We start from the raw sequence: 64,830 nt of genomic DNA, 5'->3' as shown, positions 1-64,830 counted from the left end.
GCAGATCCCCTCACGAAGGGACTGAGCAGGGTTAAGCATTTACAGCATGCGAGGCGCATTGGGCTGAAGGATGATATTAGTTTCAATAATTAGATTCCTGAAACTTGTAAAATGTAATTGACATTTGATGACAAATAAAAGTTGTTATTTATTTATGAGTAAGGTGTTACTATCTTGTGTTGATTGTTTACTATGTTTCAATTTTGCATGTTTTTACTTCCAGAATAATTATGTTATTATTCAAACCATCCACAGTCAGTCAAACTTTGGAAGTAAGTATTGATTTAAGACTGTCATGAATTTGGCTTGTATGATTTGTCTAAAAGTGCTTTGGACAATGCAATGGTTGCTACAACATTCATGAGTACTCATAAGGGCTGAGTATTGGATCCAACCCACGCTCACTTGCATCACTTCATGGAATTTATCTCGAGTGATCGTGAGACGGTAATATCATATAAATCTTCAAACCTAGAGATATGAGTTGTTGACTATGAGTTGGTTATTCATTGATTGTACGAAAACGCACTGGTAACTCGATGTTATAAAACGTGCATTTGTGAATAATTCAACAAGTAGTTAGTACAAGCATATCAGTCGAAGTTTATCTGTTCCTTCTAGAAATAGAAGCGATATCTGGGCCCCTCGATGATTTGGTTTTGACCTATGTACCGGGCCCGGTCAGAACCTAATTGATGTGTTCAATTTAGTTCTATGTCGAAACAAATCAGAGATCGAGAAACAAATGCTGGACAATAAGTAAGACCATGTTCCATGTGTTTGTCCGGCTGATATCATGAGAACAGAGGATTATATGATCACTTATCTTAAATGGCGTATCGTCATCATCTCAGTTCCGAGAGACTTTGAAAGAGCTACGATTGCTAGTCGGATTTTGAAGTCATATTTGCACATATAGTTATTAGACTTATCCAAGTGGGAGACTGTTGGATATAGTGTCTAAGTCCATAACTTTATTTGGTATGTACTTGACCCGACCCGGCATGGTCCATTTGGGTTGCATGTCATTGCAATACTTGGATAGACTAAATGAGAGAATAAGGCACTTATGATTATTAATATATTATAAGTTCTAATATATTAATAATAGTATTATTTAATTAGTATTGATCAAGTATTAATCTAGTATTAATCTAGTGATCAAAGTGAGACTAATTAAATATATAGGGTTGATTATGACAATCATCAATTCTTTTATGGTGGATTAATGATCCATGGTTTATGGGTTTGGTTATAACCATATGGAGCTCCATGGATAGTCCATGGGAGTTACAAACCCATGGGTCATGAGAAATCAAGAGTCATGACAATTAAGGGCATTCATGTGTAAACCCTAATTGTGACAACACTATAAAAGGAACCCTATGGCTAGCAAAATGGTGAGCTAGTGGACATAGTGTTACTAGAGAGGGCATAACCGATTTTGAGTGCTAGAAGTATTCTCTCAAGTTATTCCAAGTCTTGTGGTGTTGTGTGAAGCATTTGAGGCACAACATTTGGGGTGCTAGGCTCACAAAGTCTTGAAGGAATCCAAGCAACAACAAGGTATGTATTTCTACTAGTTTTTATGTTTTATGTAATCCCCATGCCATGCTAGTTAGGAAATAACCTTGAAAAAGAAATTTGCATGTATATAGAGAAAACATAGATTCAAGGTTATTAGGGTTGCATGTACACTTAGGAAGTGTTAGAATGCTCAGAACCCATCATAAGGTGCCTTGGCGATAGGCGCTGCCCCCGGAACCAAATCGATGCGGAACTCTACCTGCATCTCGGGAGGCACGCCCGGCGACTCCTCGGGGAAAACATCCGGAAACTCACACACTATCGGGACCTCATCGACCGACCTCGGTCTCTCTGCATATACTCTCGTATCCACCACATAAGCCAAAAACCCACTACAGCCCTGCTGTAGGCTCTGCCTCGCTCTAGCGGCCGAACAAAATGCTGACCTAGAACGGGTACCCTCGCCATAAACCGTAAGAACTCCCCCACAAGGATCTCGTATGGTCACCAACTGTTGCTCGCAGTCGATAACCGCTCCAAACCTGCTCAACCAGTCCATGCCCACGATGACACAGACATCTCCCATCGCAATCGGGACCAAATCAATCGGAAACTCAACGCCGAAGATCTCGAGTACACATCCTCGGATCACATCAGTAGCATACACCGCTCTCTCGTCAGCTATGGAAACTCGCAAAGGTCGACTCAACGCCTCTCGACAGATACTGATGTGCTGACTAAAGGCTAACGAAACAAAAGACTGACTCGCACCCGAGTCAAATAACACCAAAGCAGGTACATAACTCACAAGAAACGTACCTACACATATCATAATATAAGCATAACACCATAATCTCAAAATAAATAGATGAAAGAATACATACCAGCCACAACATCTGGCGCTGCGCGGACCTCCTCTGTTGTCAACTGGAAGGCTATCCCGTGAGCCTTTGGTGCCTCGGCCTTCACTGGCCGACTCTCTGCAGCTCGAACGGCAGCAGGGGCAGATCCCTGTGATGCTCCCTGGGCTGACCCCCGCAACTGCGGACACTCGGCTTTCCGGTGTCCAGTCTGGTTGCAGTGAAAGCAAACTGCAAACCCCTTAGGGCAATCCTTGGCCATGTGCCCCTCCTTGCCACACTTGTAGCAAGACCCTGCTCTGCAAACCCCCTCATGACTCTTGCCGCACTTGCCACAAGTGCGGCTCTTCTGGTTCCCTGATCTCGAATCGGCGGGCTTGGCCCGCTTGGCTGCCGTCTGGGACTGTGCCGGTCGCCGATCCCTCGTCTGAGACTCCGCCTCCTCCCTAGCCTGAGTCTCAAGCTCTATCTCCCTCTTCCGAGCATTTTCCTGAAGCTCGGCAAATGTCCGGTACGACGAGTTCGCCACGAACTCGCGGATGTCTCTCCTCAAAATGCTCAAATACCAACTCATGCGTGCCTGCTCGGAAGACACGTGCTCAGGGCAGAACATCGCCCTCTCATGGAACATCCTGGTTATCACAGTAACAGACTCGGTACCCTGCTTGAGGGTCAAGAACTCCTGGGCCAAACGCTCCCTTTCCACCGGGGGAACGTACTCATCACGAAACATAGCGGTGAACCTTTCCTAGGTCACCGCGGCAAGCTCTGCAGAAGAATAGTGCGCTGTCACGAACTTCCACCAGTCCTTCGCTCCCAAGCGAAGCTGGTTCAGCGCGAACCGAACTCTCAGATGCTCCGGACAAGAACACGTATAGAAGCATCCCTCAATATCAGAAATCCATCTCATCGCAGCGATCGGATCCTGCGTCCCATCAAACTCTGGTAGCTTCGTGTTGCTGAACTCTCGGTACAGCAACGAGTCACCCCTTGCGGTCTCGCAGCAGCGACGGTTGCGGTGGCTGCAGCAACAGCAACATCAGTAAGAGCAGCGTAACGCTCGTCAAAAGTCTCGATCAGGGTGGTCTTCATAGACCCAAACATCTCTGGTATCTCGGCTCGGATGGCAGCAGCCACCTCCTCATGAATCAACCTACGGATCTCCTCATCACTGGTACCACTGGTACCGCTGCCTCCTGGGTGGTGGCGTGTCCCAACCATGATATCTCTGAAATACAACACAAAAGAAATCAGAGAGTCACTCGAGTATACTCGCACTCGAGACCCAACCCTACTTGCTCTTTAGTACCCTAAGGATTCTTACTTGGACTGCTCACCGATCCGGTGTTTCCAGTAGTACGGGCCCTTATACTACCTTCCACAGCGCATCGGTATTCACCCCAAGTCCTCCTCTTAGGATCCCAGATCACAAGTACTCTATATCTCACTAAACCCAGGCTACTCTCCGGTAGACCACTCATAAACTCCTCGCTGCTACCTACTTACTCTCGAAGTATCTCATAGTAGCAATAACTCCTAGGCTAAGGCATCACAAATCAGGCCCACTCTAGTCCTATCCATGAATACCTAGCCTACTCTAGCATGCATAACATACCACATAATATCTCATAACACATAATGTAAGGGTATTTTGGGAAATCACCGTTCGGGCGCTGGCTGATCGTACACACTGCTCTGCTCTGCTCTTTTCAAAATCCTTTTACTCTTTTAGAAAAATTTTGTTTTATTTCGAAAAATTCCTCAAATCCTCAGTTTGAGTTCAAATGCGCTCGAAGGTGCATCCGAATCCCTTAAACCAAGGCTCTGATACCAACTTGTAACACCGTAATTTTTTAAAAACAATTTTTCACTTTTAAAAATATAATTTCATTCACAAATATTCTCAAATCTCAATGTATCAAATCTCAAATCCATAAAAACACATCCCAAGATCAAAATGTATAAAACTCCAATAGTGTGTACTGATCATGTCGGCGCCTTCCCGCGATCCTCACTGGTACCTGCAACACATAACACGAAACAATGTAAGCATAAATGCTCAGTGAGTTCCCCCAAATACCACATATAACACATATTAGCCACTCTAGGCTATAACTCTGTGGGCCCACTGGCCCTAACTCTGTGGACCCTCTGGTCCTAACTCTGTGGACCTTCCGGTCCTAACTCTGTAAACACACATCATAAATCACATAGAAATAATGCAGTGCAACACATCACATACATAGCATACAAGATACTCTGTCACATAACTCTACTTACCACTCAAGGTAAAGTATAGTGAGAAGACTCACCTCGGGTAACTCGGTAAACCTCGAACTCTGAAATACTGCACTAGCCTCCGCCTAATCACATAAATAATTACTCTAATTAATATAACTTCTAAAGGTTAAGCTAACCCCTCTCTATAAGTTCTCTAAGAAGGGTAAAAGACCATTCTACCCCTCTAATGGCTCATAAGTCCAAACACTGACTAAACCCTAAAAGTCAACAAAGTCAACGGTCAACATTGACCGGACTCGTCGAGTGCACTCGTGTGACTCGACGAGTACATGCATGCCCTCTTCGCCCCTGGTCCTCACTCGACTCGCTGAGTCAACCCTACACTCAACGGGTTATCACAGGTCGCGAATCGCGGGGCTACCCGACTCGACTCGTCGAGTCCCTTATGGGCTCGGCGAGTTCCTCCCATGAAAACACTCATCTGACCTCCTGAGGTCAGATCTGCTTCTCTAATCTATAGATATGACTTCTCCATGACCAATAAACATGTAAAGGTCGAATCTTGGTACACATGCAATGCTCCCAAGGCTTATTTTGGTGAAATCCCTTCTAACATGGCAACCTATGTCCATTTCCTCCATAGAACCACAAAAAGCAAGGTGGTTCAAGCTCTTTGGACCTCAAAAGGTCCGGATCCAAAGTTTATTACTCAATGGGACACTAAATCTCAACCCAACAAGCCACAAAAGATATAGAAAGCCCTAATTTCAATGCTCTTAAGCAAAACAGAAGAATAGGATCGAATGGCTACCTCAAAATGAAGATCCAAGCTGAAATCTTGCTGAAATGAAGTCCTCTTGCCCCTTTCTTGCTGGAAACCCTTCCTCCTTGGCTAAATCACACCAAAAATGAACAAAGAGGCTCAAACTCTCTCACAACTCGTTCACAATCGCAAGGGTATCTCTCTCTGGACTGGTAGCCGCAAATGGAGGCCATAAAGGCCTTTAAATAGGGCTCAGGCCCTGAGATTTAGGGTTTCATTTTACAGCGCGGACTCGCCGAGTCCACGCATAGACTCGTCGAGTCCCTCATTAATCCAGACAAGAATTCGTGATCCTACTCGGCAAGTCTGAGCGCCTACTCGCCGAGTCCCTCCCTAAAACTCAAGGTAAATACTTAAAATAAGATACATGGGAATTCGGATGTTACAATGTGTATATATATATATATATATATATATATATATATATATATATATATATATATATATATATGCTAAAGATCTATTGTGTTTCTGTACCTTGTTTTCGACACACTACTTTTTTGTCTCTTTTATCTCGGGATGACATCTTTTATGCAGGGATATTTATGTAGGAACATTCAGAGTGGACATGACTACCACGTTCGTTATTATTTTATATAGTGATTTGTATTTGTTTTATTTTTGTTTTTGCGGAAAGTCGTCTACATAAGTAGTTTTCTCAACCTTACGGTTGGGTCGTCGACCATCCAACCTCTCCCTAACCCGTTTGTATGGGACCGGGGTAATATTAATGTAGTTTAAGAACATTAATGTCACGATCTTTCTTATAGGTCAATAAAAGATGTAGGAAATTTAAGCTTAGTTGGGTGAGATGGTTACTACACACAAGTCTTCCAATTTCTACCATGTAATTAATTTTCTTTATCTAAATTCTTGTTGGTGTTTATAAAGTTGTCGTGATAAAAAAAACTTTAAAGACATTAATGACATGAACAAGGTCTAGTAAAGCATTTCGATGTATATTAATCGATACTTATATGCGTAATCGGGTATGTATATTTCCAAAACCCTTGTGACTTTTTTTTGGTTCACATAGAATTGAAGGAATTCAAACCTATTACACATTTAGATAATAAAAATGAAATATAATTGGAATGTCACTGATGACAATTAACACAATTACCATTTATAGATTTTGAAAATTATATATATTATGAATGGAGGTCGGTCAAAAATCACCCCCACAACCACAGCCTTTTGATCTTTTTTTTTCGTTCAATCACAGCCACTCTAATTGCCTATTTATGGTTACCTCTTCCCAAAACCTATCCCACATCATCTTCTTCTTCCTTACCATGTTTAGTTTGGATCTGCGACTCCCATACGATCTTCTATCACCCTCTATCGTAGCACTTCTTATTCGACCTCTCATCTAAAGTCTACGGCCTCCACTACTTTATCTATTTTATTTGTGCCCTAATAAGTCCCTATTTACTGGTTTTTGGCAGTTTTCTTTTGTAGCACCCATTTCCCTATGTAACGACCCAAAAATACTGATAAAATTGTCATTTTCAAAACCATCAAATCCGTACATCAATTGTTCCAAAACCAAACATGATATAAATGTATCTCAAATATCAGAGTAAAACAATAGTCATCAATGCGGAAAATTATAGGGTAGTGTTGTGCAATCAAGTCGGGTTCTTCCCTTTAAACTAGAAGTACTTGAAAATGTTAAACCACAAAACCGTAAACACAAAGCTTAGTGAGTTCCCTAAAATACCACATACCATACAATGGGCCCGACCCAACATATCATTGAGCCCCCAACCCAAACATACAAATAGGCCCACCAACATATAAATGGGCGCAACCCAAATCTACAAATTGGCCCAAGCCAAAATACAAATCGGCCTAGCCCAACATACAAATATCCCTCTATCGTAACACTTCTTATTCAACCTATCAGCTCAAAAACGTCTAGAAATGATACTTATAAGGTTTGGAGTAACTCATACCCATTAAGACCAAGATCATGGGACAAAAAGCATAAAACTCATGAGATACCTTGATCTAGCATAAAGGAACATCAAGATGCAAACTTTATACCTCTTGTAGATGGATGATGAAGTGCAAACTCTGGATCTACCAAGCTTGGAGCTCCCAGATGCTTCTCTAATGGACTATTGCTTCAAGAATGCACACAAAAACACTCTAAGGCTTCTAAAATATCACAAGGTGGCTAGGGTTTCGATATGACTACTTATGAGTGTTGGATAAGGTGTCTAAGTCCATAACTATTTCTGGTATGTACTTGACCCGACCCGGCATGGTCCATTTGGGTTGCATGGCACCATGCAATTGGATAAACTAAAATGAGAGAAATAACACTTATGGTTTATTAATATATTATAAGTTCTAATATATTAATAATATTATTTAATTAGTTTGATCAAGAATTAATTTAGAATTAATTAAGTGATCAAAAGATAACTAATTAAATATATGGGTAGATTATGTAAATCTTCCATATCTTATATAGTGGGCTAAGAGGCTCCATGGATTATCAAGTTGGGTTCCACCCATAGGATGCTCCATGGATGCTCCATGGGAGTTACAAACCCATGGGTCATGGAAATGAAGAGTCATGACACATTAGGGTTTACATGGTGTAACCCTAGATGTGTCAACACTATATAAGAAACCCATTCTCCACCAAAACCGGCGACACTAAGAAACAAGAGGGCTAGAGCCGATTTTGCAAGTGTAAGATTCTCTCAAAGTTTACTCCTTTGCATTTGGTGTTGTGTGAAGCATTTGAGACATCACACTTGGGGTGCTAGGCTCACAAGGTTTCAAGGATCATAATCAACAACAAGGTAAGTTATTCTATCTTTCATTCAAGTTAAAAATGTTCCCCATGTATGCTAGATAGGAATATAACCTTGGAATTCAACTTTGCATGATAATTAGACAAACATAGATCCAAGGTTATTAGGGTTGCATGTACACTTAGGAAGTGTTAGAATGCTCAAAACCCATCAGTGGTATCAGAGCCTAGGTTTGTTTGTTGTTTTTTTTTTGTGCAAACTGCTTGAAAAAATCGTTTTTCTGTTTTCTGCTTGTTTGCACTCGACGAGCAATTATCAAAATTACAAGTTTTTTAAGTGTAATTTTTTATTCTTGAAAGTGTTCATATTCATGTTCTTGAACTTATGAAGATTAGATGATCATAGGAATTGTTTGTAACCTTCATGGTAGTTTAATTCATGATCATAATGTGTTTTAATGGAGTCCATAACTTGTCCTCAAGTTATGGAAAACCAAAAGTCTCACTTTTATTAAAGCCATTAAAAGAACACAAGAGTTATAAAAATGAAGAGTCTTCATTGTTATTACTCAATTAATTCATAAGTTATAAGAAATGAAAAGTTTTGGAAGTTTACAAAACTTGCCCTCAAGTTTTGGAACAAGTAAAGTCTTGATTAAAACTTTAGTTCCAACCCTTAGAATTTTAAAAATTAAAATTCAACCCTTATACTTTATAATATTATAAGTTACTAATATATATATATATATATATATATATATATATATATATATATATATATATATATGTATAAGATCAAGTCGTCTTACCGCTAGTACGCCTCATTCACGAAGCCGGTCTATAAGGGGGTATAAGGTTGTTGCTTATAAAATGGCAACTTAATGGGTGTCCACTCTCACCCACCGCTTCCTTGATCGGTGGAAGGTCGTTAGCCGAACGGGTAGGACAAGGACTTATAAATTCTCATTAAAAGTATGATGAATATCATAAAGTAACTAAATGCTTTTATTAAATTCCCAATCTTAGTTACTTTAGGAAAATGTGAATAAGGTGCTAATCCATGAAATTACACTTTACACTTTGTTTAAGTCGTTAGTGGAGCTCGTGTGGTTAACCGGCACACTAACTTGGACTTAACAAGGTAGGTAAAGGGTGACTTAAAGTTTATTATAGGTCGGTGGAGCTCGTGTGGTTAACCGGCACATCGATTGCGTAATAAACATTAAGTGTACCAAGTGATTTGCATGGTTACTTCACACCTCGTTTTGTGATCCTCGGTATCCCAGTCACAAAACTTGGAGGGCACACTCGAGATTGAAAATGTCTTTGAAAAGTTCATTGAATCTCAAAAGAATCTAGGAATTTCTAAGAACCAATTAAAAACCTAATATCTATATTTCGTTTTTCATGGTGGAAATTGGTGAATCGTCATTCACCTACCTTTCAAATATGTTATAGCTTGGATTACGGCATACCTCTTCTAAGTTATAATATATTGTGATTGGATCCTAGCCTTAATATTACATTTGGGTGTTTTATTAAGGACTCTCTTAATATCTAAACTAATCTTGTTCTCTTCTTTCAGATGTCTTCAAACAATGCTGCTTCTGGCTCTAATCCTAATGGCTCCTTTACCCTTATGAACTTGTGTGGGAAAGTCACTTTTGATGGATCCAACTTCAATGAATGGATCAGAAACATCAGGATGATTACCCGCTACGAGGACAAAGAATATGTCCTTGACAAGGAGCTTAAGGAGATTGATGAGACCACTGCAACTCCCCAGGAGATCGCTGACTTCCGGGCACATGAAAGGGATGCTACAAAAGTGGCATGCATCATGTTGGCCACCATGACAGCGGAACTCCAAAAGTCCTATGAGGACTTCTACCCTTTTGAAATGCACCAAGATCTGATGGAAAGATACCATCAAAGTGCAAGACAGGAGAGGTATGAAATCATATGCTCTATCATAACAACCATGATGAAGGACGGGGAATCCGTCACGAGCCACATGCAGAAAATGCAAAGGTATGTGGATCGGTTGTTGAAGCTTAATGTGAACTTCCCTGAGGAGCTTGCAATAGATATCATTTTGCACTCCTTACCATCGTGCTATGATCAATTTCGCATGACATATCACATGAATAAGGAAGAGGTCACACTCAGCAAACTTCAGGGACTCCTCAAGACCGCAAAAACAGGTCTTAAGGGTAAGTCGGTTGTTAACACTCCTACTCCAAACTCCGCCCTGGTTTTGGCAATCGGGAAAGGTAGAGGGAAGAAGAGGAAGAGCTCTTCGAAGGGTACCAAGGCTAGGACCCTTGATGGCTCTTCTTCAAGTGGAACCAAGAAAGGTTTTGTCACTCCTTTTTCTGACCCTAAAGAGGCTGAATGCTTCTATTGCCATGAAAAGTCACATTGGAAGCGGAACTGCCCAAAGTACCAGCAAGATGTGAAGGATGGGAAAGTTAAACCCAACCATGCAGGTATTTACACTATCTTATCTAATAACTCACCCCATTCTAACTCTTGGGTCCTTGATACCGGTTGTGGTATTCATATCTGTTCTGATTTGCAGGGACTAAGAAGAAGTGAGAATGTGGAGCATGGAAGAATAAACTTAATCATGGGGAATAGGAAAGCTTTACCTGTCACCAAGATTGGAGTTTATACTTTATCGTTAAGTAGTGGGTTTAGTTTAGATTTGAATAAATGTTGTTATTCGCCAGAAATGGCAAGAAATAGTATTTCCTTTCATGCATTGTATAAACAAGGTTTCACCTTTTCATTTGATAATGAAGTTGGTTCGATTAATGCTTTCTTTAATAATGTTCTTTATTTTAAAGCATTACCTTGTGATGGTGTGTATGAAACTGTATCTGTGGTTGATAACTTAGGAAATAATGTATTGTGTATTGATTCTGTTAATGATAATAACTTGGATAAAGCATCATTATGGCATTGACGTCTTGGACATATAAGCAAGAAACGCATAGGCCAACTCCAAAAGGATGGAGTCTTGGAGTCATTTGACCTAAAGTCAGATGATAGTTGCGAATCATGCTTACTTGGAAAAATGACAAAGTCACCCTTCACAGGTTCTTGTGAGAGGGGTGAAGGTTTGTTGGATCTTATACACACGGATGTGTGTGGGCCCTTCAAACATGCCACAAGGGATGCTAATCGTTATTATTTGACTTTTACTGATGATTACAGTAGATATGGATATGTCTACTTAATCAAGCATAAGTCAGAGACTTTTGAGAGGTTTAAAGAGTTTAAACAGGAAGTCGAGAATCAATTGGGCAAGAACATTAAGATGCTTCGATCCGATCGAGGTGGTGAGTATCTTAGTTCAGAGTTCCTCGACTATCTTAGGGAATGTGGGATTGTCTCACAATTGACACCTCCTAGGACACCGCAGTTGAATGGTGTAGCTGAGAGGCGTAATCGAACCTTGTTGGATATGGTTCGTTCCATGATGAGTCGAGCTTCGCTACCAATCTCATTTTGGGGGTATGCCTTAGAGACTGCCGCCCATATCCTTAATCTAGTTCCCACAAAGAAAGTTGCCAAAACTCCTCATGAGATGTGGACTGGTAAAGTACCCAAACTAGACCACATTAAGATTTGGGGTTGCGAGGCTTTCGTGAGACGCGAGACTCATGATAAGCTCGAACCTCGAAGTGAGAGGTGTATTTTCATCGGCTACCCACAAAAATCCTTTGGTTACCTCTTCTACAGACCTAGTGAGAATGTGGTCTTTGTAGCTAGGAGGGCTTTCTTTCGAGAGAGAGAGTTCATAAGCCAATGAGACAGTGGGAGGCAAGTTGACCTTGAAGAAATTCAAGAGTCAAGTGGTGAAGGAACTTCAAACCCTGGCACTCAACTTGAGGAGGAAACTTCTGTTGAGCCAATTGACAAGTATGTACCTCTGAGGCGTTCCACAAGGGTTAGGAATGCACCTGAGCATTACTATGGATTCCATATTACTGCGGAAGGTGATACACTTATCAGTGATGAGACGCTGATAGGTCTGGATGAACCTAACAGTTACGCGGAAGCCATGGCAGGCCCTGAGTCAGCCAAGTGGAAAGAGGCAATGGACAGCGAGATACAGTCCATGTATGACAATCAAGTTTGGAACTTGGTTGAGAATGTACCAGGTCGTAAGACTATAGGGTGCAAATGGATCTTCAAGAAGAAGACCGACATGGATGGTAATGTACACACTTATAAGGCACGAGTGGTTGCAAAGGGTTTCTCACAAACTCCGGGAGTTGATTATGATGAGACCTTTTCTCCAGTGGCCAAGATTAAGTCTATTAGGGTTCTGTTAGCCATAGCCGCATTTCATGACTATGAAATATGGCAAATGGATGTCAAAACCGCTTTCCTTAATGGAACGTTGGCTGAGGATGTTTACATGAGTCAGCCAGAGGGTTTTGTCAACACAGAGTACCCTAATAGAGTGTGTAAGCTTGAGAAATCCATTTATGGGTTAAAGCAAGAACCTCGCAGATGGAATCTTTGCTTTGATGAGAATGTCAAGGAATTTGGTTTTTCTAGGAGTGAAGATGAATCTTGTGTATATGTCAAGGCTAGTGGGAGTATAGTTAGCTTTTTGGTATTGTATGTGGATGACATACTACTCATAGGAAATGACATCCCAACTCTGCAGGAAGTTAAGTCCTGGCTTGGGAAGTGTTTCTCTATGAAGGACCTAGGAGAAGCTGCCTATATTCTAGGGATAAGGATCTTCAGAGACCAGAGTAAAAGACTAATTGGACTTAGTCAGAGTACTTACTTGGATAAGGTGTTGAAGAGATTCAGCATGCAGGACTCCAAGAAAGGAGAGTTACCCATCCAGAGTAATGCCAGATTGAGCAAGACACAAAGCCCTAGTACTGAGGCTGAGATAGCAGAAATGAGTCGAATACCTTATGCTTCGGCTGTAGGATCGATCATGTATGCTATGACGTGTACTCGACCTGATGTAGCCTTTGCTTTGAGCATGGTTAGCAGGTATCAGGGGAACCCTGGCAAGGCACACTGGACTGCGGTAAAAAATATCCTTAAGTACCTATGGAGGACTAAGGACTGGGTCCTTACCCTCGGTGGGAGTGAAGACTTGAGAGTTGTAGGGTATAGTGATGCTAGCTTTCAGACTGATAGGGATAATTTCCGCTCTCAGTCAGGCTGGGTCTTTACCTTAAATGGAGGAGCAATTTCTTGGAAGAGTTCCAAGCAAGAGACAGTGGCTGATTCAACTTGCGAATCAGAGTATATAGCAGCTAGCGAGGCAGCAAAGGAGGCGATATGGCTGAAGAACTTCATTGAAGACCTTGGAGTTGTACCAGCTATTAAAGAGCCAATGAAAATTTTCTGTGATAGTGAAAGTGCAGTTGCCTTAGCCAAGGAACCAAGGGAACACGGGAGATCCAGACACATCGACAGAAAATACCATTTCATCAGACATCGAATAGAAAAAGGACTCCTCGTGGCAAAGAGGGTATCATCGGATGAGAATCCAGCAGATCCCCTCACGAAGGGACTGACTCAGGTTAAGCGTCTCCAGCATGCTCGGAGCATAGGGCTGAAGGATGATATTAGATTTAGTAGTTAGATAACCTTGAAATTTGTAAAGTGTAATTGACATTAGATGATGAATAAACGGTGTTTTATTTATGAGTAAAGTGTTGCTATCTCTTGTCGATCGTTTACTATATTTCTTTTGCATGTTTTGACTTCCAGAATAATTATGTTTGGTATATCATATTATTCGAACCTCCACAGTCGGTCATATGTCGGAAGTAGGTATGAATCAAGACTGTCATGATTGGTTGCAGAGGTCTAAGTTGTTGGACATGGCTACAACACTCATGAGTGCTCATAAGTTCTGAGCATTGGACTCAACCCACGCTCACTGGAATCACTTCATGGAATTTATCTCGAGTGATCGTGAGACGGTAATATCATATAAGTCTTCAAACCTAGAGATATGATTTGTTACTTATGAGTTGGTTATGCATTGATTGTACGTTAACGCATTGGTAACTCGATGTTATAAAACGTGCTTTTTTGTATAATTCAATGAGTGGTAGAACAAACATATGAGTCAAAGTTTATCTGTTCCTTCTTGGATTAGAAGCTGATATCTGGGCCCCTCGATGATTTTGTTTTGACCTATGTACCGGGCCCGGTCAGAACTAAGTTGATGTGTTCAATTAAGTTCTTTGTCAAACAAATCGGAAATCGGGAAACAAACTGCTGGACAATAAGTAAGACATTGTTCCATGTATTTGTCCGGCTGATATATAGAACAGAGGATTATATGATCACTTATCTTAAATGGCGTATCATCATCTTCTCGGTTCTGAGAGACCTTGAAAGAGTTATGATTGCCGATCGGTTCCTGAAGTATTGCAGTTATAGTTATTAGACTTATCCAAGTGGGAGAGTGTTGGATAAGGTGTCTAAGTCCATAACTATTTCTGGTATGTACTTGACCCGACCCGGCATGGTCCATTTGGGTTGCATGGCACCATGCAATTGGATAAACTAAAATGAGAGAAATAACACTTATGGTTTATTAATATATTATAAGTTCTAATATATTAATAATATTATTTAATTAGTTTGATCAAGAATTAATTTAGAATTAATTAAGTGATCAAAAGATAACTAATTAAATATATGGGTAGATTATGTAAATCTTCCATATCTTATATAGTGGGCTAAGAGGCTCCATGGATTATCAAGTTGGGTTCCACCCATAGGATGCTCCATGGGAGTTACAAACCCATGGGTCATGGAAATGAAGAGTCATGACACATTAGGGTTTACATGGTGTAACCCTAGATGTGTCAACACTATATAAGAAACCCATTCTCCACCAAAATCGGCGATACTAAGAAACAAGAGGGCTAGAGCCGATTTTGCAAGTGTAAGATTCTCTCAAAGTTTACTCCTTTGCATTTGGTGTTGTGTGAAGCATTTGAGGCATCACACTTGGGGTGCTAGGCTCACAAGGTTTCAAGGATCATAATCAACAACAAGGTAAGTTATTATATCTTTCATTCAAGTTAAAAATGTTCCCCATGTATGCTAGATAGGAATATAACCTTGGAATTCAACTTTGCATGATAATTAGACAAACATAGATCCAAGGTTATTAGGGTTGCATGTACACTTAGGAAGTGTTAGAATGCTCAAAACCCATCAATGAGGATGGAGGTTGCGCATGGAGAGGCCCTCGAGGAGTTAGAGCCTTTAAATAGGGCTCATAACCCCATAATTAGGGTTTTGATGTTGCGCACCTACGCTTAACGTAATTTACTCTACGCTCAGCGTAGGGCATTAAACCCTCGCATGGGATCCTCTACCTATGCTCATCGTAGGAAGTTATCTTACGCTCAGTGTAGGACATGAAAAGTGAAAAATGACAACTTTAACCTCAAAGGAGTCTACCCGAGGACCTGGTGTTACAACTATCCCCTGCTTGAATGGGACTTCGTCCTCGAAGTCCGATGCTGCAAATAACTCTGGGTAATGCTCCATCATTTCCTCTTCGGGCTCCCATGTCCACTCCAAACCCTTCTGGTGCTGTCATTTCCTCTTAACCAAACCCACCACCTTGTTGTGCAAGGTCTTTGTCTTCCTATCAAGGATCACGATCGGTTTCTCCACATAGTTCAGGCACTCATCAACTTGAGTATCATCAAAGGGAACCACTGCGGATTCATCAGCCAAACACTTCCTCAACTGATAGACATAGAACATGTTGTGGATCTGGCTAAGCTCGTCAGACAGATCCAATCCTGAAGGGACCAACTTGACTCGCTTCCGGAACCAAATGACACCTTTCCAAGGCGAAATCTTCAGAAGCACATAATCTCCGACCTGGAACTCGAGGTTTGAACGTTTCCAGTCAGCATAACTCTTATAGCAACTATGTGCGGTTTGCAGCCGACCGCATACATGTTGTATCAACTCGATGGTCTTTAGTACTACCTAAGTACTATCCATAACTCCATGTCCGACCTCGCCCCAACAAACCAGTGTCCTATATTTCCTCCCAAAAAGCATCTAGAAGGGAGGTCGATCGATAATGGCATGATAACTGTTGTTGTAGGAGAACTCGGCTAATGGAAGGTAAGTATCCCAGCTCCTGCCAAAATCTAACACACACGCCCTTCGCATATCCTAGAGAGTCTGGGTAGCCCGTCCGTCTGAGGGTGATATGTGGTGCTGAAGAGTAACTGAGTACCCAACTCCTCATGAAACTTCTTCCAAAATCTGCAAAGAAACGAACATCGTGATCTGAAACCACCGAAACCAGAACCACGTGTCGAACAACTACTTCTCGGATATAGATATCGGTCATGTAGCATCCCAAAAATCATGACAAAAATTTCATTTTTACAACCATCTCAAAATCCATAATTCACACAAAACATAGTTTCCAAAACCATAAGTAAAAATCAGAGTGTCCCAAAATCATAAGTCAAATTAAACATCCAAAAACATGGTCCCAAAAATTTTGTTTTTTTATAATAGATAAAATAGTGATTTCAATAGCATCCAATCATCTCAAATAAAAACCAATGTATCAATTGTCATAAAATCAGAGTAAAACATCATGTGCGTAATCCCAATGGTGTGTGCGATGCAGTCATCCCGAGCTTAGTGAGTTACCCCAAAATACCACATACCAAACATACAGTGGGCCTCGCCCAGTCATCGGGCCCCGCCCGGTCATCGAACTAAGCTCAGAAAGCATATAAACACATACACATGCAATATATACAACATACAAATAGTCATCAGGCTCCGGCCGACATCAGACTTTAGTCCAAAAGCATATAAACACAGGTACATGCAAGAGTCACAAAGACATCTAGCATTCTATCAGCATAACATAAACATGGGTCGCATTGGTGCCTTCGACCCGCTAAACCCGGTAAGGAAACTCACCTCGAATGCGTAATGATAAGTGGATAATCCCGACCCCGAAAATCAGCTCTACTCAGCCCCTAAACATAAACAATCCCTTAGATATCGATCAATAGTTCAAAACCCCCTTAAAGGTCAACCTTGATCAAAGTCAAAGTTCCGAGTTGACTCAACTCGCCGAGTTCCTTACTAAATCAACAGAGTCGCTAAAAATCGATCCAACTCGCCGAGTTCTTCAGGAAACACGCCTCTTAATTTATTAAGTTATCATACTCGAAACTAAAAGGTCCACCACCTAAATCTTAACTGATATAACGTTTAGAAGGGTAAAGTTTCCAACTTTACCCTTAAGAACCATCCTAATGGGTTTAGAGCCCAAACCTTGAGCTTAAAAGGTTAAGGCTTAAACAATAAACACTTATCCAACAAGACAAGCCCCAAAAATACAGATCTGGTCCTTAAAGGCTGCAAAGACACGTAACGTTTCCAACTTTACTCTCATGCATGGCTAGAAGAAGCCCAAATGCTCAAAAAGAAGCCATAATAAGGACTTAATGGATGCATGGAGCTCTTAAGACCATAAAGTTGGCACCTTTATACCAAAAGAGCTCATGCAAATTATGGATCTGGAAGAATAACCCCTTTGGGACGACCTACACTCCATTACTCACTCAAACTTGGCTAAAACATGCAAACGAGCCCCAAAAAGAGATCTAAAGGAATATTAAGCAAGGTTTGGACTTTATACCTGAAATATGCTGAAAATGGAGCAAGGAATTGAGATCTTGAAGGCTCCTACTTAAATCACCACCTTGCATCAAGCTTCTCTTTGTTCCAAGGGCTTCAAACACACCAAAACACACTCACAAAGAGCTCACCACACTCAAAATTGGATTTAGGGTTTCGAGATTAGGGTTAAGGACTATAGAGGTTGGAAATGAGGCCAACACTTGGGACTTAAGGTGTTTAAATAGGGTGCAAAACCCTAAAATTAGGGTTTCCTCCTGAGCGGCCAACTCACCGAGTTGAGACATCCCAACTCGTCGAGTTGCCTCATGAAACCATGCGGTCAAGACAACTTCTACTCGACGAGTTTAGGATTCCAACTCGCCGAGTTCTCCAAGGAAAAAAAATAACAATTGCAAGATAAATTCATACCGGGAACTAGGCATTTACAATTCTCCCCCACTTGAATCAGACTTTGTCCTCAAAGTCCGCCGTCTCGAACAATCATGGATAATGCTCCCTCATCTCCTCCTCGAGCTCCCAAGTCTATTCCGACCCCTTGCGGTGCAGCCACTGCACCTTCACAAGCTCCACCACCTTGTTCTTCAAGGTTTTCGTCTTATGATCTAAAATTGCCACTGGTCTCTCAACATAATTCAGGCGGTCATCCACCTGAATATCCTCCAAGGGTACAACTGTTGGGTTTTGAGCATTCTAACACTTCCTAAGTGTACATGCAACCCTAATAAACCTTGGATCTATGTTTGTCTAAGGTACATGCAAAATATTAATTTCCAAGGTTTATAACCTATCTAGCATGACATGGGGTACTTTTAAACATAAAAGGACTAGATGAATTACATACCTTTTGTTGATTGTTGATTCCTTGGAGTTTGAGAGCCAAGCACCAATAATGTGAATGCCTCAAATGGAAATCACAAATCACCACAAACTTGGAAAATGTATGAGAGAGTATACTAACACTTAGAAATCGGCCACCACTATTACACACACACTAGGGTGTTATTTCATGCAACATGAGCTTGTTTATATAGTGTGCATGGTTAGGGTGAAACCCTAATAACCCATGTCTTTTCCTTTCCAAGGATCCATGGGTTAAAAGCTCCATGGATCATCCATGGACTTCCATATAAGCTTAGCCCATTAACAAATGAGTATTAGCCCACACCATATAAATATAATAGCCCATGATTTAATTAGTCTTCCTTTTAATCACTAAATTAATTCATAATTAATTCAAGATTAAAACTAATTAAATAACATGACTTTATATTAATATATTATAACTTATAATATATTAATAAATCGTAAGTATACAATTCTCATAAAATTATCCATAAACAGTTTGGGTGAAGTGCAACCCAAATGGACCATGCCGGGTCGGGTCAAGTATATACCAAATAAGTTATGGACTTAGACACCTTATCCAACAGTCTCCCACTTGGATAAGTCTAATAACTATATTTGCGTATGTTACTTCAGGAACCAACCAGCAATCGTAGCTCTCGAAAACTCTGTTGAACTATGAAGCGCCATTTTAGATAAGTGATCATATAATCCTCTATTCTCATGATATTAGCCGGACAAATACATGGAACAACGTCGTACTTATTGTCCAACAGTTTGTTTCTCGATTTCCGATTTGTTTGACAAAGAACTAAATTGAACACATCAATTAGGTTCTGACCGGGCCCGGTACATAGGTCAAAACAAAATCATCGAGGGGCCCAGATATCGCTTCTAATCCTCCAAGGACTAGAAGGAACAGATAAACTTCGACTCATATACTTGTTTCTACTACTTGTTGAATTATACACAAAGGCACGTTTTATAACATCAAGTTACTGATGCGTTTACGTGCAATCAATGCACAACCAACTCATAGGTAACAACTCATATCTCTAGGTTTGAAGACTTATACGATATTACCGTCTCACGATCACTCGAGATAAATTCCATGAAGTGATACAAGTGAGCGTGGGTTAATTCCAATACTCATAACTTATGAGTACTCATGAATGTTGTAGCAACCATTGCTATGTCTAAACACGTTTAGCCATCTACAAACTCGATTCATGACAGTCTTAACTCATACCTACTTCCAACATATGAACGACTGTGGAGTGTTTAAATAACTTAGTCATTCGGAAAGAATAACCTAGCTATTCTGGAAGTCAAAACATGCAAAGTGAAACACAATAATAATCGAATCCAATATGGTCTCAGAACCCTTTTGAATATAAATAAAACCACCTTTTATTTATCACCATATTGATTACACATTATTCATTGTATAATGTTTCAAATAATCAACTTAATACTTGAACAAAAACAACAGTCGTCCCATGCTCCTAGCATGTACACTTTGTTTTTCTAAACAATAGTTATGCCATACTCCAAGTATGCACACTATGTTTGTCTATGATCTTTACTTTGTGAAATAGATCAATTGAACATGATTCCAATGATGCTCATTTCACAATCCCAAATCCTTATTGTAAATGTAAGAATTCCTAATTCCTACCATTTACCAAAAAAACTGTTAGATTTTAAACTTATATGCACTGATCCTCTCGTAATGGTTATGCACAAGGTCACCAAAACCTTGTCATCAGTCATTACAGAGGATTCCAAAGGAGATCAACTCTATGGAAACGAACTCTCATATTCAAAGTACATTGCTTTGAACATCCTTCTTGCATAAAAGTTTCTAACTTTCTCATAGATTCTTAATATCCAACTCCCAATATGGAAAATTTCCATATTCCTATTTTGATTATCATATCTGAACAAGAGCTACCTCTTTTCAGAATATATCCATATGGTCCTTCCAAAATTTAACACTATACTTCCAACTGTCCCTGAACAACCAATCTTTGGTGAGCCTTAGATAGTACTCGACAATTGCTTAATCATTTTAGTCTTATCCAATTCTAGACTTTTCCCTTCTTAATGCTCTGAGCATTTGGAAAATTTAGAAAGGATGAATATTATAGCACATGTGACCGATCCTATACCCGAAGCATATGGGACACGATTCACGATGTCTCACATAAAGACCTGATACTGGATCAGTCTTTTGCTACAATATTTTTTTATTTTCCATGTTTTCAAAATCGACTATGAAGAGGGATGTCGTGATCATAATCGAATTTGAGAACGCAATATATATAGAATTTCCCTATGTTGAACCATTCCAACATAAAATTCATATATATATATATATATATATATATATATATATATATATATATATATATATATATATATCCTTGACTAAAGATGATTAAAACTCAATCTAAGCTTTTAGAATTGAAATGAAGTATAATTTCCTCTCCCTTAATTATAGCAAAACAACTTTTTCAACCCCTACAACTTTACGAATTGAAACTTTTGTTTTTCTATAATTAACATTGCTAACTTGCAACACTAAACATAATAATCATGCTCCCACTAACATGATGATTATCAGCATAACACTTATGCTCCCACTAGCTCTGACATATTTCTAGAAATCAGCTGGACTTCTGAAATTTAGATTCGTACACCCCTTCTTAGATAGCTCACATGTGTGTCTAAACAATTTCCAGAACTATGAAAAGAGATGCCGTAATCATAGTCTTAATTGTTTAGACCTTTGCCATTTCTCACAAGTCCATGTTAGTGTGCCGGTTAACCACACACGCTCCACTAACGACTTTGAGAATGCAAACATCACAATTGCTATCTACTTAAAATCTTCTTAGTGAAAGCATTTCCTCACCATCATTTTCATGAATCGGAGAGAAACCTTATGACAGTTAGATTTTATGGTGTATGAGTTCCTATCCATGTGAATTTGTCAAAACCATAATCACAAGACAAGGTTAGTAACAAATTCAGCCTTACATGGATTGAACTTGTTCAATCTTAATTTCTTGTCATCTGGTAGCACAAGGCCCACCAATGCTTCCAAGCTGTTATGCACACAGTTTAGAACTAACAGAACTCATATGCATAGTCAACTTAATAGGAACAGACACAAAAACAAGAATTATGTCAACTTAATAGGTTTCAAACCTTAAGTCGTGTGCTAGTGATAAAACTCAGGTTTTACTCCTGATTAAATCTTGAAATCCTTTCAGGATCTTTAAGACTCCCACTGTCCTCTTGACATATAAGTTTCCCTAGTCAAGAACCATTCCTTGACAAAACAAATATTCAAGGGATAGTGCAGATTCTTATTAAGATAAACACTTCACACAATTGGTCTTAGTTGGTCTTTGTCTTATCCAAGACATCACAACTTACCAATTTCAAATGTACAGGAGTAGAAAACATTTTACACTACATTTGATAAGTGTTTTAAACCTTACTTTATGTCACTCAATGTTACAATCTTGGATTATGACTCTAAGAGTTGTTTTGGAACGAAGTATGATCCATTTTCTTGATTTTAACCATTCCAACAATTCATGACCCCTCATATTAGTCATAACAATGCACTAAGATGTCCTTAGAGTATGAATTTGTGATATGGTTTCATAATCATTAAGATGATCATAAAAACATGATACTAAAGTACTCTCCCATCTTTTCAGATTTGAGAAACTTTTATCTTTCTGCCAAATTTGATTCTTCTCATCCGTTCTGCCATACATTGAAACTTTTCCAATGTTACAGAATTATACTTAACCTTATAAGTATAACCATATTTACTAATCTTTAGTAAATCATGAAGAATTGATCTTTGTGGTGGACCTTGACCAGCACACACCCAGTGTACCTAATTCCTTAGTCCTTCAATTGACTCACATATGCATGTGATCAGTGAATTAGTCTCAATTTTACAAAGATGAAAATTCTCATTCATCATACAATACAACTTGTATGATTCCAAGTTTCTGTCTAACTGAAGCTTGGGTGATGAGAACCTTTCCTCATTTGGTAAATTCAGACACTACCACAAATGAGAGAATCAAACTCATATTTCCAATATTGCTAGAAACATACAAACATCAATTTTCCATAAATGCCATTGTAAGGGGATATAATATAAAATAAACTAAACAAAACTTTTATTTCTTTATAAAATGCGGAAAAATATTCCTTACAATGCAACTTTAAATGAAAACTATGCTATTACATATTTCTTAGCAATCTATCATAACTTTTAAGTAGTGGCTCAAAAATCCGATCCTCGAACCATGCGATAGAAATCCATCTTCGTGATCAGATTCAACACACTCTTCTTTTAACCTTCCTTTTGCTCGATCCTGCTAAACATCAAGATGCAACCTAGTCACATCATGTAATAATAATCAACAATTAGGAACTTTAACAAAGTTAGATAGTGGACTTACCTGAAGCCGAGTCAAACATTTTGTCTCTACTTGCTTTCAAATATTTCAAGTATTCAGGGCAGCTTCGCTTCCAATGTCCTTTCTCATGACAATAAAAACATATAGACTCTTTGGGAATGGTACACGAGACAATCACAGACTTAGCCTTTCCCTTTACCTTTTGGTCAACCGGGTTGACCAAGGCCGATCCCCTTCCATTGGGACGAGAAAGCTTTTCTGGACTTCCAATGTTACCGTTGTCCATGTCCATGGAAGTTTGAGAAATAGATTTTCCATCAATTTTTGCTTGACCATTGCGCCAAATCATTGCTGATTCAGCAGCAACAAGCAAATAAGAAAGATCTATTAGGGTTATGTCAGGATCTGTCATATGGTAGTCTTTAATAAACTCACCATACGACTCAGGAAGTGACTGAAGAACCCAGTCAGCAGCGAACTTCCTTGAAATAACAGCACCCAACATTCTCAACCTGTCTATGTGTGACTTCATTCCTAAGACATGAGTGCACACATGTCTTCCATCTTTATGTTTCATTTCTAGTAGAGCTTGAGTGATCTTGAACCTTTCAAGTCTTTGGGCTTGTGGGTCAGGGAGAATAAATGGAGGAGGTGGGGGGAGTGAAGCATGATGTTGAGGGACATCATCTTCAAGAGGAAAGCTTGTTTCAAGCGATTTGGGAAGATCATAGTTGTCTGAACCAGACATCTACAATGGGAGAAAATCAAGTTAGTTGATTCAAGTCCTTAATATAACACCCAATATGAAATATTAAGGCTAGGACCCAACACAATATTTTATAACTTGGAAGAGGGATGCCGTAATCCAAGCTATAAAATATTTGAAGGTAGGTGAATGACGATTCACCAATTTCCACCATGAAAAACGAAATAATTTATTAGGTTTTAATTGGATTTGAAACTCCTAGATCTTTTGAGATTCATTGAACTTTTCAATGGCATGTTTCAATCTCGATTGTGCCCTTCAGGTTTTGTGACTGGGATGCCGAGGATCACAAAACAAGGTGTGAATAACCATGCAAACTCACTTGGTACCCTTAATATTATCACCTAATCGATGTGCCGGTTAACCACACACGCTCCACCGATCTATGATAAACATTAAGTCACCCTTCGTGATCCTTACTAGTCCAAGTTAGTGTGCCGGTTAACCACACACGCTCCACCAACGACTTGGTAAGGTACAGAGTGTGAATTTCATGGGTTAGCACCATATTCACATTTTCCTAAAGTAACTAAGATTGGGAATTTATAAAAGGTTTAGTTACTTTATAATATTCATTATACTTTTAATGAGAATTTAAAGTCATTGTCCTACCCGTTCGGCTAACGACCCTCCACCGATCAAGGAAGCGGTGGGTGAGAATGGACACCCATTAAGTTGCCATTTTATAGGCAACAACCTTATACCCTCCTTATAGACCGGCTTCGTGAATGAGGCCTACTAACGGTAAAACGACTTGATCTTATACATATATATAATAATTAATCATTAATGTTATAAATAGTATAAGGGTTGAATTTTAACTTTTAAAACTCTAAGGGTTTGGAATTAAAGTTTATTAAAGTGTGTGAAACTTTACAAATTCCAAAACTTGAGGGCAAGTTTTGTAACTATCCAAAACTTTTCATTTCATAACTTATGAATTAAAGGTTCATAAAAATGAAGACTCTTCATTTTATGTAACTTATGTGTTTTAAGTGTGTGTTTAAAAGAAGTGACCTTTGGATATCCATAACTTGAGGACAAATTATGGACTCCATTAAAACACATAAATGATCAAGAATTAACCCTAAACAATTCAACAAATAATTCCTATCATCTTCTAAATTCATAAGAACATGAACATGATCATCAAAGTTTCAAGAATTATATGAACACATACAAAGCATGAAATTTTGATATAAGCTATTGTAAATGGATTAGAACTACCATTACACCAACTAAAACAAGTTTTAAAACACCAAAACAGTTTAGGGTAATGTTTCTAGTCCATTTCCAGCAGCAAAAGTCGAAAATCTGCATTCTGAGGCTCCTACTCGCCGAGTGCACGAACCTACTCGGCGAGTAGGATGAGTTTACACATGAACTCGGCGAGTTCATCAGTCAGACAGTAAAAAATCGACTTTTTATCACCATTTTGCATCAAGTATCAAACAAACAAGCCTAGGCTCTGATACCACTGTTGGGTTTTGAGCATTCTAACACTTCCTAAGTGTACATGCAACCCTAATAAACCTTGGATCTATGTTTGTCTAAGGTACATGCAAAATATTAATTTCCAAGGTTTATAACCTATCTAGCATGGCATGGGGTACTTTTAAACATAAAAGGACTAGATGAATTACATACCTTTTGTTGATTGTTGATTCCTTGGAGTTTGAGAGCCAAGCACCAATAATGTGAATGCCTCAAATGGAAATCACAAATCACCACAAACTTGGAAAATGTATGAGAGAGTACACTAACACTTAGAAATCGGCCACCACTATTACACACACACTAGGGTGTTATTTCATGCAACATGAGCTTGTTTATATAGTGTGCATGGTTAGGGTGAAACCCTAATAACCCATGTCTTTTCCTTTCCAAGGATCCATGGGTTAAAAGCTCCATGGATCATCCATGGACTTCCATATAAGCTTAGCCCATTAACAAATGAGTATTAGCCCACACCATATAAATATAATAGCCCATGATTTAATTAGTCTTCCTTTTAATCACTAAATTAATTCATAATTAATTCAAGATTAAAACTAATTAAATAACATGACTTTATATTAATATATTATAACTTATAATATATTAATAAATCGTAAGTATACAATTCTCATAAAATTATCCATAAACAGTTTGGGTGAAGTGCAACCCAAATGGACCATGCCGGGTCGGGTCAAGTATATACCAAATAAGTTATGGACTTAGACACCTTATCCAACAACAACTACGGAATCATCCACCAAACACTTCTGCAACTAAGAGACATGAAACGTGCTATGAATCTGACTGGGCTCGGCTGGAAGATCTAGACGATACGCAACCCGGCCCACCCGAGCCAAAACCCTGAAGGGACCGATATACCTGGGGCCCAGCTTGCCGCGCTTCCTGAACCGGATGACACCTTCAGGATAACCATATCTCCCATCTGGAACTCCAAATATGACCGACGATTGTCGGCATAACTCTTCTGCTGACTCTGACCTATCTAAAGTCTGCTCCGAACCTGCTGAATCATTTCGGTAGTCTTGAGTACCACCTCGGTACTCCCCATGACTCGCTGACCGACCTCGCCCCAACAAATCGGGGTCCTACATTTCCTCCCGTAGAGCATCTCAAAAGGAGGTCGATCAATGCTAACACGATAGCTGTTGTTATACGGAAATTCCGCTAACGAAAGATACGTATCCCAACTCCCACCAAAATCTAATACGCACGCACGCAACATATCCTCAAGAGTTTGAATCGTCCGCTCACTTTGCCAATCAGTCTGTGGGTGGAAAGTTGTACCGAAATGGAGACGAATACCCATCTCGTCATGAATCCGCTTCCAAAATCTGGAAGTAAAGCGAACATCCCGGTCTGAAACTACTGATACTGGCACCCCATGACGTGCGACCACCTCTCGAACATAAATATCGGCTAGCTTCTCTACAGAAATACTCTCCTGGATCGGGATGAAATGCGCGCTCTTGGTCAATCGATCCACGATGACCCAAATAGAATCCACCCCGCGCGTAGTCCTGGGAAGCTTTGTGATAAAATCCATCGTGATGTCTTCCCATTTCCATACGGGAATCTCCAACGGCTGCATCTTATCGTGAGGTCGTTGATGCTCGGCCTTGACTTTCCTGCAAGTCAAGCACCGCTCCATAAACCATGTTATATCCCGCTTCATGCAGGGCCACCAATAATCAGGGCGAAGATCCCTATACATCTTCGTCGCCCCAGGATGAATGGAGAATCTCGACTTGTGAGCCTCCTCCATCAGAACTTGGCGCACACCGCCCCAATAAGGAACCCAGACCCTCCAATGCAGAGTCAACAATCCCCGGTTATCATAATCGAAGGATGCCACCTGCCCCACTATCCGCTTACACTTCCGACGCTCTTCCTTCATAGCCTCAACCTGCGCCTCCCGAATCCGTTCCAACAACGGAGTATCCACGGTCATCCTCAAACATAAATCTCTGATCGGAGCCGCAACCGTCTTGCAGCTAAGAGTATCGACCACCACATTGGCCTTTCCCGGGCGGTACAGGATCTCGCAATCATAATCCTTCACCACATCTAACCAACGACGCTGCCTCATGTTCAAGTTCGGCCGATCCATCAAATACCTCAGGCTCTTGTGTTCCGTGGAAATAGTATAATGAACCCCATAGAGGTAATGCCGCCAAATCTTGAGGGCGAAAACCACATCCCCCAACTCCAAATCCTGCGTCGGATAATTCGCCTCATGAGGCTTCAGCTGCCTCGAAGCGTAAGCGATCATGCGACCCCGCTGCATCAAAATTGCACCCAAACCCGTGATCGATGCGTCACAATAAACCACAAAATCATCAACACCCTCTGGCAGGGTCAGAATCGGCGCCTCACACAATCGCTGCCTAAGATTCTCGAAAGTTGTCTGCTACTTAGGCCCCCAGTAAAATGTCACCGACTTCTTGGTCAGTCGGGTCAATGAAACAACAATCTTGGAGGAATCCTGGATAAATCTCCGATAATAGCCCGCTAAACCATGAAAACTCCTGAATCTCAGATGGATACCTCAGAACCTCCCACTGCATCACGACCTCGACCTTGGCCGGGTCGACCAGAATACCCTTCTGATTGACAAGGTGCCCCAAAAACTGCACCTCGTGCAACCATAACTCGCACTTGGAGAACTTTGCAAAAAGTCTCTCCCTCCTCAAAGTCTCCAACACCTCCCTCAAGTGCTCCTCATGTTGCTCATGCGTCTTGGAATAAACCAAGATATCATCAATGAAGACTATCACAGATTGATCCAGCATCAGTCTGCACACGCGGTTCATGAGATCCATGAATGCGACAGGAGCATTGGTGAGCCCACATGGCATCACCACGAACTCATAATGACTATAGCGAGTCCGTAAAGCCGTCTTCTGCACGTCCTCGTCCCTGACTCGCATCTGATGATAACCCGATCACAGATCAATCTTTGAGAACCTATATGCACCATGAAGCTGGTCGAAGAGATCATCAATTCTCGGGAGTGGATAATGGTTCTTCACCGTTACCTTATTCAACTCCCGATAATCGATACACATGCGATGAGACCCATCATTCTTCTTCACGAACAGAATTGATGCTCCCCAAGTCGAACTGCTCGGCCTAATAAATCCCTTGTCTAACAGCTCCTGCAGCTGCTTAGACAACTCCTGCATCTTGGGAGGAGCCAACTGATACGGTGCTTTGGCTATCGGAGCCGCACCTGGAACCAAATCAATCCTGAACTCCACCTTCTTCTCCGGAGGTACCCCATGCAAATCCTCCGGGAACACATTCGGATACTCCCGCACAACTGGAACATCGTCCACGGTCGCCTTACCCTTATCTCGGGTATCCAAGACATAGGCGATGAAACCTGCACAACCTTGATGAAGATAGTGTTTGGCCCTCGCTGCAGAATACATAACCGGTCCACGTTGCGGTCTTTCACCCTGAATGACCAACTCCCCCTACTCAGGGTCCGAACCCGAACCAACTACTGCTCACAGTCAATCATTGCCTCATTAGGGCTCAACCAATCCATGCCCACGATAACCTTGTTCCCACGCAAAGGAATAGGAACCAGATCCACTAGATACTGCTCACTGAATAACTGAAGGGTACACCCTCGATGAACCCTCGTAACCCGAATAGACCTATCATCAACAATCTCCACGTTAAGAGAACGATCAAGCTCTCCTGGAGCTCCAACAAATCTCTTGCTAAGCGTAAGAGATACAAAATATCGGGTAACCCCCGAATCGAATAATACCAAGGCGGAGATACCGTTCACAAGGAACGATCCTAAAATAAAACACATAAACATAAGCAACAATTCAAAATAAAATAAAGAGATAAGGAGAAAATACATACTTGTCACAACATCAGGTGCTGCTCGCGTCTCCTCCGCAGTCAGCTGGAACACCCTGCTCTTCGCCGTTGGCGCATCTGCCTGACTTTGATGGCCATTAGTAATCCTCAATGTCGCAGGAGCAAGTGCTGACACCGGTCCTGCCGCAACCAAACTCGGACAATGGGCCTTCTTGTGGCCCATCTTATTGCACAGAAAACAAATCAGATCAGATACCAGAGTGATGGGGTGGTAGCAGTACAATCTATGCTAATATGACCAGTCTGACCGCACTTGAAGCAACCAGAACCACCCACTCTGCACGTTCCCTCATGCGCCTTGTCGCACCTGCCACAACGGCTACGACCATGTTGGCCTTTCAGCTTGGAATCAGATACCTTGGGCCGCTTGCCCGAACCCTCAACACTCACAGTAGAATCTGGCTTCCTCTTTCTATCCATCTCCGAGTCAATCTCCCTCTCCCTAGCCCTCGCTATCATGTCTTCCAGCGTCTTGCAGTTGGATCGACTAACAAACTGCCGAATGTTGCTCCTCATCATCTCATGGTATCAGGCCTTCTTCATATCCTCGTCTTCCACAATAGCCACCCCGACCTCTCCACATAATTCAGGCGCTCATCGAATTGAATGTCGTCTATGGGAACCACCACGAAATCATCAACCACACACTTCCGAAGTCGAGAAACATGGAATGTGTTGTGGATTTGACTAAGCTCCTCAGGTAGATCCAGTCAATATGCTACCTTGCCTACCCTGGCCACTACTCGGAACAGTCCAATAAATCGGGGCCCCAACTCTCCCCTCTTCTTGAAGCGTATAACACCCTTCCAGGGTGATACCTTCAGTAAAACCATATTCCCGACCTAAAACTCTGTCTCAGATCGTCGTCGGTCGGTATAACTGTTATGTCGGCTCTGGGATGTCTGCAATCTCTGCATGATATGTTGGATAAGCTCCGTAGTCTGAAGGACCACCTTGATCCTACCAATGACCTTGTGACCGACCTCTACCAAACAAACTAGTATACGACATTTCCTTCTATAGAGAAGCTCGAAAGGCGGTGCACCAATACTAGAATAATAGTTGTTGTTGTAAGAAAACACAACTAGGGGAAGGCAGGAGTCCCAACTCCCACCGAAACCGATGGCGCAAGCCCTTAATATATCATTGAGTGTCTGAATGGTCCACTCACTTTATCCATCGGTCTGAGGGTGATAAGCGGTGCTGAAAAGCAGTCTCGTACCCAACTCCTCATGAAACTTATGCCAAACCGAGAAGTAAACCGCACATCACGATCAGATACAATAAAAACCGGTACACCGTGGCGAGCGACAATCTCGCGTACATACACGTCGGCAAACTTCTCGACCGAAGAACTCTCCCGAATGGCAAGAAAGTGGGCACTCTTGGTCAACCGATCAACGATAACCCAAATCGTATCAAAACCGTTAGCCGTCCTCGGCAACTTGGTGATGAAATCCATAATGATCTGTTCCCATTTCCACATGGGAACCTCTAAGAGCTGCAACTTGCCATGCGGCCTCTGGTGCTAGGCTTTAACCATCCGACATGTCAAACATCTCTCCACATACCATACAATCTATCGCTTCATGCGTAGCCACCAATAACTAATCTCAAGTCCCGATACATCTTTGTGGCTCCAGGGTGAATTGAGAACCTGAACTTACGAGTCTCCTCCAACACTATCTGCCGGACCCTTCCAGAAAATGACACCCATACCCGACCACACCGGGTCAAAAGTCTGCAACTATCAGTAGAAAATCTGTCAATCCCACTGATGTCGATGGTGGTCCAACGACTTGGTTTCCAAAGAGGCAGAAGGAAAATGGAAAACGAAAAGGGAAAATATTGGGTTGAACGTGTGGTTGAGGGGGGTGGTTATTTATTTTATTTTATTTTTTTAATTCTAAAAAATGATAAACAAATAATAAAAATATAAAAAAGAAATTACTAGGGGTAAAATAGTCATTTTATGTCTTTAGGGACTTACCGAGTGAAAAAAACATAATACATGGACGGTCCGAATTAATTTTTGAAAATAAAAAACTAAAAATGTTTTTTGACATATGCACGAGAGACGTAATTTATTGTTAAATCTATTTTAAACTATACATTCATACTCAAACAAAGTTATAATCACTTTTTTTAAAGAGTAAATTACACGAAACGTCCCTCGTACATGTGTCAAAAGACATGTTTAGTCCCTATTTTCAAAAATTAACTCGGATCATCCCTTGTTTGGTTAAAAACTACACGTTTCATCCCTAATTAATTTAATTTTGCACGCTTCATCCCTTACGCTACCTAAAATGACTATTATGCCCTTTTGGTATTTCTTTTCCAATTAATTTAATGTTGTTATTATTATCATTATTATTATTATTATAACTATTATTATTATTAATTAAGAAAAAAGAAAAATATTATTACCCCTACTTCATCTCTCTATTGCCTTTCCAGACCATTTAATGTTCTTCAAGATCCCGATCACTATCCTCGTTCACAAATCCGATGCCCGACACCACCTCCGGTCACCATCTCCGTCCACAGAATTAATGCCCGGCAACAGCTCTGGTCACCATCTCCGACCATGGATCCAGTACCATAGAAATCACCCAAACTCAACACAAAGTTACCTAATAAAATACATATAAACCCGAACCTGCAACTCAAATCCAAAACAAAAGTCCAATTTACAACTCAAACCCAAAACCAAAATCAAACCTGAAATTCAAATGCAAACCCAAAATCAAACCTACAAATTCAAACTCAATTCCCTAATGCAAAAATCGCCACTTGTTGTGTTTTGCTTTTCTGAATCTGATGTAATTTAGAAAACGAAGCATTGGTTTTAGAGATAGATGAAGCTGTGTTGGGTGGTGAAGATAACCTGTTTGTTAAATTACCATCATCGATTAGGGAGTGTAAACGCCGGAATTCCACACATAATATACGCCAGAGTTCCGCACACAGTGACGCCGTCGATCCGTCATAGCCTTTCCGGCGAACGATTTCTGGTGAAGAAGTTTCGTCCTTTTGTGAATCCGGCGACCAAGACCTCATCATTGACAGGCTCTCTCGTCGGAATCCAATTACAGATCCAGAGATATGATAGATGACGAGGTTATTTTTTACATAGTAGCCCGAGTTTCAGGGTTGTCAGATGGTTTTCTCGCCGGAAACGGAGTGAGAGACGGAAGAGAATTGACGCCGGAGCAGAGAGAGGTAGAGTAGTCCACCATTTTTGTTTCAAGAGAGTCGGGGGCGAAAGCAAACAGGGGAAAAGGGAAACGGGAGGGGTGGGTTAGTGGGGGATTTTTTTTTTCTTTTTTTAATTTAAAAATGATAAATAAATGAAAGAAAATTAAAAAAGAAATTATTAAGGGTAAAATGGTCTTTTTATGTCCGAAGGAATTAAGTGCCCAAGTTTTAAACAAATGAGGGACGATCCGAGTTAATTTTTGAAATTAGAAACGGAACATGCCTTTTGGCACATCTCACTCGTGTAATTTACTCCTTTTAAAAGCAACTTGGGACATGTTGGTCCCCTTCGTCTCTACCAACTACCAAGTAAAATTATCCAAATAAAATAAAATTAAATAAAAAAAAAAACGCATCTGATAAGTGATAGCCCCTCTTTCCGTCTCTCACCCCCGGCGACTGAAAACTGCACCAATCTCACCTTCCCCCCACCGGATTTTCTTCTCTATTAATCACCACTGTCACTTAGGGTTTTACTAATCTCATTCAATCAACTATTAAAGCCATTTATTTGATCGAATTCAGTGGAATCTGTAAGTTCGCTCGTCTAACATAATCCAGTCGACCACGAGGTACTTCAATTTAATTCTATTTCGTGTCTCTTTGTTTCGTTTCTTAATCGGTGTATTTCTCAATTTCTCGATTGTTTGTTTTCAGTATTGGTTCCCAACTTGTTTTAATTCAAGTAGAATTAATTTACTCGATAAGGTATTTAAAGTCAACGGGCAATAATCATCTTAAGCTGTCTATCTCAATCTTCAATACTCTATTGGGTTGAAATTCTCCCTGTTGATTGTCAACGTCGAAAAAAAACTTTTGGATGTCGAGGCTAATAAACGTATATGTGTTTGTGGCATTGTTGGTTTGCTGAGAGTCTAGGATAGTAGGATTCCACATGTATAAAACCTACATACAACTTGCATCTAGCCAGATATAGAAATTCTAATCTTTGTGTAATCGTCATAAAGTTGATGTTCGTTTTTGTTTTGCTTTAATTATCAGTGCCATGACGACAGTTGGGTTGCTGCATATTCTGGTAAATGGCAAGTGAAAGGTATGAGAATCTTGGAGCATAGAAAAGGACTTATTGATTCATGGAGAATTTAGCGACAATGATTGGCTCAAAAGGGTTAATTAAAAGGGACGAGTTCGTAAGGATTCTTATCCAGTGTCTTTATTCTTTAGGTTATGAGAAATCTGCAGCTTGTTTGGAATCAGAATCTGGTATTTCATACAAATCGGCGGAATTTAAGTTGCTTGAATCTTCAATAATTGGTGCTGATTGGGAGGGTTGTATTGATAGTCTTTATGGGATCAAGAACATGACAGATGAACAAAGAGACACAGCTTTGTTTCTTGTTTCCCAACAGTGTTTGTTGGAGTGTTTGGGCCGAGGGGATGATTCTTTAGCTTTGTCCCTTTTGCGTAAACAAATCTCCAAATTACAAGTGGGAAGAGAGAAAGTTCACAAGCTTGCTTTTAGTTTGTTTTCACTTGGGGAGCTTGGTTTAGATAAAGTTCATGATGATTGTGATGTTTTTCAAGAACTGAGAAGGAATCTAGTAAATGAATTGGAGAAATTGCTTCCACCACCAATCACTGTACCTGATAGAAGATTGGAACATCTGGTTGAAAGGGTGGTTGGTTCCCAAATTGATTCATGCATCTACCACAATTCTCTGGATCCAGTATCAATCTATAAGAATCATTCTTGTGGTAGGGATCAGATCCCTACAGAAACCATTCAGGTGTGTTAGTTCAAATTGTAAATAGTTCATGCTGATCTTTTAATGGAGTAATCTCTTTGAAAAATTGTTGCAGATTTTGTCTGACCACAAGAATGAAGTTTGGTTTGTTCAGTTCTCTAACAATGGGGATTATTTGGCATCTTCATCAAGTGATTGTACAGCAATTATATGGAAGGTAACTATTATGTCCTTAACAAAATCGATACTCTAGAGATTCTATTCTTAGAATATTTGTTGAATTATGCGTTACATATAAAAGCAGTGGAATCAAATGGGATAAGATACGAATGCATAAATAGATTCTTTCTTCATGCACCAGAATTAGGAGACTGATTTTAAAATCCATAACACTTGTCTGTTCCATTGTTCAGGGAAGTTAACCTTGTTAACTATGCACAACAGGGGAGTTGGGCACTTAGTCTCATAGTGGCTTGAGTGTCTCCAACTGCCATTTCAGGTAAGACATATATATATACATATGTCTTGAGGGAAATCAAACTTTCATGACTTTCTTGAATCTTGACTTATGTTTAGGGAAATCTAAATTTAATGATCATTTTGGAGGTGGGTGCTTTTATTATATGCATAACTTATAACTTATATGTCCATGTAACATGTTATGTTTACTTCTTACAAAGTTACAATCCATAGAAAAAGCATGATTTTTTTTTTATTTTTTTTCCGAATCATATTCTTGAAAGTTTTGGTACAGATACAAGAAGATGGGAAGTTAGTTTTGAAACATAGATTATCCAGTCATCAAAACCCGGTTTCTTTTGTAATCTGGAGCCCCGATGACACAATGGTATTGACATGTGGGAACACAGAAGTCCTTAGGCTTTGGGATGTGGAAACAGGTACATGTAAGCACACATTTGGTGATAACAGCTTCCTTGTTAGCTCCTGTGCTTGGTTTCCAGACTCAAAGAGACTCGTGTGTGGTAGTTCAGACCCTAAAAAAGGCATCTGCATGTGGGATTGTGAAGGCAATGAGATTAAAGCATGGAGAGGAACACGGATGCCAAAGGTGTTAGATATTGCTGTTACTCCAAATGGTGAATATCTGATTACTATTTTTTCAGATAAAGATATTCGGATACTAAACGTGGCTACAAATGCTGAAAGAGTTATCTCTGAAGAACATCCGATTACATCTCTTTCGGTTTCTGGTGACAGCAAGTATTTGATTGTTAATCTTAATAGCCAAGAGATTCATATGTGGGATGTTGAAGGGTTATGGGAAAAGCCTTTGAGATATAAGGGCCACAGGCAACATAAATATGTCATTCGTTCTTGCTTTGGTGGGGTCAATAGCACCTTTATTGCCAGTGGCAGCGAAAATTCACAGGTATATATATATACCTGTGAAATTACCTAACTATCCCTAACTTTCATCAACTCATTATATCCTTAAGTTTATTCTCTGATAATTGTGAGAGCAGGTGTATATCTGGAATCGAAGTGGATCTGATCCAATTGAGGTGCTTTCTGGTCATTCAATGACTGTAAACTGTGTGAGCTGGAATCCTAGGAGACATCAAATGCTAGCATCAGCTAGTGATGATCAAACCATTCGCATATGGGGACCAAATCCATCACAAAAGATGCATCTGAAGGGGCTCATATGAGATATGTAATCATAACTTGTAATTATTATCAAGTCAAAACATCTTTTTCTTTTCTGAATGTGTTTTTGACTTATTTTGGTTCTAGTGTTCTTCATGTAAAATAGCCATTTTTGCTACCTGTTTGTTTCTTGCTTGCTGTATCTTCTATACGTTTTGTAGTTAGACATCTATTTGGAATTTCTGGTTTTTGTGTTCACAGAACCAAAGCCGATATTTGAATTTAGTTACTGTTATACTAAACTGATAAATATGGATTTTGGGTGATAAACTTTCTTGATGTTGTCATATTAAGAGGTTGTAGAGTAGACCTTCAAATTGCTTGACTCGTTTTATTTTCAACTAAGCTTTTAATTTTACATAAAAATGAATTATTCATTTTTATATACAATCACGAAGGTTTGCTTGTATTAAAAAAAAAATTTAATTACTTAAGTGCATTCAATGATGCTATAAAAATGTTTCAACTTTATCTTACGAATCATATTTGTTGTAGACTGTGCAATCAGTCACAAAAAAGATAGTAATTTTACTAGTATGAACGCAGTGTTGAACATGAATTCATGATCTATGTTAAAGTGTTGCTATATGTACCATTCAGTCAAACACCCACTCACTCACATTAGAGAAGGTACACCAAGCAATTAACAATATTTTATCATGAAAAGGTTTTTATATGAATTTATATTTTGCACCCTCACAGTTATAACAACTAAAAGATAAGCATATGGTTGTTTGAAAATGTGTGTGAGATTTAAGAATATCATGTATCTCTTCCTAGTTCTTGTATCTCTAACAATTAATGATCTATTTCTTTGACAATTGTGAACCTGAAACCGTCAATGATGAATTAAAAAGAAATGGCAAAATTAAAGTTCTACAAAACAGGAATCTTAAATGATAATCATAATTTTATAATTTTTAATGTCACATAAATATAAGGATCTTAAGCGACAATATTTAAATAACACCACGAGTGTATGTATGTGTGTGTTTTTATGTTCCTTGGTTGTATCCCTCGACATTTGGATCAAGGTGACACAATGGACACATATGCACAAATCAGGCATTACCCTTGGCGATTAATTCTCTCTTGGCCACACCAATATATTCGAGATGATCAAACAAAGCAAAAAAACTGTTGGGTACAATATTTTTGAAGGACTACGACTCATTTAGAAAGCAAGGATGTAAGATTTAACAATTAAAGATGAGCACCTACAATAAAAGTATTTGAAGCTTAGGGTGTGTTTGGGATTGCTTTTTGAACATAAAAGTCCTTTTTGTAAAATGACTTTTTGTAAAAGAACTTTGTCTAAAAAGATGGTGTTTAAAATGTGTTTGGCTTGTCTTTTATGACTTTTAAGTGATAAAAGCTAAAAGTCACAAAAAGATAGGAATTCCTATCTTTTCTCCGGCCAACTTTTCCTTCTTGACTAAAAGTTGGTTTTAAAAGATCTTGCCAAACAACTTTTAGTAATTTTTAACTTTTTGAAAAAGTTAAAAGTCAAAAAGATGATTAACAAGAAATGCCAAACACCCCCTTAGTAACAATTAATTGGGATGTTTGGATTGTATTCTTAAACTTTTTTGTAATAGCATGCTTCTTTGGTATTGTGGTTTTAGTTGGTTGATGGTTGATACTTGATGATGTTGAGGCATCATTTATTTAATCGTTTAAGTATATTTGTTGGTTTGAAGATATTGCGACATTTATTATCTATTTTTTTACCTTTTTAGGGACGATCGATTTATAGGATGGAGTCCCACAAACCGGCCCAAACCCGACCCGTTTCCATTTATACAGTGTGTTTGCGAGTTTGTGTATATATAAATAATAAGTCGAGTTTTGTTGGATGTTAGAGTGAGCGAGAGAGAGAGAGAAGAAAGATTTGTCCCCTTTGTTTGTTTGTTGCATATCATTCAGACATCGTCCGGATTTACCTCTCTCGCTCGCTTGCTAGGGTTTCTCAATCTAAATTTCGATTCTTAAATCCAATCATAGAGTAACCAAGGGAGATCGACTGTTAAAACCTGGGTTTCTATGTATTCGATTTCTCTGCTCCCCGTGTCTACTTCTTAAAGAAGACATCTTCAAGTTAGATTTATATGAATGGATATCATGAAGACAAATTCATACCTAGATGATCTATCATCCTCACCTTCACCAATCCATCACAAGTGAGTTCGAATTATATTTCTCCTCATGATTATATATTAATTGAATTCAGTTTTCGTTTCTTGATGTGAAATTTTTAAGAATCTAAATGGATTGATGCTGAATTTTGATATTTTAATCGAATAGTTGACAGTAGGATATGTTGATGTAATCTGGTCGTCTGGTTTGCTTTCAACTTTTGCAACTAGGAAAGGTAGGGAGTTATTGCCAGTTGGTGTATGTAATTCTTAGAAATCCAGCTAGATCTTTTCAAGGAGTGTTTGGATGTGCGATTTCAAAGTAAATATTGCTACTTTTAGAAATTCACCTGATTATTCAAATCTGATTTTTTCCCTAAATAATCAGCACACTTGAGATTGGTTACAGATTTACAGTCAGTTTAAGCTCACAGCCAAGACTCCAAGTAGCCGCGTGATCATGTCTTAGATCACTGGTGCTATATGTGATTATTAGTTTTCTTATTTGGAATATTGATGTCCATCAGTGATGCATAATTCAGATTAGACTATCATTTCTGAAAGAAGTATAACCTACATCCTATCTTAGTTGTTTCTATTTTGATCTAAGTAAACTGTGATCCCTACCATCTTTCCTTGTTCCATGGTTGGGTTGTTTGATGGTATAGTCTCAGATGAATTTGTTCAATTGCTCTGTCAAATCAGCCAGTTGGAGGCTTCTTTTATTTCTCATAACTTGTGCATGATGTTTTTCTATATAGGTTCTTACTTCTTCTAGATTTGCATATCTTGTGTTCTAACTTTAAAACAAATGAATTGTGTCTTGATGTTTAAAGATAGCATTGTGCAAGATTTGTTAGTGGTGGAATTTTTTGGATATTAGACATCTAACAGGTATATGTTCTCAGTAGTAGGAATGTGCTCGAAATGTTGGCCAAGAGAGAGATAGCTCCAAGAATAAAAAAGTATTTGCCAAGAAGGCAGGGTAGTGGAACTTCTGAGCATCACCACCGGTCATTTGTTAAGCCCAAAAGCGAAAGTGCAAGGGACTCAAGGCGCGAACTTCATTCATGGTATGTCTTAATGATGTCAACTAAAAAAAGTCAAAGTGCAAATGTCTCATTTTTAATAACTAACTGTTTTTATAGGGTGGAGGCTGAGTCCTTGCAGTGTTTATCAGCCAAGTATTGTTCATTAATGCCTTCACCAAGGTCGACTATTGCAGCAGCATTTAGTTCAGATGGGAAAATTCTTGCATCTACTCAGTACGTTGTTAACTGTCTTTGTAGTTGTAATTTGTTTCTAGCACCTTTTTTTTGTTATATTAATTGAAGTTGTTCATTTTGGGGTTGACAGCGGTGATCATACTGTAAAAATAATCGACTGCCAAACTGGGAAATGTCTAAAAGTTTTGAGTGGACATCGAAGAACACCTTGGGTGGTAAGATAACAAATGCATCAACTCCTTTTTAGTTTTTACAGTCATTTTCTGCTAACTTGTTCTTTGAAATTGTGACCTAATTAATTTAACATTTTACTTTCTTTTTTGTTTTTTACAGGTTAGATTCCACCCGTTGCGTCCAGAAATACTCGCGAGTGGAAGCTTAGACCATGAAGTTCGCTTATGGAATGCAAACACATCAGAATGCATAGGATCCCGTGATTTTTGTAATTACTAAACATTTTGTTTCCCTTGAGATATTGATGGACCTCCCTCCTAATAGATCAAGCAAATATAAAAAATATAAGAGGTTTACCATTTAGGATAGTCACATATAAGATTAAATATAGCACACAAAATCAGGCTTGTTACATATATATGTGTGTGTGTGTGTCTTATGTCTGCATATCTTTGTTTATTGCAGACCGGCCTATTGCTTCCATTGCATTCCATTCAGAAGGAGAAGTGCTTGCAGTTGCTGCAGGCCATAAGGTAATGTCTGTAGAAAGGTTTTCATGTTTAACTATTTTTAGTTCTTTTGTAAATTTAAGAGGCATAATATTGATGGGAGTTTTTCAATTTCAGCTGTATTTATGGCAGTACAGCAGCAGAGGAGAGACCTCCTCACCTGCTATAGTATTAAGGACAAGGCGTTCTCTACGGGCTGTGCATTTCCATCCACATTCTGCTCAACTTTTGTTAACCGCTGAGGTAACATTTTTTCCATGGGTAGCAACTATGGTTGTGCTTTCAAAAAGCTACTCAGTTATAACAATTTCATCCCAATACAAAGAAAATTTCATTACTATAATTGAGTAGATAGAATGTCTTAATAATAATAAAAAAAAATGAAATTACATTGCTATAGCCCTTCCCTTGTTTTAAATGTTTTGCAGGTGAACGATCTTGACTCCTCAGATTCTTCAATGGCACCAGCAACATCTCTAGGTTATCTGCATTATCCCCCTCCTGCTGTATATATGGGCAATATGCATCGCATAGACCGTTTAAGTTTAGCAGCAGAATTACCATTAATGCCCTTGCCTCTCTTCTCCTCTCCTTCAACCACAAGACTTGATTCAAGAAGGCCACAATCCTCTTCTGATCAACATCTATTCCATGCAAATGCAAATCCAACACAGCAACAACTGATGGATTCTTCTTCTTCTATACACACCAGCCGCAGCAGCCATAATGATAATACTGTAAATAATAACCAAGTCCAAAACATGGATATTTCTGATGTTGAAGGTGTTCCGCTGTTGAGAGAGCGTGTACGTTGGGAGTTACCCTTCATGCAAGGATGGTTGATAGGTCATAACCAAGCTGCCACTGCCACGTCATCGACTTTCCCTCTGAGATCAGGGGCAAACCCTAATCCAGAAGCTTTATACAACATGAATCAAAATCAAAATGGTGGTCCAGTGGCAGTGAATGAGTCGATAACAAACGAAGGAGTAGGAGTAGGAGTAGGACAGGCTGTCCCTATGATTGGTCGAATACAGTCTCAACTGTCTGCATCACTTACTGCCACAGCTGCTGCTGAGTTGCCTTGCACTGTAAAGCTAAGAATTTGGTCTCATGATTCAAACAATCCATGTGCCTCTCTCAAGCCTGAACGATGTCGCCTAACAATACCGCATGCTGTCCTTTGCAGGTAACATTTTTTTTTTTTTTTTTTTTTTTATAAATAAATAAATAAAAATAAGGAGCTTGGTGGGGGTTGATGTTTGTACTGTATGCTGTTGCAGTGAAATGGGTGCTCATTTTTCAGCATGTGGGAGATATCTAGCTGCTTGTGTTGCATGTGTGCTTCCTCAGTTTGAAGGTGATTCAATTTCTGGGGTACAATCACAACTTCATCATCAAGAGGGTAGGGGCCCCGGAACATCTCCTACACGCCATCCTATCTCTGCACGCCAAGTCATCTATGAACTCAGAATATATTCACTTGAGGAGGCAACGTAAGAGATGACTATTCCTTCCATTTCCATTTTTGTATTGTTACCATTAAAAAAAAATGTAATCTGGCTGATAACTATTGATTGTACTTGTGTAGGTTTGGTTTGGTACTTATCTCAAGGCCAATCAGAGCTGCCCATTGTTTGACATCAATCCAGGTGAGTTTTTGTGAACATAACATAACATAACATAACATATATATTTAGTATTTAGTATTTACAATTACAATGTTGATTGATGATTTGATGGTGCAGTTTTCACCAACTTCTGAGCACATCTTGCTTGCTTATGGGAGGCGTCATAGCTCTCTTCTGAAAAGCATTGATATCAATGGAGACGCATCTTTATCCATTTACACAGTTTTGGAGGTAAATAATAGGGTTTCAGTATTTTTGTAAATGTATATGAAAAAAATAAAAAAAGATTGAGGTTTTGAATGTTGTAGGTATATAGAGTTTCGGATATGGAAGTGGTGAGTGTGCTTCCAAGTGCAGAAGACGAGGTGAATGTGGCTTGCTTTCACCCTTTCTCTGGGGGTGGTATTGTCTATGGCACAAAGGTCTCTCTCTCAGACAAACAACCTACTTTCACCGTCTCCTCTATTGATTAGACCATTTAAAAATGACATTTTTCCCTGTTACTTTCACCATTTTATTGATTTAGCCATCGTAAAAAATTATTAGTTCATTGCATAGAATGATGAAATTTTCTGTATTTTTTTTTCTTTGAACATTTGGTTGACATGCATAATGGGGTGTGTGTGTTGGCACTGGCAGGAAGGGAAGCTTAGAATCCTTCAATTTAATGGAGGTGATGGGATGAAAATTAGCAGCAGACCTGATCAGTCGGTAGAAGCACACATGGTTGACATAGAACAATAATACTTACACTACTACACTACATGCATGCAGGTTGTTACTTGAATACCAAGTCCACCATCTTACCTTACGTCTTTTCTCATTATTATTGACTTGAGGTCTGAGGGTTAATATTATTTATATATATACTTACTTCAGCACAGTACACCTGTGGGAGGGAGATGAATTGATGACTTCAAATAATACAAAGGATATATTTATTTATTGAACAAGATAAGATTTGTTTATGTTTATGTTTATGTTTCAGGGTGGATGACGCTTTAAATGCTTAGTATTTGATATCACATCTAGCCTATGTAAGGTATGTAAATGTACCAAAGAAAAGAAATGTTATCATCATTTTTTTTTTAAATAAAAATAAAGAGAAAAATGTGGTGATTATTAACGGGAAGACATCGATGTTGGTGTTACAGGAACTTAGTTGCACCAGCTCTCCTACTCCTAACTGTTTGAAGATGCAGATGCAGCTAGCAGTTCCTGTGGTCCCCTGCTCCTTTTTTTTTTCTCTCTCTCACACTTACTTTTGACCGTTTTGTTGTATGTTTGACCATGACCATGACCATGTGTGTACTATATATAGTCTATTATGTTTGTTAACAAGAGACATCTGATCTGAGCAGTGAGTGACTCGGTAGGTTTGGTTTGGTTGTAAATTATGGTAGCCCTAAGTAAAGTAAGTAAGTTGTACTGATTCTAGAGATTTCTTTCTTCCTCATGTATGTATGGTGTTTGTTTTCTTCTCTTTCTTTCATACTTGTATACTATACTATACTATAATACACATCATCCACTACAACTGACTTGACTGGATTTCTATGCTTTCCTTGTTTGTCAAGGTAAATTTGTTAGTTTCCCACATATTTTAGGTATTTCAACATTTGGTTGCTTTCCTCCCTTGTAGTAGTTGTCAGTTTGTCATAAGCATTTACTGTAGATAGAGAGGTACAAAATAAGTGACAACTACCTAAAACCCTAGCCCTACAAAATATTTATATAGCCAATCACCTAAGAAATTCTACACTTTTTAGATGTTTGACCTTCACCATTTCTCTTGGGGGTGTTTGGGATTTGTTTCTTTAAAACAAACTTATATTTTTTTGTTTATTAGCTCATCAGGTACCAAAACTGGAGTAAATGATTATTTTATACGTTAACAAAATGCAATTAACAAAGAAACATTAGGTTGCAACTCATGGGTTTTTAGGATTAAAACATCAGTAAAATGGTAAATCGGTCTACATACATAAAAAATATTTTCAAATAAGTAAAAAATGTTTTATTTAAGCTAATAAATATTTTTTGTTTACTAGCATCCAAACACTCAAAAGTGTGCTTATCCACGATAGGAAAATACAATTAACTACCAAACACTTCAAATAAAGCAATCTCCCAGGTAAATCTTTTAGGTTATTTTAGAATGGCAATACATACTATAAATAGTGTTTTACTTGCAAGTAGTATATTTATTAAAAATGTCTTATTGTAAGTGTTCATCAAGGAAGAGGTTTTGACATGTATTTTAAAAATATTATTTAATAATAAATCATTAAAACTGATACTTGAAGTTAATAAGGGGATCGTTTGGATGCATTTTTGTTTTAAAATCAAATAAGTTGTTGTTTGAGTATATAATAATATTCTCAACTTATAACAATATGAAAGAAGGAACTGTTTCTGTCCCTCATCTTGCAAGCACGTCAGAGTTTTAATATAAACTATTCGGCGTCCAAAAAAAAAGAAAGAAAGAAGAAACTATGACTTTATCAAATGAGTATAACAGAAATAATAAATTAGCAACTGTATTTAATTTTGTTGTTAATGATATGAGATTAATTATGACAACAGATAATCAATCATTCGACTATAAATAAAACTTGTTGAACCACCCAAACTTTTAAAACATGAATACAAAAGTATTTTATAATGAGGGCGGGGTCTGATTTTGTTTTGGATTAAATGTGACTTGACTTGGTTCAGGATGGAAGGGACCAATTCCCAGATTTGAATTTTTTGTAGAAGCTCTTTGATCTTTTTGAAACAGCAAAAAACACTGCACCCACCATTACCAAAAAAAAAAAAAAAAAAAAAAAAACTAAATTAAAAAATAAAAATAAAATATGGAAGAACACAAAAAAGAAGTTGGGTTTTTGATGGTGACAAACCAGGAATCCCAGGGATAACAAATTTGTCTTCTTTGAGAACCGAATGAAGGGTTCTTCTTTCGTTCACTTTCACCCATTTTGAACCACCTTCACCCCCTACAGTTGAATATTAATTACAAAAGAAAAGTTCATCCAAACAGAAAACAGTTGTGATTATATTTTTCAGTCAAAATAAATAAATAAATAACATACCAACTGAAGGTGAAGGTTTAACTGCATCTGTTTCATCATCGTCACCAAATGTCTCAAGATGGGAAGCAACTGTACCCTGTAAGAAATTGCTAATAATTTCCTTCTTGGACAAACCTACCCCTGATCCCGCCTGCCCACCAAACCAAACCAAAGGTTGAAAAAAAAAGTTAAACAACAAAATCATAGTACGCAGGACAAGAAAAAGACATAAATGCCCTCCTCATACAAGATCTAACCTCATAGTACAACTCAATGGCATCACGAGTGTAAGCATTCTCCTTATCCCATGGCAATGGTGCACCACTATCTGAGAACATGTTTTCAAGCGCTAAGGATTCCACTTAACAGAATTATTAAATTTATTATTTGGTGAAATTGTTTTGTTTTGTTGTAGCAGCAGCTAAGAAAAAGGATATGAGGTCAAGGTGAGGTGAAAACATATCAGTCTCACAGAAGTCCTCAATGAAGTCACTAGACATAACCTCTGCATAAAGGAGAAGAACAGGCCAGTGAAGTATACGATCTTTATCTAATATCGGCTTTTTCAGTCCTGTTAATTCTTGGAACATTGCCTTTCCAATCTTCAATCCCCTCTCTTCAATTGCTGACACTAAATCCTACGCATACATAATAAACTCATGTTAGAGAGCCTTCACAAGATTAACTTTTTAATTATATGAACATCAATCAAGACCTTAGCTGCTGTCAAAGCTTTGGAAACTTGGGCCTCGTGTTGTTGGCGTTGTGATATTTGTGAATCAATCACCTCACATAGCTTCTTTAGATCTACATTATCTGGATTCTCATCAAGTCCTTTTACACAAAAGCTTCGTGCTTCAACCAACTTATTCAAAGATAATGATGCCTTTGCTGCTCTGTAAAAAGCCTAACAACAAATACAGAAGAAGACACTTGAATAAGATCATCATCCTATTAATGTCAAATTGAACTGTATACAAATACAAGTAGAAATAGAAAGGAAACCTTGACATTTGTTGGGGAGAGCTTGATGGCTTCCTCTGAATCTGAAAGAGCACGCCCATAATTTCCAAGTTGTAAGTTTACATGTGCCCTATTAGAAAATATCATTGAGGTCTCCATGTCACTTAAGGCTTTCTGATTTATGGCCCGTGTATAGCAGTTGATAGCCTCTGAATAATGCTTCTTTCCCATCTTCACATACTTGTTACCTTCTTCCTACGTTCCCAATCAAAAAAAATTACACCCACTTTGTTTTCCTCTTACTTATCAAATCAGTTGCTGTGTTTTCACTTCATATTTGATCAAGAGTAATTAGAGTTGGCATCTAAAACATTATAACTACCTTACTAGAATAAACTTCTGGGATGAAAAACTGAAAACCTAAACCATATTTTTTTTGATCTGATAAAGCACCGAGGGTTATTTTCTTCTCGTTACAGCTTTAAGATCAATCCAAACATACAATTACCCAAACAATCAAATTCGTTAACCAGGATAATAAGAAAGTAGATGCCGGAGCTAAACTTGTTGTATTCAAATAACTAGAGAAATGGAAACAGAGATTTACTGAGTTCAAGAGTAGCGGCCTCCGATTTCTACCTTTTTTTTTTTTCCAGATTATTGTGGTTAAGCATGACACACTAATATCTATATTAACATATAGAAATACAGTACAGCAATACAACTTTAAGATCAATGAATACATAGGATTATTCATTTATCGAGTCAATAAACTAGGGGTATAAGAAACCAGATTCTGAATTATCGAGGTAAATATGTTGTGTTTATATATAAGTAGTAAGTAGAGAGAGATTACTTTGAGTTCAAGTGCAGCGGACTCCTTGAGAGCAGAGATAGCATCAAGGTCTGCTAATTCACTCTCCGTTTGAGGTTCAGCACCCTTCTCCATCAATAACGCCATGGCTTTCTTCCTCGCAGTAGCAACACCTCACCGGCGACCGGCAGCAAAACAATTGAAGCCAAGGGAAACAAATTGGCGCTCTTTAACGGGCCGTATAATTCTAAATCATATTATTGGGCTTTTTCACCAACCGGGTCTTAGAGGTGCATCACACCGGTTTTAAACCGGTTCGGTTATTATTATTATTATTATTATTATTTTATAGTTATATAAAAATCGGTTTCGCTTGGTTCGATTTTTTCATTTTTTAAAAATGAAATTTTGTTTAAAAATCAGTTTTTTGGGGTGTTTTTGAAAGTAAAATTTTGATTATCATCTCATAAGCCTTATTGAGACTCAGTATAAAATTGTTGAGAAAGTTTAGCGATTCGGATAACAAATATGATCGATTCTATTATTAGTCGTGAACAGTCGGATTTTGTTAAGGGTCAAAAGTTTTAACATCTTGTAAACATAATGCATTAGCTTTAGTGCTTGAAGTGTTTAGGAAATTTAGTGGAAACTGAGATATTTCAATAATAATATTTTATAAGTAATTTCTTAATGTATATTTTTTTAAGATTTGTCTTTCATAATTCCAATAAATAACATTAAGACAATATATAATAAAGAAAACAACTTGAAGATATATATAATTAAAAAACGGCTGAATTTTTAAAAAATTATGGTAAAACAATAGACAAATAAGAAATAATAATTTTTATTTTTGTTGATAGTTTTATCGTAACTATTATAAAACTAATTATTTTCATCATAAAGAATCATATATAAATAATCATATAATCATATACTCAAGTCTCATTTTATGACTTTTAGCTTTGGTAATCATATATAATCACTTTCCTAACGTGATATATATACCCTGAATAAAATTAATTGTTTTTTTAACTGGTTAAATATAATGCGTCTTTTTATATAAATAAAAGAAGTATATGAATAGCTACTAATACTATAAATATTTTGTAATGTTGATATAACAAAAAAAATTAGGATTAGAATCTTATAAAAAAAACAATAATGTATTTCTTATCAAGAAGTATATGAATAGCTACTAATACTATAATTAATTATTTTGTAATGTTGATAGGACAATAAATTTTGATTGGAATATTATCAAGAAAAACAATAATGTATTGCTTAAAGCCTTAAACAACTCGTAACTAAAAGTGTCGATTACTAATAAGTTTGGATCTGTTCTTTAAAACATTAATTTTGGTAATTATATTCAGTAGACTAATATTTTTTTTTTATATTTTGTTACACCGTTAGTGTATATCTTAATCTTGTCATGTATCCACCATCTCATCTAATACTAGAGGTGAGCATCTGGACCTTCAGACTGGACCGGATCGAAACATGTCCGGTCCAAGGTCCACAAATTTCTGTAAAATAGGTCCGGTTCAAAACTTGATCTGATCCGATCCAAATGTTCATTTTTATGTCCAAAAACCAGGAATTGAATGTGGATCTGAACCTAGACTTGATAAGCCTCAACAGATACAGTCCAAAGTCGAAAATCGATCCGGTTCAAATGTTCATCCCTATATCTAATGCAATAGAATTTATGTATTTATGTGCATATAAACCATTCTATTCTAGCTATATCTATGGTGCTAGATAATAACAACCCACACCATGAGTGGATGCCATATAAAATTCACAAAATATAGCAAAAAGTCAAAAATGTTTATTGTCCTGTCGAAGCTTCTTCAATAAAATCTATCTGTAAAAACTAAATATAAAATTTTCAATTATCAGCAAAAAAAAAATTCTGTTTACTTTTTTTACGTTATTATATTAATCATTTGATAAAAACATTAACAAGTCAAGATGGCCGAGTTGGTCTAAGGCGCCAGTTTCAGGTACTGGTCCGAAAGGGCATGGGTTCGAATCCCATTCTTGACAAATTTTTTTATTATTTCAATTCATAGCCTTTTGTTTAGCTATAATGACAAGTTTGGCCCTTGTCTTTTAGTTTAGCATACAATCACATTTTCACCCTCAACTATGCAACGACGACATTTTTAGCGCTTAGCATACAAATTGCACAACGGAACGTATCCATATTTCCTTGTACATGTGCAAACTGTTGCATATAGCCATATATAAACAAAATTTATATATGAACATTTTATATATAAACAAAATTTATTAATACCGTAATAAGTTGACATGAATTTAAGTTGACATGAACATTTTATATATAATCAAAACAAAATCCGATAACTTAATTAGACATGAATTTAATTTCTGAACTTACCGAAGAATAGATTGGACGACACATAGATTGGACAACACTTAGGTCCCGTTTGATAGTTTCTGTCTGGGAAAGTGTTGTCTGATAAAGTGCTGTCTGGGAAAGTTTTCTGACTGGGAAAGAAACCATGCTGTTTGATTGTACATCTGATTGACTGTGCTGAATGATGAAAAAAAATAATAATTCAATAAAAAATAAATTTTAAAAAAGTTATTTAAAAAAAATTAATAATCCAAGAAAGAAAGAAAGAGGCGGGGTTTGGTGAATAATTGTCTTTCCAGCCAATTCAGCCAGAAAGATATGATTTTGAGGCTTTCTGGGAAAGACATATCTTACCGGGAAAGACCCATTTTTTGTGCAAATCAAACAGTCTTTCCGGTCCATTCAGCCAGAAAGATCTGTTTGGACCTGGAAAGATGCATATCAAACGGGGCCTTAGAACGACACACTGAATTGCCACCAAAGTAAGATATTCGATTTAATCGGACTAATGAACTCAAATGACAATCCCTTAAGGAGGGACAAAACATGGATACTAGACTTAAAAGACCATTACGAAAATTAAAAAACAAAATCATATAAACAATTTTTATTCTCTTTCAAATTATAAAATATAATAAAATTAAAAGTCAGTGCGTAGCTTTTAGAACGACACACTGAATTGCCACCAAAGTAAGCTATTCGATTTATTCGGACTAATGAACTCAAATGACAATCCCTTAAGGAGGGACAAAACATGGATACTAGACTTAAAAGACCATTACGAAAATTAAAAAACAAAATCATATAAACAATTTTTATTCTCTTTCAAATTATAAAATATAATAAAATTAAAAGTCAGTGCGTAGCTTTTAGAACGACACACTGAATTGCCACCAAAGTAAGCTATTCGATTTATTCGGACTAATGAACTCAAATGACAATCCCTTAAGGAGGGACAAAACATGGATACTAGACTTAAAAGACCATTACGAAAATTAAAAACAAAATCATATAAACAATTTTTATTCTCTTTCAAATTATAAAATATAATAAAATTAAAAGTCAGTGCGTAATTTTTTTAGATGTTTATTTTATTTTATTTATATGTGTTAGAATGATGCAACTCTTTCTATATTAAATAAAAAGTTTCTTAAAAAAAATCATTTCAAATCTATTAAAAAGAAAAAAAAATACTCATCTATCACTTTTGTAACATCCGGATTCCCAGGTATGATATTTTATTATTTAATTTGAGAATTTTGGAGTGACTTGACGAATTGGTACCTCAACTCGTCGAGTAGAGTCGCGGCAGGTGACGTGGATTAATGAATGTACTCGACGAGTCTGTGAGGCGACTCGCCGAGTCAGCGTTGCTGAAGGAAACCCTAATTTCTCGGGCATGTGGCCTATTTAAAGGCACTTATAGCCTCCCTTTGCGGCCACTTTTCCCAGAGAGAAACCCTAAACGATCTTTGAGCTTATAGAGAGAAAGAGAGAGCTAACTTTGAGCATTTTGGTGTATCTTTGCAAGGAAAGGAGAAGGTTTCAAGCAAGGAGCAAAATAAGGTTTTTAGATATGTCAATATACATCCAAGGGCTTCTGTTAGAGGTATCAAGTTCGAACCTTTCTCTCTTGTTTGAGTAGATCTCTCATTTTGAAGATTAGGGCTTCTTTTCTTTATATTTTGGGACTTTGAGGATTTGGGGTTCATGAGGAGGCTTGAACTCCAGATCTGGACCCTAGGAGGTCCCTAGCATCTAAAGGTTCCTGCTTTATTTAGCATTGGGAGAAATTTATGAGTGAAAAACCCATTTAGATCATGATCTTTGCATTTCATGCCCAAAATGCCATGCATGGACGTAAAGTCTATGACTTTACGTGATAAAGGAGTTCTGAGAGTGTGGATCTGGAGTTTGGGAAAGTATCCTGCCTTAAAATCGTCTCAATGCAAGCTGAGTCTGAATGGACTCGTCGAGTTGATGAGCCAACTCGGCGAGTAGATTAGGGTTTGTCCCGATGAGCTTTACCATGTGACGGCTCGGCGAGTTAGGGGTTAACTCGACGAGCTGGACCTTCATGAGATTACTGAGAACGATGGGACTTTGTTGACTGGAATTGACTTATGTTGACTTTAGGGTTGGTCAAATGAGTAATGGAGGTCAGTGAAGGGTAAAATGGTCTTTTACCCATTTCTAGGGGTAAGACTGTAAGAGAGACCAATGAATGGTGTAGTTGTGACAACCCGAAAATTTTTGCCTCGTATGTCCAACCATTCAATTCAACCATGTGTCATACTCGTTTCTGCTATCTTTTAGCCCTTTTAAGAGTCCGTTTGGGTGTTTTAAGCCTAGTACCTTAAAGGATAAAGTGTTAGGAAGTATCTGCTTGTGTTCATCGTACATCATTCAAGCCTTAAACTCCATATACAGGAGTTTACGGCCGCAAACAAGGAGTTTACAGTCGTAAACTCTTGCCAGCCGTAAACTCATGCCCATAAGTGTCATATTCCCTCACTTTTCTTCATTTCTTACACTTTCACCTCAAGAACACTTGAATTCTCTCTCAAGTATCATCGAGATTTTCATTTCCGATCTTCAAAAAGAAAGTGATTCTTCCCTCTAGTTTTTGTTATTCTTCTTACTCATGAATCATCCTTTGATTCCATCCATAAAAATCGCCTTTTTGAGTAGATCTTCAAGATCTTCATCTTTCACCAAGAACACCAAGAACACACACTTGTTCTTGGTGGCCGTGAACTCCATAAAGCCTCCCAAAGGTGAGTATTCCTTCCATACACTTGCTACCTAGTATAATCACTAGCCTAAACGCCTGGAACAAACGATTTGAGGATGATCTCCAGGAGTTTACGGCCGTAAACTCCCTTGGCCGTAAACACATAGGGCCGTAAACCCCTTGGCCGTAAACACCCTAGACCGTAAACCCAAGGCCGTACACTCCTCATTCTGGCCGTAAACACCCCTTTTATGAATCACATGTGATTCTAACACTTGGCCCAAGTGTTTTCTAGTCCCCAAGGGTGTTTCCTTGCATGTTACTTGCTTATAAACACTATATTCATGCCAATACATACCATATATGTCATTTAGGACTCGTTTGTGTCTCGGGACTTCATTCGTGGACCTTCTCATCGTTACGCGCATATTCGTTTGAATCACCCACATAAGGGGAGTTCATACCCCTATAATCAATCTTTTAAACTGTTTTAAATGCTTTTAAGGGGGGGAATACAAGTTGAACACAATGATAATTGTGTAAATGTTTGTTATAAACATCTTTCAAAGGATTGCTTATGTTTTTATAAGTGACCAAAACATTTCAAAAACTCCTTTTAAGTTATGTTACTTTATAGCTTATAAAACTCCATTTTTAAAGTACAATCATAACTTAGTAGATAAATGAGTCTTTTCAGTAACAGTTCAAGTAAACATACTAGTAAACTATAATAGATAAACTTTAGGGGTTCAGTTCATACTAGATACTAGAGCATACTATAAAGAGAAACAGGGAGGTAGATACAATACACGATAACAGAAAGAACATACTAAGATACTATAACAGAAAGAACATACTAAGATACTATAACAGAAGGAACATACTAAGATGCTATAACCGAATGAACATACTAAGATACTATAACAGAAAGAACATACTAAGATACTATAACAGAAGGAACATACTAAGATGCTATAACAGAAAGAACATACTAAGATGCTATAACAGAGAGAACACTATACGCTATAACAGACGAACAAATCATGATTTACAAAATATACCAATGATCACTAACTCATTGTTCTAAACAAAAGGTGATAATAAATTGGGTATACAAGACTACCATAACTTTAATGTGAGACTACTTCACGGCTTAGCAATTTGTTTGCTGAAGTCGCGTTTTGTAACCAGAATCTCTTGTAGGGAGAGCGTATAGTATGGGTACAACCACATCACATTATGACCTTAATAAAACAAACTTGTTTTAAGGTAATCAGTACTGCAGGTTGTCAATTCAAAAGACAACTGTGTACTTACATTTTCCCATTACTTTCATATTGTGACAGTTCCACTTGAAAGTTAATGCAAACTATTTTCGTGTTAAGATAGTTATAAACTAGGGAAAACATACATCTTTTCAAGAGACAAACAGAACAGTCGGGTCTAGTACATTCAGTAGAAATGGACCTATAATGCTAACTTTATGATTCCTTAGTCTATACACCAGGGATATATATTAAGCGGATCTGACAGGTAGTAGGATGTGTGCTTTCCGCTTCATTTCATGTTCCTTGTTTGGTTGTGGGCTTAGAGCAGATTCACCCAACCTACTATCTATCCGATCTTAGCTATGTATATATTCTGTATAAACCAAGTAATCATAAGGAGTACCATGTATGGGTCAGGTCATAGGACACTAATTCAATGCACCGTTTTCTAGTACAAAACATACTTTTCAAATAGAACATTTGGTAGTCGAAACTAGAAACATACCAGTAAAGGTTTAATCCATTTTATTAAACCAGTTTAACTTAAAGGACCTTAAGTGGTTAATTCTATAATACCTTAGTTTATACATCAGGGTTATATATGATTAATACCCGATAGGTAGTTGGATGGGTTCTTTCCGCCTTACTTGTTGTTCCTTGTTTGGTTGTGGGCTTAGGGCAGATTCACACAATTAACTATCCGATCGATATTAGATTATATATAGCCTGTATAAACTAAGTGATTATAGAAGAAACTACTGTGGTTACCATTTTTACTAAAAGAAATAAGGGTTTTCTTAAAGGATCTTTTCATCAAATATAAAGGAACTATTACAGTTAACTCCGTGAGTACCAAGTGAATACACCAGGGTTATATACAACGAAGATCTAACAAACAATGGGATGTGTGCCTTCCGCCTCATTTCCTGTTCCTTGTTTGGTTGTGGGCTTAGGACAGATACACACAACCGATTGTTTGTTTACTCTGGGCTTTATATAACTTGTATCCATTAGTACTCATAGAAAGGATTGTAGAGTCATTTTTACTTATCTTTCATCAAAGCAGGAAATATAGGATTTTCTGGAGGAACAGACGAACTTTTCTAAACAGAACTTACAACTTACTACAACTTTCTTACAACCTACTTATATCACTAAAATCTTATGAACTCACCAGCTTAAATGTTGATCTACTCTTTCAAAATAACTTGTATTCTCAGGATGACCAGTAGACAGGTACGCGCTCTGGGATTCAGAAGATGGAGCAGTATAGCTTCATGTCTTATTTTGTTATTTGCTTTGTAGTCTATGTTACGTGAACACATACTTTGTAAACACTTTCTTTCAATTGAAATGGTTGTTTATTACTTTGATTACTATGATGCATGACTTGTGATACTAAACATGACGTCCTCCACCCCCGAAGGTTTCCGCCGTTCCGGTTTTGGGGTGTGACAGATTGGTATCAGAGCATTGTATATAGTGAACTAAGTATATCAACCGATAAAAGATATACAACTATAAATACAATGGGGCCGAAGTGCTCTGGATAATAATATGTTTTAAATATATAACGATACCTTATAAAAGTATACATACGTGCTTATACATATATACATACTAGAACAAGTATCACAAGAAGAACAGAACAAAAGTATTTAAAGGTTGAACACTGCGGTCAAACCTGGACAGTTATGTAATCATATCTAGGATCAATATAGCCTGATCAACTATATTTATTCGAGATGTGAACGACATGTGTTTGGGAGTGAGGTGGTGTTGCAACAGTCTTAAGACTTACCTAACTCTATTCAAGGAAATTCTAGATCAAAACATAAGGATAAGATACTATGGGAATATTTTATGATACTATAACACGACAACAAGTTTAAAACATACCAAGTTCATTACATTAACATACTATAGGAGTATTTTAGGCACTATATAAATAACTTATGTGATAACTTAAAAGACCCTTACGGATAGGTCTATAATCTTGCAATGTATACTCCCAAGGTTTTATATAATTGAGATTTTATAGACTTAGAATTTGTGATCTACGCTTCATTACATGTTCCTTGTTTGGTTATGGTTTTGGAGTAGGATCACTTATTCGAAGGTCTATTTAATCTTGAATTATATACAACTTGTATACATTGTGCAATTATAGGAGGAATCTGTAAGGATCACCCCATAATGTTTCACTTAAATCTCATAGATTCTTTAGACACTTCCATTCTCGCACGACAAACCCAGATAGATGTAACCACTTCCTCATAGCGGTCGGCAGAAGAGTCAAGGAGGAACAAGAGCAGGTTCATGAGAAGTTTTCAAAGAAGGATCAACAGAAGTAACCAAAACGTCTTATGCGTCACACTAATAAATAATAATCTTGTTTAACTTAATGAGTTAGTGGAGACACTGCTCACATTATGTGTTAGGATTATTTTCTTTCGTGCAACTAGTATCAGTTATTTAATTCACAGACATTCATTCGAGGATAGCCATCTCTAATTCATAAAGTTTATTTGGTATAGACTTCCTTTATGAATTGTTCCCAAAACTAGATACACTCAGAACTAGGATAACCTTGTCTTTCAGCTTTCGGCTTATAAACCACTGCTATAGACTTATTTCGTCTCATCTTTGTATTCTTTTAGAAAAGATGCCTCCTCGCAGATCAAACAGACGCACTACTCCGATAACTCCTACTCAACCGCCACTACCTCCGCCACAATTCGATCCTGCTGCTCTCCAAGCAGCGATATCCTCCGTAGTGGCAACTGCTCTAGCTCACTTCGACGAAAGTGGTACCTTCGGATCTGGTAGCGGTACCCACTTAACCAACCCCGGAGTTACTCACGAACACCCAAGGGAGTGTTCGTACAAGGACTTCATGAACTGCAAACCCAAATCCTTTAATGGAAATGGTGGAGTCATCGCTCTGATGCGATGGTTCGAGAAAACAGATTTGGTCTTCGAAATCTGTTCGTGCCCAGAAGGGAGCAAAGTTAAGTTTACTGCCTGCACCTTCTCCGACAGAGCCCTAACATGGTGGAATAGCCATGTTAAGTCACTGACCCTATCAGTGGCTAACTCCATAGGTTGGGAAAACCTAAAGGAGTTAATGTTGGAAGAATACTGCCCGAGGGGCGAAGTTCAAAAGCTGGAACAAGAACTGTAAGAGCACACTATGGTCGGCTCAGACATAGTGACCTACACTGACAGGTTTAGCGACCTGGCAGCACTATGTCCAGGGATGATTAGCACGGAAAGTAAGAAGATAGAAAGGTACATCTGGGGTTTATCTGCCCCGATCCAAGGAGATGTGTTGTCTTCTAACACAACTACCTTCGATAGTGCCAAACGCCTGGCCCAACGACTCGTTGACCATGGAGTCCGCCATGGCGTGGTAGTCCCCGTTCCCGCCCATCGAGGGGAGAGGACTATAAACAGAAGTTGGGAAACAAGAGGAAGAAGAAGAGAACAACACAGGAAACCCCACATGAGCAACAAACGGGGTACTATATACGCCGCCACAACACCTGCTACTCTAGCATCTGCCAGCCGATATGTTGGAACTCTCCCGAAGTGTGGAAAGTGCAGCTATCACCACACCGGAGTATGCCGGGAAATGCAGTGTCTGAACTGCCACAGAAAGGGACATACAGTCCGTTTTTGCAGGGCACTGGCTCAACCGATCTCCCAAGTCCCCGGAGCTGAAGAAAACCAAGCCTGCTATGGCTGTGGTGAGACTGGACACTACCAAAGGGATTGCCTGATACCAAAGAACTCAGGAGCGGATGGATGAATTCTGATGATCACCGCAGGAGAATCAACCCCGGAGTCGCCAGCGAGCAGCGGTACGTTTCCAAATTAAAGAATTACTTTAAAAATTAATTTATATTTATATAAGATTAAAACTTGGGGAAAACACTTAAAAGTAATTATAATAACTCACTTATCAGAACACGTCACAGTATTCAAGAGAACTAAAAGATCCGTTCAGAGAAGCTATGATGGTTGAGTATGTACATCAGGGTTGTGCATAGCTAAGATTTTGCAGACCTGGAGTGAGTGATTTCGCCCTAATTCCTGTTCCTTGTTTGGTTGTGGATTTGGGGCAGAGTTACTCAGTCGACCGTCTTATTCATCTTAATTATTCATAACTTGTATATAACAGGCGATCATAGTGGTACCGAGGAGGATCGTAGTATAAAGTAACGACACTAATTAACAAAGCACTTTCATAGTATGTACTCGCTCATCGCGGTACGATACGTGGAAGTGTTAACATCAAAGAGAAAACAGAAAGCACTAGAACGGTCACAAAGAGTACATTTTCAAGCACACTAGGGATACATCATCATATAACAGACGTTTCTTTCAAATCGTCCAAACCTTTATTCAGTAAAGAGTCCATTGCTATTATTCGTCATCAATTGGCGTGGTCCTCACCATACTAAGTTCATATGTTTCTATCGCCTCGACCGTCAAATTCACGAAACCTTCGTCATTCGTAACGACAGTCCGACCCAGACTTCGAAATCGTCTATCTCGTATTCTAAACCCCGAAGTACTCATGCGAAGAGTACTTTGCCCTCCGAAGCCTTGTCACCGTATGTTCAGCAGACCTTCCCGAAATACCACTCGTTCAGCAGAAAAGTTCAAGCACAGAGGCAAAGGACGAACACAACCCACCTATCACTATTCAGTGTATACGCGAGGGTGGTATATGGTTATGATTTCGCAGATTTAGTATGTGTGCTTCCGCCCTATCTCCTGTTCCTTGTTTGGTTGTGGACCTGGGGCAGAGTCACACATCCGACCGTCTTACTAATCTTAATTATATACGACTTGTATACACGAGGTAATGATAGATGGACCAAGTATGAATCCTATCATGAACAATAGGGCAAAGTTGCCACATCTACGAGTGTGTATTCTGCAAATTAGAGGAGTGTAACCCCAGTAGTACTGCTAAGAAAGCTAATTTCGGGATGAAATTCCATCTAACAGGGGGATGATGTGACAACCCGAAATTTTTTGCCTCGTATGTCCAGCCATTCAATTCAACCATGTGTCAGACTCGTTTCTGCTATCTTTTAGCCCTGTTAAGAGTCCGTTTGGGTGTTTTAAGCCTAGTACCTTAAAGGATAAAGTGTTAGGAAGTATCTGCTTGTGTTCACCGTACATCATTCAAGCCTTAAAATCCATCTCCAGGAGTTTATGGCCGCAAACAAGGAGTTTACGGCCGTAAACTCTTGCTAACCGTAAACTCATGCCCATAAGTGTCATATTCCCTCACTTTTATTCATTTCTTACACTTTCACCTCAATAACACTTGAATTCTCTCTCAAGTATCATCAAGATTTTCATTCCCGATCTTCAAAAAGTAAGTGATTCTTCCCTCTAGTTGTTGTTATTCTTCTTACTCATGAATCACCCTTTGATTCCATCCATAAAAATCGTCTTTTTGAGTAGATCTTCAAGATCTTCATCTTTCACCAAGAACACACACTTGTTCTTGGTGGCCGTGAACTCCATAAAGCCTCCCAAAGGTGAGTATTTCTTCCATACACTTGCTACCTAGTAGAATCACTAGCCTAAACGCCTGGAACAAACGATTTGAGGATGATCTCCAGGAGTTTACGGCCGTAAACTCCCTTGGCCGTAAACCCCTTGGTCGTAAACACCCTAGACCGTAAACCCAAGGTCGTACACTCCTCATTCTTGCCGTAAACACCCCTTTTATGAATCACATGTGATTCTAACACTTGGCCCAGGTGTTTCCTAGTCTCTAAGGGTGTTTCCTTGCATGTTACTTGCTTATAATCACTATATTCATGCCAATACATACCATATATGTCATTTAGGACTTGTTTGTGTCGTGGGACTTCATTCGTGGAACTTCTCATCCTTACGCGCATATTCGCTTGAATCACCCACATAAGGTGAGTTCATACCCCTATAATCAATCTTTTAAACTGTTTTAAATGCTTTTAACGGGGGGGGGGGGGGGGGATACAAGTTGAACACAATGATAATTGTGTAAATGTTTGTTATAAACATCTTTCAAAGGATTTCTTATGTTTTTATAAGTGATCAAAACATTTCAAAAACTCCTTTTAAGTTATGTTACTTTATAGCTTATAAAACTCCATTTTTAAAGTACAATCATAACTTAGTAGATAAATGAGTCTTTTCAGTAACAGTTCAAGTAAACATACTAGTAAACTATAATATATATACTTTAGGGGTTCAGTTCATACTAGATACTATAGCATACTATAAAGAGAAACAGGGAGGTAGATACAATACACGATAACATAAAGAACATACTAAGATACTATAACAGAAAGAACATACTAAGATACTATAACAGAAGGAACATACTAAGATGTTATAACAGAAAGAACATACTAAGATACTATAACAGAAAGAACATACTAAGATACTATAACAGAAGGAACATACTAAGATGTTATAACAGAAAGAACATACTAAGATGCTATAACAGAGAGAACACTATACGCTATAACAGACGAACAAATCATGATTTACAAAATATACCAATGATCACTAACTCATTGTTCTAAACAAAAGGTGCTAATAAATTGGGTATAAAAGACTACTATAACTTTAATGTGAGACTACTTCACGGCTTAGCAATTTGTTTGTTGAAGTCGCGTTTTGTAACCAGAATCTCTTCCAGGGAGAGCGTATAGTATGGGTACAACCACATCACATTATGACCTTAATAAAACAAACTTGTTTTTAGGTAATCAGTACTGCAGGTTGTCAATTCAAAAGACAACTGTGTACTTACATTTTCCCATTACTTTCATATTGTGACAGCTCCACTTGAAAGTTAATGCAAACTTAAGATAGTTATAAACTAGGGAAAACATACATCTTTTCAAGCGACAAACAGAACATTCGGGTCTAGTACATTCAGTAGAAAGGGACCTATAATGCTAACTTTATGATTCCTTAGTCTATACATCAGTGATATATATTAAGCGGATCCGACAGGTAGTAGGATGTGTGCTTTCCGCTTCATTTCATGTTCCTTGTTTGGTTGTGGGCTTAAAGCAGATTCACCCAACCTACTATCTATCCGATCTTAGTTATGTGTAACGCCCGTAGATCCGGGCTAGTCAATTTAGAGATAATAGGGGTCGAAAACGACTTTTCGACAAAAATTTATTTAGAATAAATAATCTTAACCAAGTTGTAGAATATGTCTCAAGGGTTCCATACATATAAAGAACGCCGAAATCCGAGTTCTAACGAAGAAGTTATGACCCGTCGAAGTTTCGCGACGGAACCGGCACAACACCGGGAAGCGTAAATAGAGAATTTACGATAGAGCGACTTTTAGCCTTAGCGATCTAAACGAAAGTCGTAGAAAATGTTAAACCGAGAGCGTTCATAAAAAGAACGCCCAAATCTGATTTCGTATGAGGAAGTTATGATTTTTCGAAGTTTCGGCTTAGCAGTGTACAACCCGAAGTTCGAATATTAGATCGAACGGTTTTTAGCCAACAAAACCTAAACGAGAATCGAAGATCTCGTTAATAGTAGCGTAACGATAAAAAGACAGGCGAAAACGGACGTCGGATGAAGGAATTATGAATTTTTAACGGACCAATCCTGTCCTGGCCTGTTAAAAATATAAATTTAAAATAAAGTCAAAATTAGCCGACGGAGTCTAAACGAAAGTTGTAGAGTATGTTCCCGCCTACGCGTGGATATAAAGAACGTCGGAAACGGAGCTCGTACTAGAAAGATACGAATTTTTGAAGTTAGAACTCGAAAATGCGAAGCCTGTTGCGAGATTAACGACGTGGCAGCATCTGGACCGTCCATCGCTGATTGGAGGAACCGCTTCGGATCGCGACACGTAGCCTCGCATTACGCCCCGCGTCCGAGGTCGAGTACGCCCCGCGTACTTCGGTCTTATCCGGGTCCGATGCACGTGCGAGACAGCTGGATGCGAGCTGGCAGCCTCATCCGAAGCTACGCCCAGTTTAGCCTTCGGTACGCCCAACGTAAGTCCGAGCTGCTGGCCCTATAAATACCATGCGAATTCTCCCGGATTTCTCACACATTTCTCTACTCTTTCTCTCACTACTTTCTCTCTCTAGGGTTTCTAACCCCCCCCCCCCCCTAAAGCCTAGGTGAACCCCTAGCACCCGAAGGAAGCCCCGAGGCTCCGGAAGTCCCGAGAAAAAGGTTCTTTCGGTTCGGAAACGTTGCTCCAAGCGAAGCCCGATTTTCAAGAAAACCCGCTGTAAGTGAGCTACGCCTACGCTATTTTTAATATAGCTTTTATTTAATTATAGTAACATTATTAGGAACTTAAAATAAATATTTGGGCTATTATTATGAGTTATATAGAGTGTTGTTTAACACTAATATAATAGTAATAATAGCTAGGCTATTAATCAGTCGCGGTTAACGTTAGACTAAACCCTAGTGGTATTGATACTAGGTTTTGTCAAGAGAAAAATTGTTTTGAGATAACGAAGCGTTGTCTGAGTTCGGAATCACCACCTAATCAAGTGAGTGCATAGTCCCTTTCAAGAACATGATTTTAATACAAGTATCGATTGAAGTATTAATTATATGTTTATGTGCGAGTTAATTGATGTTGCCTGAAATACGTGTTAAAGAACATACCTGATTATATATGATGATTTAGGATAAAGAGTAAACCTAAATTAATTATGAGGAATATTGGGCAGTATTTTCTTACGAATACAAGTGAGTTATACTCAGAGAATAGAACTTTAGTATATGTCATTGATCTCGGAGCATGGATTAGACATAGTCATTGTCCCTAGTCCGAGAGTATGGATTGGACATTGCCAACTGTCATTAATCCGGGAGTATGGATTAAGACACAGTCAGTTGTCCTTAGTCCGGGAGTATGGATTAAGATGCAATCAGTCGTCCTCAGTCCGGGAGTATGGATAGGACATAGTCATTCGTCGTTAATCCGGGAGAATGGATTTCACATAGACACTTGTCCCTAATCCGAGAGTATGGAATGGGCACAATTATTGATCCGAGAGCATGAATTTGATCCAAGAGTATGGGTTAAGTAAGAGGTAAAATTTAAGGTCCGAGAGTATAGATAGTCTCGTTGTAAGGATTAACGTGGTGGGGTAAGAGTTGCTTATATATATATGGTGAAATTGTATATTTGTGAGTTCTAAATTATATATATGATATAACATTGTGGGATTGAAATCCCTATGTACTCACCAGGTTTCCCAACCTGACCCACTCCAGCTTATTTTTATCACAGGTGTCGATATGAAGTTACATTACACTGAGAGATTTAAAAGATATGTAGATCACTAGTTTAAATGAATGTAAGTTCTGTTTATGCTTATGTTTCTGTATTGACGATGACATCCCAAATGTTTTTAAAAAAATGAATAAAAAATACATTTCTTCGGAAATGCTTTGATAACGTATTTATCATGTTTTACTGGGAACAAATTCCGCAACACTTTTCTTTTAAAAGTTACTCTGATTTTCAAAATAAAGCATAAACAAATCGGTCTTTTCTGGCCGTGAAAATGGGGATGCCACACTATGTATATATTCCGTATATACCAAGTAATCATAAGGAGTACCATGTATGGGTCAGGTCATAGGACACTAATTCAATGCACCGTTTTCTACTACAAAACATACTTTTCAAATAGAACATTTGGTATTCGAAACTAGAAACAAACCAGTAAAGGTTTAATCCATTTTATTAAACCAGTTTAACCTAAAGGACCTTAAGTGGTTAATTCTATAATACCTTAGTTTATACATCAGGGTTATATATGATTAATACCCGATAGGTAGTTGGATGGGTGCTTTTCGCCTTACTTCCTGTTCCTTGTTTGGTTGTGGGCTTAGGGCAAATTCACACAATTAACTATCCGATCGATATTAGATTATATATAGCATGTATAAACTAAGTGATTATAGAAGAAACTACTGTGGTTACCATTTTTACTAAAAGAAATAAGGGTTTTCTTAAAGGATATATTCATCAAATATAAAGGAACTATTATAGTTAACTCCGTGAGTACTAAGTGAATACACCATGGTTATATACAACGAAGATCTAACAAACAATGGGATGTGTGCCTTCCGCCTCATTTCCTGTTCCTTGTTTGGTTGTGGGCTTATGGCAGATACACACAACCAATTGTTTGTTTACTCTGGGTTTTATATAACTTGTATCCATTAGTACTCATAGAAATGATTGTAGAGTCATTTTTACTTATCTTTCATCAAAGCAGGAAATATAGGATTTTCTGGAGGAACAGACGAACTTTTCTAAACAGAACTTACAACTTACTACAACTTTCTTACAACCTACTTATATCACTAAAATCTTATGAACTCACCAGCTTAAATGCTGATCTACTCTTTCAAAATAACTTGTATTCTCAGGATGACCAGTGGACAGGTACGCGCTCTGGGATTCAGAAGATGGAGCAGTATAGCTTCATGTCTTATTTTGTTATTTGCTTTGTAGTCTATGTTATGTGAACACATACTTTGTAAACACTTTCTTTCAATTGAAATGGTTGTTTATTACTTTGATTACTATGATGCATGACTTGTGATACTAAACATGACGTCCTCCACCCCCGAACGTTTCCGCCGTTCCGGTTTTGGGGTGTGACAGTAGTCGAGTATGAGGAGGGTATTAATTAGAGATATTATCCTTGTGATAGGCAGAGGCTAGATCGAGGATTCCGAGCACGAGATTTTACTAGCTAGCTTGCAAGGTGAGTCTTCTCACTATACTTTACCTAGAGTGGTAATATTTGTGTGACTGGAGGGTCTTATGTGTTTATTTGGGTTATGTGATATTATGCATCTTTTCTGTGTGATATATGCTATATTATGTATTGGTGAGACCGGACCGGAGGGTCCAACAAGCCATGAGACCAAAAGGTCCTCACTGAGACCGGACCGGAGGGTCCAACGAACAGTGAGACCAGAGGGTCCTTACAGTGACCGGACCAGAGGGTCCAACGAACCGTGGGACTGGAGGGTCCCATTGAGACACCTTGACCGGAGGGTCTTACAGTGCTATAGCCTCAAGTGGCTAATTATTATGTGCGTGATATTTTGGGGAACTCACTAAGCTTTATGCTTATCGTGTTACGTGTTATGTGTTTCAGGTACTTCCGAGGATCGCGGGAAGGCACCGGCGTGATTGTACACACCTGTTTGAGATTATGTTGAGGATTCTGGGAATTGACTTTTGTTGTGGATTTATGTTGACTTTGAGACACTTATGATTTTTATGAAATATAATATATGAGTTTTATGTGTTTTAAAAATGAAAAATTGGTTTGAAAAATTTACATCGTTACAAGTTGGTATCAGAGCCTTGGTTTGAGGAATTCGGATGCACTTTCGGGTATGTCTGGACTCAAACTGAGGATTTGAGAAAATTTTCCAAGAGAAACGATTTTTCTAAAATGAGTAAGAGTTTCTAAGAGAAAATCGAGAAAGAGCAGTGTGTACAATCAGCCAGCGCCCGAACGGTGATTTCCCAAAATACCCTTACTTTCTGTGTTATGAGATACTTATGAGATATTATGAGATATATTATGCATGATAGAGAGTAGGCTAGGTATTTGATATTTTAGGACTAGCGTGGCCTGATTTGTGATGCCTTAGCCTAGGAGTTACTGCTACCTGTGATTTGCTTTGAGTTCGAGTATGTAGTAGAAATGAGCTTATGAGAGTAGTCGGTGTTCGGAAAGATATAGAGTACTTGCAATCTAGAATCCTAGGAGGAGGACTTGGGGTGATTACAGATGCGGTGTGGAAAGTAGTATT

The 64,830-nt window shown here is 38.4% G+C and overlaps 3 protein-coding genes and 1 non-coding gene across 4 annotated transcripts; 3 read left to right on the top strand and 1 right to left on the bottom strand.

Moving 5' to 3' along the window:
* The first annotated feature begins 32,996 nt into the window (after positions 1 to 32,996).
* Positions 32,997 to 36,267, top strand: LOC145137878 (transducin family protein / WD-40 repeat family protein). Its single transcript, XM_079072019.1, has 5 exons — positions 32,997 to 33,240; positions 33,671 to 34,416; positions 34,490 to 34,591; positions 35,129 to 35,764; positions 35,859 to 36,267. Exons 2-5 carry the CDS (start codon positions 33,763 to 33,765, stop codon positions 36,042 to 36,044), a joined length of 1,578 nt encoding a protein of 525 aa, XP_078928145.1. The 5' UTR covers positions 32,997 to 33,240; positions 33,671 to 33,762; the 3' UTR covers positions 36,045 to 36,267.
* Positions 36,268 to 37,889: 1,622 nt separating this feature from the next.
* Positions 37,890 to 43,198, top strand: LOC145136977 (uncharacterized). Its single transcript, XM_079071115.1, has 15 exons — positions 37,890 to 38,222; positions 39,086 to 39,250; positions 39,326 to 39,442; positions 39,534 to 39,618; positions 39,737 to 39,845; positions 40,043 to 40,110; positions 40,204 to 40,329; positions 40,515 to 41,275; positions 41,370 to 41,582; positions 41,678 to 41,738; positions 41,835 to 41,948; positions 42,026 to 42,139; positions 42,357 to 42,491; positions 42,706 to 42,759; positions 42,872 to 43,198. The coding sequence occupies exons 1-13, from the start codon at positions 38,155 to 38,157 to the stop codon at positions 42,459 to 42,461; spliced, it is 2,106 nt and encodes a 701-aa protein (XP_078927241.1). The 5' UTR covers positions 37,890 to 38,154; the 3' UTR covers positions 42,462 to 42,491; positions 42,706 to 42,759; positions 42,872 to 43,198.
* A 1,028-nt stretch (positions 43,199 to 44,226) lies between these two features.
* Positions 44,227 to 46,788, bottom strand: TPR2 (Tetratricopeptide repeat (TPR)-like superfamily protein). Its single transcript, XM_079069828.1, has 8 exons — positions 46,611 to 46,788; positions 45,797 to 46,009; positions 45,507 to 45,698; positions 45,230 to 45,429; positions 45,049 to 45,130; positions 44,813 to 44,942; positions 44,621 to 44,716; positions 44,227 to 44,508 (listed from the first exon to the last, which is right to left on the bottom strand). The coding sequence occupies exons 1-8, from the start codon at positions 46,713 to 46,715 to the stop codon at positions 44,432 to 44,434; spliced, it is 1,095 nt and encodes a 364-aa protein (XP_078925954.1). The 5' UTR covers positions 46,716 to 46,788; the 3' UTR covers positions 44,227 to 44,431.
* Positions 46,789 to 48,539: 1,751 nt separating this feature from the next.
* Positions 48,540 to 48,620, top strand: TRNAL-CAG (transfer RNA leucine (anticodon CAG)). Its single transcript has one exon. It is a non-coding gene; the product is annotated as a tRNA-Leu (tRNA).
* The last annotated feature ends 16,210 nt before the right edge of the window (positions 48,621 to 64,830 follow it).

Source organism: Lactuca virosa, chromosome 9 (genome assembly GCF_052849685.1).
Source record: "Lactuca virosa cultivar CGN04683 chromosome 9, Lactuca_virosa_CGN04683_v6, whole genome shotgun sequence".
NCBI classification, from domain to species: Eukaryota; Viridiplantae; Streptophyta; class Magnoliopsida; order Asterales; family Asteraceae; genus Lactuca; species Lactuca virosa.
Note: the sequence above shows the minus strand (reverse complement) of the source record. Positions and strands in the feature narration are given on the sequence as shown.

What these genes read in the sequence shown, in the direction of transcription:
- TPR2 (XM_079069828.1), bottom strand. Translation starts at nt 46,715, where the DNA reads ATGGCGTTATTGATGGAGAAGGGTGCTGAACCTCAAACGGAGAGTGAA. An exon ending in CCGCTGCACTTGAACTCAAA is followed by an intron (nt 46,010 to 46,610) that starts GTAATCTCTCTC and finishes TTGGGAACGTAG; the next exon opens with GAAGAAGGTAACAAGTATGT. An exon ending in TCTCCCCAACAAATGTCAAG is followed by an intron (nt 45,699 to 45,796) that starts GTTTCCTTTCTA and finishes ATTTGTTGTTAG; the next exon opens with GCTTTTTACAGAGCAGCAAA.
- LOC145136977 (XM_079071115.1), top strand. Translation starts at nt 38,155, where the DNA reads ATGGATATCATGAAGACAAATTCATACCTAGATGATCTATCATCCTCA. An exon ending in CCTTCACCAATCCATCACAA is followed by an intron (nt 38,223 to 39,085) that starts GTGAGTTCGAAT and finishes ATATGTTCTCAG; the next exon opens with TAGTAGGAATGTGCTCGAAA. An exon ending in GTATTGTCTATGGCACAAAG is followed by an intron (nt 42,140 to 42,356) that starts GTCTCTCTCTCA and finishes TGGCACTGGCAG; the next exon opens with GAAGGGAAGCTTAGAATCCT.
- LOC145137878 (XM_079072019.1), top strand. Translation starts at nt 33,763, where the DNA reads ATGGAGAATTTAGCGACAATGATTGGCTCAAAAGGGTTAATTAAAAGG. An exon ending in TCCCTACAGAAACCATTCAG is followed by an intron (nt 34,417 to 34,489) that starts GTGTGTTAGTTC and finishes AAATTGTTGCAG; the next exon opens with ATTTTGTCTGACCACAAGAA. An exon ending in GTACAGCAATTATATGGAAG is followed by an intron (nt 34,592 to 35,128) that starts GTAACTATTATG and finishes GTTTTGGTACAG; the next exon opens with ATACAAGAAGATGGGAAGTT.